We start from the raw sequence: 71,252 nt of genomic DNA, 5'->3' as shown, positions 1-71,252 counted from the left end.
CACACCCACCCTTCCCAAACTCCTTTGTTTTTAAGGGCTGCTTCCCAAGGAACTCTCTGAATAAGTCTCCTAATCAGGCCAAAGTCTGCCCTCCAGAAGTCCAATGTAAGAGTCTTATAGATGTTCCTCCTGATTTCACAAATATTGGGAACTCTATAATTTCATGCTCACTATGCCCCAAGCGGCCTCCAACCACCACATCTCCCCCCAGCCCATCTCTAATCCCAAACAACAGGTCCAGCATAGTCCCTCCCCTGCTGGGCTCACTCACCAGCTGTGACAAAAAGTTGTCCTCCACACACTCTAAAAACTTGGAGGCTGCTGCTGAATTTTACTTCTCCAGAGGCTTGTTCAGCCTTCAGCTCTTCAGTTCAGGAATTCAGTGCCCCAGAGCTCATTAACATTCAGCACACCTTAACAAGCTGAGCCTCTGGGAATAATCTGATTTACATTTCCAAATCTTTCATGGTTAATGGGACAGATTTCAGAACTGCATTCAAAGTGAATATATTATATTTACAAAGACAGTGAGGCAATATTTTTTGGTCCTGTTTAGGTTTTCCTGTTAATTCATTGATATGTGCAATCTCCAATTGATCCTGAATCCAAGTACCTCCTCATGCATTTGGAATAGATATGAAAATCAAGACCCTTTATGTCTGACAATCAATCAGACTGTGTCCCTACCCCCATCCCACCATTTCCCCCATCCAAGCCCTGGCACTCAGAGCAGCCTTGTGCAAATCTGAGCTCCCTCCAGCCCAGGCTGCACCTGCAGGTTTCAGCTCCTTGGCTCCAGTTCCCCCCTGCTTTCCTTGGAGAAGGAGCTGCCAGAGACCAGAGGGATGTTCATTTATTGTCAGCCAGCAAAGCCAAGGGGAGGCACAGCTCTGTAAAATGCAAAAGTCATTCATTTCCCTGGCTGTGCCCTGCCCCTGATCCCCACAGCCTGTCCTGTTTCCTTCATCCCTGCATTGCCAGGCACTTTCTGGGACAAGGGAGCTCTGCTCTGGCTATGGAGCAAGGTCCAAGTGCCACCATTGGAGTGGGAACCACAACTCATCAGGTTTGTGTCCTTGGAGGGACCAGGAACTGGTGGGACTCAGAGGCACAGAAAGTTTCTCTTCAAGGCCAGCAGACCATAGTTGAACAGGACACAATTTAATAACAATCACGCTCCTCCCTGAGCTCTGTGCAATGTCCCAGCAGTGTCTGATGAGTGCACCCTCCACAGGTGATTTCCATACTAAAATTAATTTTAGACAAACCTGGTAATAGATATAAACACAATTAAGTTCTTGTATCAGGATGCTCATCCTGGTGTGGGGGCACAACAGCTCAAACAATTCCTGATTTGCAAAGCTGCCAGTGGTGGATGGAGAAGGGAGGTCAGGCTGCTCTTGGTGTTGAGGAAATGCTGAAAGCAGCCTGACTCATTTCATCTCCTCATGCCCTGGCTGAGCTCCCCTCTTTCCCCTCCCACCCATTGGCTTTTGTCTCCCACCAGCCCCCCTGTGAAGAGCCTGGCTCTGTGTTCTCCATCCCCTCCTCGCTGGCACTGCCAGGCTGGGATGAGGAGCCCCTCAGCCTTCCCTGCTCCAGGCTGGACAAGCCCAGCTCCCTCAGCCTCTGCTCACAGCCCAAGGGCTCCAGCCCCACCTTGGAGGCCCTTCCCAGGCCCTGCTCCAGCTGCCAGACATCTTTCCTGCCCTGGGCAACCCAACCCAGGCCACAGTGACCTGGAGAATCCCCGTCCTTGATGTCCTGGTCACACAGCCCTGGCCCCTTGTCCCCTGTCAGGCTCTGGGGTGGATCCTGTGGAACATCCTTTGGTGGAGGCTGTGGCTCCAGGTGGGCCGGGGGGATCCCGGGGGACAGGGACCCTGCTGGGCATGGACAGCATTGGACTTGTTGGGAGAAACGGTGAGGGGGAGCTGGGGCAGAGTGAGCAACCCAGTGACCTGACACAGCCCTGCTGGGATGTCACACAGCCCCTCTGGGATGTCACAGCCTCCTCTGTGATGTCACAGCCCATTCTGTAATGTCACACAGCCCCTCTGGGATGTCACAGCCCATTCTCTGATGTCACACAGCCCCTCTGGGATGTCACAGATCATTCTCTGATGTCACAGAGCTGCTCTCTGATGTCACACCAGAGTCTGTGATGTCATAGTCTGCCCTGTGATGTCAGACCTCTGCCCTGTGATGTCACAGCTGGCTCTGTGATGTCACAGAGGCAGTCTATGATGCCACAGCTGCTCGATGACCTCACATGATCCACTCTGTGATGTCACAGCCCACTCTGTGACCTCATGTTACCAGATGATAAATTGTCTCCACCAGCTGAGCTGACACCTGGAGCTTGTTCTCCACAACCCCAGGCCTGTGGAGACCACACAATGCCCATTGTGTGAGAAGGGGAACTGAAGTTCAGCAGCCTCAGTGTCCTGCCAGCTCAGCCAGGCCCACAGGAACATTGGGCTCCATGAGCACCAGGGACCAGCAGAGACACCCCCAGGACAGAAGAACACATGGGTTAAGAGGAGGGGAAATATGTTAATGATTTTGGGGAAATGATTACCACATGTGTGAAAAAGAATAGAAAATCACCAAATTTGCAGATGACAGCAAGCTGGGTGTGAGTGTGGATCTGCTGGAGGGTAGGAGGGCTCTGCACAGGGCCCTGGACAGGCTGGATCCAGGGCCCAAATCCAACAAGGTGAGGTTGAACAAGTCCAGGTGCCGGGTCCTGCACTTTGGCCACAACAACCCCTGCAGCTCTACAGGCTGGGGACAGAGGGGCTGGAGAGCAGCCAGGCAGAAAGGGACCTGCAGGGACAGATGGACAGCAGGCTGGATATGAGCCAGCCGTGTGCCCAGGTGCCCAAGAAGGCCAATGGCTCCTGGCCTGCTCAGGAATGGTGTGGGCAGCAGGAGCAGGGCAGGGATTGTTCCCCTGTGCTCAGCACTGCTTGGGCAGCACCTCGAGTGCTGTTTGCAGTTCTGGGCCCCCAATTTAGGAAGGACATGGAGGGGCTGGAGCGTGTCCAGAGAAGGGCAACAAGGCTGGGGAGGGGTCTGGAACACAAGAGCTTTGAGGAGCAGCTGAGGGAGCTGGGGTTGTTTATCCTGGAGAAGAGGAGGCCCAGGGGAGACAAGGCAGTGTCAGGGCACAGGTTGGACTTGATGATCTCCATGGCCTGTTCCAGCCTTGCTGATTCTGGGATTCTCTGAAAGAACCCTTGGAGCAGCTGCAGGATGAGCCCTGGGCTCCTCTTGAGGAGCTCCAGCAGCCCAGGTCCCTCAGCTTCTCCTGGCAGCCCCAAAGCCCATCCTGTCAGTCGTGCAGAGCCTCTGCAGCTCCTCCTCACTGCCCAGAACAGGGAGCCCCAGAGGCAGACACAGCAGCCCAGATGTGCCCCCCTGGCCTGGGGTGCCTCTGGCAAGGGAGCAGCAGCAGGCACTGCAGGAGCCTGCAGACAATTCCTGCAGCACTTGTAGGATGATCCTGCTGCACAAGGGACGTTCCCATGGGGCCAAGTCAGGAACTGCAATGGGCAGTGGGGCCAGAGAGGAAAGGGCAACCAGGGATGGGCTGTTTGCAGGGGAGGGAACGGGGGTGGGCAATGGGAAGACATTTGTATCAGGAAGAGGAAAGAAAGCAAAGGTGAAGCCAAGGAAATGCTCAGGGCAGTTTGGGGGTGGCTGCCAGGCAGCCCTGGCTCTGAGCAACAGCGTCTGCAATGGCACAGGAAACTCCCAGCTGATGGGAACAAACTTTCTGGCTGAGTGCAGAGGCCAGGACAAAGCTGAGTGGTTTCCCTGGTGTCCCCCAGCCCTTGCTGGCCCCAGAGGCTGATGGCATTTGTGCTCCCTCAGGTTCATGTCCCCACAGCAACAGCATGGGGGTGCTGCCCCTGCTGTGGGCAATGCAAGCAGGGGCTGCTGAGGCAGTGCTGCCGTGTCTGTGCCTGCAAGGATGGGGCACCTGTGTGAGCTGGGGGAGAGGCCAGGGCTGCAGAGGGGGGATGTTGTTGGCAGCTGCATGAGGACGCTCTGGGACGCTGCCCTGGGCTGTGCAGCGCACTGGGCATGGATCAGCCCCTGCTCTGCTGCTCCTTCCCGTCTGCCCCAGGGCCCTTGCAGAGCCCCAGCCATGCTGTTTGCCCCCAGCCTGCCCACGGCCAGCCTGGGGCTGCTCACGGGGGTTTCTGTGCTGAGCATTGGCCTGGCCGTGTTCTTGAGAGAGCCTGGGCAAGGAGCCTGGAGCCCCCAGGGCCTGGGCTGAGGCGTCAGCGCTGCCCCAGCAGTGCCCATGGCCTGTCCCTGCTGCAGCCCCGGCACTGCCACCCCCAGGGCTGTGCCCGGCCCCGAGAGCACTCAGGCCCTGCAGCAACACCAGGGCCACCAGGGCAGCGGGGCAGGGCCATGGCAGCAGCACTGGCAACACCAAGTGCTGCTGCTGCTGCTGCTGGGCACAGCTGCTGGGCCAGCCCTGCTCTGCCCCAGCTCTGCACACAGACATTGCTGCTGCAGCTCCAGAGAAGGCAACAAAAGGGCATCTCTGCAGAAAACTCTGCTGGGAGATGCTTTAGTTCCTTTAAAGGCACCAAGAGCTCATTGACACAGTCTGTGGCCACAGGGAAGATGGAGAGAAACAAAATGAGAAACAGCACAAACAATGACATTTCTTTGTGGACAATACGAAAAAAACTAAAACAAAGACCTGCCAAACTGAAACCAACAGGAAGTATTAAAGATGACTTTTATTACAAGTGATTTGCTGAAATTGGCAAGCAGATGAATGTTCCTGAAAGCATCCAGTCATCAGTCTCCACAGTGCAGCCTTGAGCTCCTGGTTCCTCAGGCTGTAGATGAGGGGGTTCAGGGCTGGAGGCGCCACTGAGTACAGAACTGACAGGGCCAGATCCAGGGATGGGGAGGACATGGAGGGGGGCTTCAACGGAGCAAATATGCCAGTGCTGACAAACAGGGAGAGCACGGCCAGGTGAGGGAGGCAGGTGGAAAAGGCTTTGTGCTGTCCCTGCTCAGAGGGGCTCCTCAGCACAGCCCTGAAGATCTGCACATAGGAGAAAACAATGAACACAAAACAACCAAATACCAAAGAGGCACTAACTGTGATGAGTCCAACTTCCCTGAGAGTGTTGGAGTGTGAGCAGGAGAGCCTGAGGATCTGGGGCACCTCACAGAAGAACTGGCCCAGGGCATTGCCATGGCACAGGGGCAGGGAAAATGTATTGCTGTGTGCATGAGAGCATGGAGAAAGGCACTGGCCCAGGCAGCTGCTGCCATGTGGGCACAAGCTCTGCTGCCCAGGAGGGTCCCGTAGTGCAGGGGTTTGCAGATGGACACGTAGCGGTCGTAGCACATGATGGTCAGCAGTGAATACCCTGCTGTGATAAAGAACAGAAAGAAAAAGAGCTGAGCAGCACATGCTGAGTAGGAGATGGTGCTGGTGTCCCGGAGGGAATTGTGCATGGCTTTGGGGACAGTGGTGCAGATGGAGCCCAGGTCGCTGAGGGCCAGGCTGAGCAGGAAGAAGAACATGGGCGTGTGCAGGTGGTGGCCGCAGGCTACGGCGCTGATGATGAGGCCGTTGCCCAGGAGGGCAGCCAGGGAGATGCCCAGCAAGAGGCAGAAGTGCAGGAGCTGCAGCTGCCGCGTGTCTGCCAATGCCAGCAGGAGGAAGTGCCTGATGCAGCTGCTGTTGGACATTTGCTGGGGCTGGCCATGGGGACCTGTTCATGGAGAAAGGACAGTGAAGTGTTAGAGGAGATCCCTGTAACCAAAATCAAAGCCATTTCCCATACACTCTCCCCAAAACACACACAGAGACATCCTTTTGTGTTCAAGAGTTCTGGGGTTTTTCTTATAAGTTTCCTCATATCTCTTCTGGTGTTTTTGGATATCAGAAGCCCTCAGCATTTCTGCTGCACTCAGGGAGAACAGAGCAAGTTCTGTGAGGCAGAGTGATGAGTGGAGACTGAGGAGAGATGGTCTGTCATTGTGACCTGTTCAGAGTTTCTCTGGGCTTTAACCTGTCTCCGGTGGAGGGTGATCACCTTCCCATGCTTCCCCTAAAATGTCACCAGGTACTGCTGAGAGCAGATGGATCCACCCCAGCCCAGCTGCACATTTGTAGCCAAGGACTCACATTGCTCATTTCACCAATCCAGCAGCATTTTCAGTGTCAGAACACCTCTGCCTTTCCCCATCAATCTCATGACTCAGAGATGCTCTAGGACAGGTTTGCACCCTGGATTGAAGCTCCCAGCTCGGACTGAAATCTCAGGGAGACTCCCAAGTGTCCTTCTGATGGCATTGGATGAAGGGAGATGCAGCTCCTTCCCTGGCTGCACTGACAGCATTGCCCAGAGCCGGGCCCTGGGGACAGCGTCACCCTGAGCCAGCTGTGCCCCCTCCAGAGCCCCCAGGGCCGGGCAGCTGCTCCCAGCCCTGTGCTCTGCAGAGGGACCTGGGCCCGGGGCTGCAGAGCTGCCCCACGGCTCTGCTGCAGCTCTGCCTGCACAGGAGGGGCTGCACGCCTTGGAGCCCCGGCCCTGAGGGCAGAGGCTTGGCTGGGGCACAGGAGGGAGGGGGCTTGTTCAGAGGGAGGGGCTGCACTGCAGGGGATCCTGTGCACATCTCTAATCTTAGCCTGCCACAGCATTGCTGGGTTTTGTTTTCTCTCCTTCCCTGACCTTCTCTCTGTTTTCTGGAGACTTTCCTCCTGCAGGTGTTTCCCTGTGCCCGATCTCTCCACACCAGCACTCACAGACCCCAAATCTCTGTGCACTCCCTGTGCCCCTACAGCCTGTTTGCAGGGCATGGGCTGGGGGCAGGTTCTGTTTGCAGCTTGGAGAAAGGACAGCTCAGACTGAATCTCATGGGTCCAGCAAAGGTGATGCTGGTCCGGCCATGGGCAGAGGAGTGGCTGAAAGCACATTAGGGATCTCCTGTGAACCTATTGATCACTAAAAGTAACAGTTCAGGTGTCTCAGGCACTTGTCAAAATCCATAATCATCCTTTAATAGTTATCCCTCCTCCCTGCCATTCTCCAATAGTAGGAAACTGAATACAAAGTCTTGGGAAATTTCCTCATTTTTATCAAAATCCTTGTCTTGGGAATATTCTGTGACTGATCAGAACCCCTCAGTACATCAGAGCTTCATGAGCATTTCACCTCCCCTGCACCAGAAATACCCAGAGTGGTACTCCCAGAGTCTGCAGGCATTGGGATGTTGCAGCTTCAGGAGATCACTGCAGGAGCTGCAGCTGCATTGTCCTGCAGCCAGAGGTTGCTGTGCCAAGGGCTGGCAGTGATTGTGCCCCAGGCACTTCTCAGCCCCTTCCCAGCCCTGAGTGCTTGAAGCTCTCTGTGCCTCTGTGCTGTGCCCGGGCTGGCTGCAGGCAGTGCCCCAGCCCTGCTGGGCTGTGCACAGGAGCTGCTCCTGGCCAGAGCTGTCTCTCTGCAGCTCTGCTGCCCTTGCCAGGAGCTGCCTCTGGGCCAGGAGCCCGGCCCAGCTCAGCAGCACAGACACAGCACCAGGACTTGAATGAGCCCCTGGGGCTTTGTGCTGAGGCCCTGAACATCAGTCCCTGAGGGGGAGCTGAAGAAATCTCTCCAGAACTCCGAGTCAGAATCCAACTCTAAAGTTTCTTTGACTTTTAATGGGTCCCACTGAGGGACAGGACTGAGCAAGTGTCCTCAGGCCCCAGGCAGAGCAGAGAACTGGAGGCAGTGATGACAGGTGGGGACAAAGAGAAGCCAAGTCTTGGTGCCCTGGGGCACAGCAGGGTCTGTGCCACCAAGGGCTGTGAGGAGACACCTTGTCCTGAGGCCCTGGGGCCTCCTGGCACAGCCCCAGCCAGGCTGGGCACTGCCAGCCCCTTGTCCTGCCCTCAGCATCCCCCCCTAGCCCACATCCCAGTGGCCTCAAGGATCTGCTGGAAGGAGTCCCAGGGGAGCCTTGCTCAGGAATGGCCCTGGGGACTCCTGAATGCTCCCTGCAGGGACTGCAGGTTTTTCAAAGGACTTTGGGTTTTGCTTTTGCCATGGAGTGTCTGAGAGGTCTGTGCAATCATGGCCCCAATTATCTGCTTTAAGGAGTCCCTTGAGGGCTTTGTACTGACACTCAGTGGGGCTCATTAATACTTTGAGATACTCAAGATTTTTAAGGTACTTTGTGTGGAGGCTGGAGAACTGGCCAAGGAAAAGCCTGCTCTACTCCCCTGGAGGACCAAGCCCATAACCTCTGGTTAGGGAGAGCAAAAAGTTCACCCCCAAAATCCTTTGTTGCTTTATGTTGATCCCTTGCAATCCATTGGTCCTTCCCCTTTGCTCTGCCCCCGTGCCCTGATCCCATTCACTCTAGTGTTCTGTCCTGCCCTTCGAGATCCCAATATAAACCCCTGCTTTCCCTGCCTGAGTGGCTTTTTGTCCCTGGACCCTTTTGAGGATGAAGCTCAGGAAAGGTTCTCCTTGGAACCCCACACCAAGACCCCGTCTCTCCTCCTGCGTCGCCGGGATCACAGAAGAGCTGAAATCCCTCGGAATGAGCACAGACATTGCCTGGGCCCCGAGGTGTCTTCTTCAAGAAGTTTCTTCGGGAAGGTTGCAGCGCTCTGAGCACCACCTGCCACAACCTGTGGCGCCCAGCGTGCGGCCTCTGCAAAGAGATCCCTGAAGAAGTGTCTCCTGCAGCCTCCCACTGCAGGACAAAAGTCGCTGTTGGCGCAGCCGCTTTCCCCAGGAGAAGCGTTTTAGTGGGGGCTGTCCGAAGGGCGACCGGGACCCTCCGAAGACTGAAGAGGCCGAAGAGCTCCCGGAGTAGCGGAGGCCAATTGAGGGGCTGAGCACCTGCCCAGCAGATTTTCATTGACCCAATGGGCAATGGCCCAAAGAGCAACTGTAAGTTATATATATATATATATATATATATATATATATATATATATATATGTATATATGAGGGTCTTCTGTTTTTTCATTTTCCTTTTTCCTGCTGGGTGTGAGAACAAAGTCTGAGGATGGGCAACAACCTTAGTCACTCTAAGCTGAGTCCTCCTCAAAGACACATCTATTCCAAGGTTGTGGGTGCCCTTGTTGATTGGAGAATTTGTTTTTCTAAGCGAAATTGGAAAGCTTTTGTTCATTTTCTTTCCAAATACTTTGTGAATGTTACAAGGGAATCGGTTTTATTGCTTGAGTTTTGGATGTGGTTGGGATCAAGTTATTTGGTTTACAAATGGAGGGCAATTTTAAAGTGGGGAAGTTTTATCCTCTTTTCCATTTATCCTTATTTTCATTCTATTTATGATTCAGTTAAACAATCGGGGGAAAATTCAGGTAAAGTTTTTGGTCCCCAGTTCAAAACCACTTCCCCTTCTTCCTGTCCCCATGTACCCAAAACCCTTCCTCACCTGAGGGGCAATGGGCTGGCAGTGGTTGTCACTTGGCCCAGGGTTGCTATCGATCCCCTGACGCCTCCCGATCCCCTCTCTCCCTTTGCCTGGACAGCAAAGCGTCTGCTGCCCTGGACCTTCCCCTCATCCTCCCTCCTGTGCCCCTTTACCCACTTCCCCCTCCTGCTGATTCCCCACAAAACAGTGCCAGCAACGTATCCAGCCCCACCATTTTGTTGCCTCCATTTCCAAGTTTTCCTGCCCTTACACTCCAAAGTGGCCACCTCCCCACCTCTCCTCCTCCCTTTTCTGTGCCCTCCATTGCTCTCATCTCCCCCCTTCCCCCCATGTTGATGGGTGTACCCACACCAGGACCCCCCATTGGTCAGGAATCCCCTGCCCATCGTGGACCCCATTGCAGTTGTGTATAAACAGGGGAGAAGGACGACATCACCCAGCTCCTGGGACCTCATCCCCTGCAGGGACACCTCCTCAGCAGAATGTCCCCAGGTTGTCCAGAGCCGTGCCCCTGCCCCAGGTGGGGATGGCGAGCTGGCGGGTGCCCTGCTGCTGCACAGACCTGCAGGGACAGCCCCTGCCAGTGCCCATCACCAGCGGAGCACACTGCCCCTGGAGCAGGCAGATTGGAGCTGGGAGACATCCTGCCCCGTTTGGGATTTCAGGAGGCAGCACCCACTCGGGGTCACAGGCCCATGGACATCAACACTGGTGAAGGAAAGATCTAATGTTAAAAACATCACCCAGGCAATGCTCTTTTGACAAGTTCTGCCCTGAGTTTTCCTTAAGAAGGTCTGAAACGTTCAATGTCACCAGCAAAAGCTCCTGCAATGGCTGCTGGCCAGCAGAGCAGGGCTGTCAGCTGTGAAACAAGTGCTGCCACAAGCAGCAGCTCCCCCAGGGCAGCAAATCAAGAGCTGGGAAGGAGCTGATCTGAAGGCCAAACGTCCTTAGCTCCTTCTGAAAGAGCAGGAACAGTTCCTCATTCCAGTGAGGTGGAATGCTGGGCACCACAGCTCCAGGTGAGGACTGGACACAAGTTTGCTCCCACTGAGTGCTGTGATGGGTTCTGCAGGAGCTCTGGGCTCCTGTGCTTGCCAGGCACAATGAGCAGAGAAGGAGCCAAGTGCACTGATGTGGGAAATGGGTTTGTAGAAAGTTTTCAGGGCCTAATAAAAGGCCCACACAGTATGAATCTGTTTATAAACCTTGAGACAAGAAATGCTAACTTAAAAATGCCATGGACTAGGACAGATATTGTTGAGAGAGGAAAGGAGCTGGAAGAAAGTTTCAAAAGATGGCCTTGCAAATAAGACTTTGGAAAAATAGAGCTATGAAAGATGCATTGTAGAGGGACCCACAAGGGGTAGTTTGAAATAATTGGCTTTAAGGCATCTACAACATGGCATGGCAAAAGACTGATAGACCAAGAAACACTTATAATGTATTGTAATCAGGAAATAGTCAGCTTCTGATTGAATTATAACATCTGTATTGTCTCACCCTTCTCATGAGACTGAAAATGGAATACAAGTTTTTAAAACACCTCTCAGTGTCCCCATCTCTAGGTCAAGAAAAGAGTATTATCCAACACACTGACACACCTTTGCCTCGAGCACAACCCAGCCTGGACCAAACACACTGAAAGGTTTCCCCTTTGGGCCATGACTCGAAACATCAGGTCTGCTGTTTGACAACTCAGGTTGGTTTGGTGTCAAGGAGTTTCCCTCAGAAATACATGACCTCTTCTTACCTATGGAATTGTGATTGAAGACACCTGTGAGCCAGATCTGTGGGAGATTGCAAAGGAGCAAAGTTTTGGCATTTGGGCACACTTCTCTTGGTTTCTTTGCTCAGGCCTTTGGTGAGCCCAGAACACACCTAGGTAGAAAACCTTTGACTAGACAGGATCTTTTGGATCCATTGTCCCCCAAACAGGTCAACAGGTGACCCTGTTGTAATGCCAAGTAACAAAGAGCAGCACAAATGACACAAAGAAAACACGGCCAAAGAGGAAGAGGAGAGGCCCAATGAGGAAAGGATGTGGTGAGACACTGGCACATTGAGTGAGCTGCACTCCCATAATCTCTAGGCTAGCAGGTCCTGGTCTCACATTCTCCTTTTGGTTTATTTAAATTTTATTTATTTATTTATTTACTTTTTTTTCATCATCAAAAGAAAATATATACAATTAAAAATATGTCATCAAATTTTAAAGACAGAATCAAAACACATTAATTCAAAACTACATCTAAAGATCAGAACATATGTACAGCTTTAACTACGAAGCCTAAGGCATCAATCCTGTTCTTCAAACACTCTTCATACAGGTGGCAGCTTCTTCCTGAGCTTGGAGGAAAGAGAGCTCTTCTGGATGGGAGGCGAGGACTTTGTGGGTGAGGGAACATCGGAAGTGTCCCGAGAAAACTTCTCGGTAAGACTGTAACCAGCCAGATCTGCAAAATGGAGACACAAAGTTTAACAGAGGCCACCATGCAAACCTAAAGCAGCTGAAGCTCCATATTTCATGGGACACATTTCCTGCAAACTTCTAAACAGCTGCACAGGGAAGCATGCTCCTGCTGGCAGACACTTGAGGCAGGCCAGGGCAAAACCCTGAGCCACTTGCCCAGAGCTAGCACAGGCACAGCCTGGCCTCTGGGCTGCCCTGGGACAGCAGGGAGCCCAGAGCCCTGTGCTCTCCAGGAATGGCTCAGCTGCACATGCACCCTCCTGCTCCTCTGCCTGCCCCACAGCTCAGCAGCCCTGCAGCTCCAGGGGCACTGGCAGCAGCACAGCTCCTTGCAGGGGCACATGCAGAGCACAGCTGTTCCCTGGCAATGTGCACAGCCTCTCTGCGCTGCCACAAGACCCTTCCTCCCAACAGAGACTGGCCCAGCTCCCCCCTCACCTCTGTGTGAGGCTGAGCCATGTTCCCTTCACCTTGTCCTCCATCTGGAGCTGCTCCAGGCCCCCCATGCCATGACCAGGAAGGGCAATGGAGAGAGCAGGGGCAGATGCAAACCCTTCCTTTGGAATTTGTCATTTTTGGCACAGCTAAAAAGGCAAATCCAGAGGTGTCCAACTCAGCGCTTCCTCAGCTTTCTGGAGAACATCTCGCCCTCACCAGCCCAGCATTTTGGAGAGGTTTTCCCGCACGTGTGCAGGCTTGCTGGCAGCACATTTCTTCAGCTGGGTGCCCATCACCTTGTAGAGGGCAGAGGCGAGCTTGGTGGCCACGGTGCGGACATTGGCGCTCCGCACGGGCAGCGCCTTGTTCTCCAGGAAGGACCAGAGCACGGGCAGGGCGTCGTGCTGGACGACTGCAGGGCTCCTGGCATGGACCCACTGCACAAGCACTGCCGGGACAGAGACACAGCTCCTTAGCCACAACCTCAATGCAAACAAGCATCTACCTCTGCTTTTGCTTCTGGAAAGCCTCTCTGGCCAAGGTCAGCAAAACAGCACACAGAGCCCCTTGATCCAGAAACGGGCAAAGCAGCTGATCATCCTGGAAACAGAACCACCAACCCCTCAGGACTAATTGCTCCAACCAGAGCCTTGTCCCTTGTGGCAGACTTTGCACCTTTACTAAATCATTTCACAATCTCTTTCTGCATGAACAATGAATGAAATGTCCAACTGCCTTTTATTTCCATTAAGAACTTTTCTAACCCCACCCTGAAGATTTGGAACTGCACCACAGAGAGGAAATGGAGAGATTTCTAATAAAAGGGATGATTCCATTTTTGTACCTTTGATGCCAAGTGCCAAATGCCTAATCTGGCTCTTCCCTTGGCTCAGTGGCACACAGCAAAGGGCAGGATTAGAACACACCTCAAAACTCCAGCCCACCAGAGATGGCTGCTGCCTGACAGCTGGATGAGAAACATCAGGGACCAGCTGGTGTCTTTGGCTGAATGCTTTTGGGGCTTCCTACAAAGAGCTGTTTCAAACCTCAGGGTGTCTTAGAGAATTACCCAGACCCCATTGCCGTGGCATTTGGGCATCTCCACATTTTAATGCCACTTCCCCTCCCAATGTTAATGGCATTTTTTCTTATAATGTCCACTGGAATAGGGGCATAGAGAAAGAAAAATGCTACACAGGGGACTGAAATGTAACCAAAATACGAGTGTTTTCTCATATTGTCTCTGAAATCTCTCTGCCCATTTTCTGAACTGAACTGTATCAAACACAGACAAAAAGTTACTACCAACAGGCTTCTTCCATGGCAGATTTGGCTGAGAGATCAAAACCTGAAATGCTCTGGAGACCATTCTTATTTTCTGATCAGACAAAATGTTATCTAGCAGCCATTTAATATTCTGTGGTGGAAGAGACTTCATTTTCTCGATGCTGTTAACGCACCAGCAGTCATCAACATTGAAAGAGCTCCTGCAAGTACCCAAAACCAATTCTGCTAAGCAGGAAAGGGTTATGGTACCCATTTTAAAATGGGAATTCATTTGAGTTTAAATGCAATTAAAGACATTGGTGACTACTGAACATGAGGAACAGCTGTCTGTTCCTACTAAATCTCAGAGAGAACATCTGCTCTTTCTAAAGTACTCCTAATTTATGGTTAATTCCTTTATTTGAAAAAGAGATCAAAAGAACTGCTAAACTAAATTCGCTATTGCTGGAGATCTACTTTATTCAAATCTCTTTAAAGGGCCTTTGACATTCTCAATTGCTGAACATGCCCTTTTGAGATTCCTAATGAAGACACAAAGTGTATTAAACCTTGCATTCAAAGATGCTGGCATCATTAGCAGTGGATTTAGCCCCAGGTAAAGCAAGGCTATCAATCGTCTTCTCTTCTATATATTGAGATTATCCTTTTTCCATTCCTTGGCTATTGCTGACATAGCAAACTCCTCTGAGGAATCAATGATCAGCTGCATTTGTAGCATTTTGGACAGTGCTGGCACAGGCAGACACTGTTTGCACACCCTGAAAGGCCCAGTCCAAGGCCACTTGGACAGCACAGGCAGGGAGCCTCAGCCCTCTGCTTCTGTCCCTGTGCCCCAGAGGCTGCCTTGCACTAAACCCGTGCCTCTGATGCCTCTGTTGAGTTTTGACCTAAGCTGTGACCCCCAGGCTCTGCACGGTTCAGCCTCAAAACTTTCCAAGAGAAAAACAAGAATTCCGTGAGGACAAAACAAACTGATGCCCTGAAAGAGCATTTGCCACCATTTCCCCTCAAAGATCACAGATGCCCCTGAGCTTCCCAGAGAGGAGCCAGCTGGGGTATTTGTAGCCCCTCCCTTTGCTGGAGGTGGTTCTGAGATGCCCCAGTGAGAGCTCAGCCCCGAGGCCGAGCGCTGCCCCCATCTCAGATGCTGCCCAGCTCTGCAGCAGCCAGGGCAAACCTGCCAAATCCACCTGCCTGGGCTATTGGGCAGCAGGGACAAGCTCAGCACCTCCTGATGTGGAGGAGCTGCTCTGCTGTCTGTTCACAGGCATTCCCTGTCAATACTCCCTGGGCAGAGCTCTTGCCTTAGAAGGGGAGGCCATACCTGTGATACGCTCGGTGACATCCAGCAGAGCTTGGCCACTCAGGTGATTCCATTGGTAGCTGAACTCTTTCAGCAGTGACACTTGATCTACAAGGGAAACACATGGTTCTGCTCACTTTTCTCAGGTCATAGGAGAAAGGACAGTGGGGAGGCAAAGGGCAGGGCCAACCCATTTTATAAAATCAAGTACATTTCTGTGGATTTTTGAATCCTTTTCTTCATTCCTTCCAGCCTCCTTGGCAGGGTTTTAAATTCCAAAAGAAAAGCTCTCCTTTCACATTTGTAAATGCAAACTTGTCTGCTGTAGCAGGAGCTGTGTTAAAACATTTCACATCAGGGACCTCAAGAGTTCAGTCACATGGAAGCAGTGAAAAGGTTTTGCATCCCAGAGCAAAAAGGAAGAAGCCCATACTTGGGTCACAGAAAGGCACTGAGTCAGGCAGTTCCTGAGTTCACAGAGCAACTGAGGAGGAGAAAGTGGAAACTCCCCTTGAAGACCTGCCTCTTCAACACTCCTTTTTCCAGGCATATTTCCCCAGTGCAGCATTCTCAGAGCTGACATAAATCTGTGTGGCAGAGGAATGTAGAACAGCCCTTGCCTATGTAGTTAATTGCTGTGGCCATCTTGCCCCATGCAAAACAACATGTGGAACAAGGCATCATTGACATCTGGGTTTATACCTGTTTTTTCTAAAGAAATGAACTTGGTGAATCATCAGTTCCCCTTTGAAAATAGAAGACAAAGAAGAAAAGTGGAAAATAGGCAGCTGATGCCTCTAATGTAGAGCCTTGCAGGTGGCTGCTCTGCAGAAGCTCTGATGGGTCAGTGTCCCTTCATGCCAACAGCAAAGCTGTTCATTTGGGAAGTCAGAAAGGGCCCAAGCAAACTCCAAACCCCCTTTGCCTCTGAGCTGCAGCAAAGCTGTAGCCCAGGACTTGCTCTTCAGACAAGCAGCACAGAGCCAAGGGCTCCTGGGACTGTTGGGAAATGCTGATCACATTCCAGCCTGTTGGGGATGGTGCATAAGGACTGCAGCTGCACAGCTTCTGGTGGGTGTCAGCTGCAGTGTTCCACAGACAAGAGCAGCTGTCAAGGCACTCTGCGCTCTCTTGTGCAGGAGAGACAGAGACAAAGTTGAGGAGAGTCCCTGCCAGGGCTCAGCCTTACCCAAATGAGCAATGGATTCTTCCAGAGCTTTCACAGCTGCCCCACGAACCCTGGCATCCTTTGAATTCAGGTTCTTTGTTATTCCTTCCACCAAACCAATGATCACCGGGTTCAGGGCATCTTTCAGGGCTCCTGTGATTTCAGCCAGCACGTCCAGCGCCCTCTGCTTCACTTTCTTGTGGCTGTCAGATATTCTCAGGACAAAATAATCAAAAATCTGTGAAGAGAACAAGCAACGTGAAAGCTGGATTCAAATGTCCTTGTTTGAAGAGTGGCTGTAGCAGTCAGCAATGTCAAAGATGAAAGTGATCCTTTCTCTCAGGCCAGCACTCGCTTGCACAATTGCACTGTTTTCCTGTGGGCCACTCACTGGAATGGTGGCCCAACCTCATACTGGTTGAAAGATTTTCTTCTGTTTTTAGGAGGTTTGGCTGGGGACACAATAGTTCCTATGGCATTTCTCTCCATCTCTAAATCATTAAATAAATTCCATTGATTAATGCTAAAGAGTACCTTTGCTTTGAATGGAAGCAGATGTTTACAATGCCCGGTTTTCTATACAGTTGCCTCAAGTACTGAGGGCAGTTATGATTTTGCCAAAACTATGGCTGGAGGAGATCTGTGTTTTCTTTTGTTTGTCTCAGAGCCTGTGTCTGGAGAAGAGCAGGGCTCTGATCAACTCTTCCAGCATCCAGACCATTTCTCTAAGTAACAGGTGGACTTCTGAAATGTCATGTGCTGTACAGCTCTCATTAGAGCAGGCTCAGTCCCTTGACAGCCTCATTGTCAGGCAGCTTTTCCTGGAAAAAGGGAAAAAGCAGCTGCTGGGAGGAGAAGGCAGAGATGAGTCCTTCGCTGTTTTCCTCCTTTTCCAAAGAGTAAAAAAGACCTCCAAGAAGGGTGAGCACTGTCTTTACCAAGAGGAATAGGAACAAGGATGAAAATGAGTAGCCAGAGCTGTGCCTGTGTAAGACAAGATGGAGTTTACAGAAGTATTCTTTAAAAAACAACAACTGGGTTTAAATCAACCAAGCCTGATACTTCTCTTCCCTATGCAAACCCATTTTTGGTCTAGAGAACAATTGCCTTGCTTTCAGGGGCTGGATTCCCTTCACCCAACTGGGAGTAGGAGAAAGCAGCAGTTACACCAGCAGAAAATTCTGCCATCATCTGATGAACAGCATCAATAGGCACCTGCCAGACAAATACAGCTGGACTGAAATAACTTGTCCTGAAGCCTGGACCTGAATTACATTTGTCTGGGTAAGAGGGACCAGCATGTCCCAAACAGCCAGGACAGAGTGCCAAGACACACTGAATCAACTTTGCTGCTACAGGCTTAGGAAAGGAGCTAAAGGAAAGGAGCAGTGAAGATACCCTACATACTTGGACAATGTTAGTGGAGATGAGCTGGGGGTTTGTTCTGCACAGGTCTTGGAGGAGTTCCACTCCTTCCATCCTTGTCTGAAACCCCTTGGCTTCCAGGAGATGGTAAAGCTTCTGGAGCAGCTCCGTTTCTTCCACAGCTGGAGGTGACGTGACCTGGGCTTTTGCACGGTGTAGGAGGTGGCCATCAGAGAGAGATTTCACCCTGGAAAATAAAACCAAATGAGGACCTGGTGGTGATCATTATCATAGCATGGCATCCCTGTCGAGGAAATAATTAGCATTGCCTCCATGATTCCAGAAGGCTGAGGCTGATCAATCACTTCATTATACTGTACTATACTGTACTGTACTATACTGTACTATACTATACTATACTATACTATACTATACTATACTATACTATACTGAAACTCATTGCCCTTACAGACAGTCTGATACAGACAGACCAGATTAGTCAATTGAATCCAATTGACTAATTAAGTGGCCAATTAAGAAATTACCCTTTGGTAAACAAATCTCCATAACACATTCCACATGTTCACAACAAGAGGTACAGCAAGTGCAGATAAGAATTGTTTCTCATTCTTTTCTCTGATCTTCTCACAGCCTTCCCCAGGACAATGCCTGGGAAAGTTGTGCCTGCTGCTCTCTGTGGAGAGAGCTGCAGCCACAGACAATACCTTCAGTTAATTGTGAGCAAAACATCTTGAGCAGCTTTCCCAATTATGTGATTTCAAGCTGGAAAACCATGAGGCTCTGAAGAACAATGTGGAGACCTCATGACAATCATTATGGCAGACAATCTGCAGACATTCTCAGCACTGCTCACTCAGGAAAATCAAGGATGAGATGCATCTGATCTATCTTCAGATGGCTGCCAGGGCACACAGGTCACATTGCTTTGTGGAGAAAGAGAGACACTACTTCCAGGTTTAAATGCCTCCTCATATGGGACGTGTGTGTCTTACAATAAGGAAACTCATCACTCTGGAGAAGTGTCTCTACAACCAGGCATGACAATCTGGAAAAGTAGCTCAGATGCATCTGAACAGATAAACAGGGCCATATTTGAAGGATTCAGAAAATCAGTAAGAGAGATAAAAACAGAAGCCTGACATGCCAGAACTACACTCACATTTCATTTGCTTCCCTAGAGACTAGATGCACAGCTTAACTTGTTCCCACTGGGAACAATTCTCCTGATCAACCTGTCTCTTCCACGAGCACAGGAAGATGCTAGCTGTGCTACTGAGGCATGTGGCCACTTTCCTGCCTCTGCTGAGCAGGACAGAGCTAAATAAATCCCCTCTGTTATCAGAGGAGAACAGGTACAAGTAGCTCTGCCAGTGGCATGAAGAGACAGCAAGGAGCAAATTCCTGTCTTAAATGTTGATTGCAGCACAGGGGAAAATAAACCAAACATGCTGTCCATCAAGCAAGTTACATGAAGGACAGGAATATCAAGACAAAAAGTCCACATTCAGACACCTGTTGACTGAATTTGCTCAGAAATTGCCTTGCTCCTTACTACTCAAACTTGGTACTGTTTGAGGGGAAGAAAACCATGATTCAGCCAGGCCAAACCCCATGGATGAGAACTGCATCTTTGTGGAATGGCATCTTGCATCCAGACTGAGATTTCTCATCAAAACACCCATCTGAAAAAGACTCCACTCAGATGGAAAAAAAGCCCTGGTTGAATTTACTTGTCCCAAGTCAGGCAGCAGAAACTTGGCCCTCTCCCAGCCTCCACAACACTGCCCTTGCCACTGCACTGCATCGTCTGAGCTGCAACCAATGGGTGTCTTTTCGTCTCTCCATTTTTGTGGAAACCCCTCCAGAGAAGTTGTGTTCAGCACAATGCAGAAGTCAACATTTTTTATCCTAGAGCATTTGTAGGGAAAGGAAACAATCTGTGGCACTGGTCATGTCTTCCAGGAAGATTTTCCTGAGGAAGAGACATGTAAAGCTTGTCATGTGCTTTGTCTCATCTGACAAAAGTGCTCAGTACCGTTTGCTAGAAGACAAAAGTCCCAATTATGGTGGTATTTTTTGGTATGGTTAGGAATTGGGGAAGGGTCTTCTTCCTTCTCAACTCCATGCTGCAGTGCCTTTGGGATGTGGCCTGCTGGCCGTTGTTTGTGCAGCCCTGGTATTTCTACATGAGGCAGAAAGTGCAATTGCATTTCCAGCCAAAAGCCCATGAGGAGTGGGGCAGCCGGAGCTGTGCCAGACACAGGCCAGCAGCTGTGCCGCGAGAGGGTTTTGGTTCCTGCCCGGTGCAGCTGGTGCATCTCTTCCGTGCTTGCCTCCCCTTCCCAGGTGCCCGGGGATAGCAGGTGCAGGGTTCTGCAAGGGCTATGGAACAGGGTGGGGATGTCTGCTGGCAACAGAGTGCAGCGGAGAGCAAACAGCCCAGGATGTTCCTGGAGTGTGTGACAGAGAACTTCTGACACAGCTGGTGACTGAGCCAGTGAGGGAAGGCACTGCTGGACCTGCTGTTTGTGAAGAGAGAAGGGCTGGTGGGTGACAGGAGGGTTGGAGGCGGCCTTGGGCTCAGTGCTCACAAAATGCTTGTGTTTGATTCCCAGAGAAGGAAGGAGAGACGTTGGGGAAGTGTTTACCTGCAACAAATTGTGAATTTGTTAAGCTTTAACAGGCGGTGCTGAGTCATACCTTCCCTCACACCAGTGGTTAATGTGTGCAAGTGGATATCTTAGCCTTGAGAATAAAGACAGTGGGCCTACTGAGGAGGTAGCTGCAATGCATTCAAGGAGAAGAAGGCTCTTAACCATGGAAGGAGAATTTGAGGAATGGGATGTTCACCACATGACCAGCAGAGACCCTCAAGAGACCCCTACTCTAAATGTCAGTAATTTTGGGGAAGTGATTTAAACATGTCAAATACTTTGTGAGAATGTTTAGCCTGTGAGTTTGAGCAAAGTAATGAATAAAAGTAATGAAAGGAATGTCTTAGTTCCATGGATACACACACGTGGGTGTGCATGTTTCAGGGAAGTGATTCCCCACGCACCCAGCACTGAAATAAAGTAATGCCTCTTTTCTCACACTGAGCTGGCAGTGTGGATCGGGCCCTGCTCGGTAACTTTCATTTTGGTCATTTCTATTGAAGCATAAAGAATGGTTGAAATGAGATCTTTTCCAGCTGTTTCCATCTTGTTTACCTTTTGGGGGACCAAGGTTCTGTGCTGCAGGTGAGCTGGGTGTGTGCAGAGCAGTGCAGCCCCAGAAACCCCTTGGTTTGCCCAAAGGTTGCCATGCCTTGCTCCCAGGTGTGCCCAGCTCTGGCAGGAGAAGGAGCCCGCAGCGCAGTGGGCACCGTGCCCTGCCCAGCCAGGGCTCTCTGGCACAGAGCAGCAGCAGCGCCAGCGCCGTTCAGCTGCTCCTGCCTTGGCTTCCCTGGGACACAGGAGCCTCTGGAAATCAGCACCGCCAGCCGCGTTCCCAGCTTGGAGCAGCTGCTGCTGGCGGGCAGATGCTGCCAGTTCCACTGCTGCCAAAGGGGAAGAAAGGCAGAGCAGGGGAAGAGATGTACATACACAGCAGCCCTGGGAACATCCAATAAACATGCAGATATATGGGGTGATTGGTTAGGAATTACTTCAGCTGCTATGCCAATAGTGCTTTCTCTCCTGGTTCTGTACAATGCTTTGGGCCATTTTCTTGGTCTGGTTTCCTTTGCTTGGGTCCCATCTGAATGCTCACTTGGGGTACAGGCTGTAGGTGCTTGGGGCACTCTTGGAGTTCCTCTTGGATCCCTTGAACAACAGGGTTTGGCCCATGGGGGGAGTTTGTGCTGCTTTGTGTCAGAGGAGAACTTCCGAGGCCATTTTGTGTTTGCTGTAGGGGAGGTTGGTTACTGCTTTGCATAAATTCACAGACTAACATGCTTTGTGATGCTTTGCTTTGTCATACTTTGCTTTGTGATATCAGGGCATGGTTGCCACATCGTCGTGGTGACATCAGAAGGTTGCCTTGTTGCACGGAAGGCCTCAGTGCCAGAGCAGCCCTAGGGCTTGCTGAGATCAGGAGCATCCTCCTGATTGTGGCCTTTGTCAGTGTGTAGCTGCACACTGACAGGAGTCTTGGCTTTTGTAGTGTTGGGGTAAACTTGAACAACAGTGCTACAATGATTGAGCAACTCGCTGCTGCAGTTTGCACCATGTATGGCACTGTTTATTCCGCCTATTTCATGACTAGCCTGGCAAGTAAGTAGAGGTTTCAACTCTATTTAGGTTAGGGTGTAAGCTAACCTGGCTTTTGCATGTCTTCCTGCTCTTTCTTAGTGACTGGGTTGATTTTGAAAGAGAAAGAGCATTAGGATGCCAGTGGTTTGGTAAAGCTCCTGTCAGGGCGTTCAGCTAAAAAGGGGGTGCCTGTAGCCACAGGGGCAGCATTTGCAAGGGAACCTGCAGGGCTTCCGTTCCCTCCACGGGAGAGTCTGTGGCAGCAGAGTCTGTCATTTCCTCAGTTTGCTGGATCAAGCAGGACAACTTCCAAAATGCAGACTGGGAGGCCTTCTCAGAAGGCCTTCTAAAGACTTTGTAGTTCTCCCCAGAACTGAGAGAAAGCTTCTTTTATTCTAAATTTTGTAATGAAAGGATTTGACTGTCTATTTTGACCCTTGACTGAGTGCTAAAATAGTGATTCCCTTTGCAGTGAAGTGCAAACTCTAAAGCCATGAGTGTCTGCTCCTGAGCCCTGGAGCTGCTGCTGTGCTGTTTCACAGTAGAACTGCCACAGCTCAGGGGGATTTTGGGGAAGCTTTTCTGGGTGACTGTTTTCAGCAACTTAATGGGAATTAGTGCATGCAACTTCTGTTTTTTAAAAAAGTACCTGAAAGACAAGAGAACAAGAGCTGCTTTATCTGTTGAACAGAACAGAAGCATGGAGTGTTGAAGAACAATTTGCATTTCCTTGATCACGTTTGTATTCATTTACTGGCTAAACAGGCCAAAGTGTAGGCACAACCAAGATTATTGTCCTGATCTCTTGCTGGCTGTGTGAAAGAAGTATGTCACGTGGAGGGATGTTGATAAAGAAAAATACTCTCTGTTTGGGTTGACTTCTTCTCTTCTGTGGGATTCAGCAGCCCAGGCAGTTTTCTCACAGCCCTTGTTCATTTTCCCTTGCCCACTCCAGATCACATGATCCGTGTATTCAGAGGTGCTGATCCTGAGGTGAGTGAGAAAGGAACATTTCATGTTCCTGGTGCTTAAGAATTGTAGAGCAAGCTGTGAGCTTGACCTGTGGCCGCAGAGTGTAGAGGGCCAGCTGGGTAGGCTGAAAGAAAATCCATTTCCATGTCTGCAGCAGCAATAACAAAGGCATCACTGGCTTTTTCCTGATTTTCCATTTCAGAACTTTCAAGGAATGAAAAGCTCATTTTGCAGAGAGAATGTTGCTTCTTGATAGTAGCCAGGGCATAATGTCTAATTCAGAACTATTAGCAATTCTGTTGAATTAGCCCATTTAAATTCAGTCGCAGTGACTTAGAATCCCATTGTTCTCAAAGTTTCTGATTTGTCCTTAGTACAGCTGGTTGTAGAAATAGAGCTGAATAGAATAAAGTGCTGAATAGAAATAAGGTTATAAATTATAGGTAACTTTCTGTCCCTCACACTGCTGTTTGTCCACAGATCACAGAACCAACAGCAGTCTCTCCTCTGGCTCCCTCTGCTCATGGAGAGGAGGCCAAAGAGGAGGCAAATGAGGTGGATGAGCGCCAGCCTCCAGCTGTGGTCACACCACAGCCTGACCATTCTGAGCCAGTAAGTGCCAGTTGTGTGTGCTGCTGTCTTTGGTGCAAGGCAGAGCTGCAAGTTTCTGACCAGCCGGCACTTGCTGTTGCTGGCTGAGGATGCTGAGTGCTGGAGTCCTGCCAGGACCTGGTGATTGCCCCCAGCCTCTGACAGCTGGACAATGGGCTTTGATCTGTCATGCTTAGGCAGCAGCTTCCTGGCATTTGGACAGGGGCCAGCCTGGAGCATGAATGCTCCCTGATCCCAGAGCAGGGAGCATGTCAAAGACACTGTGCTCAGCCTTGTCAGATACACAGGGGACACTGTGGCGTGGAGGGACCTGTCCCCCTGCATGGACTGGCCAAATAGCTGCAGGCACAAAAAAATGCTGATCTGACCACACAAGCTCTTTGTGGTGCTTTGTCCCCACAAACTTCTTGGGTGTGCTTACTTGGGACTATTTCAGAGACACGCTGGGGATGTAGAGCTGCTGCTTGAAGTCAGGGATTTTGGTGCCTTTGTTGTCAGGTTGCTCTTCTGCCTCTTCAGGCAGAGCAGCCAGTAGCAGAGCAGATAGGTGCTCTGAGTCTGCCTGTTTCTTGGTCTTTGATAAGCTGCAAGGAGATGACTGTGTTGTCCACGAAGCTGGGGGGGGCATTCTTGTCTAGTGTGGCAAAAGAAACAAAGTGAGTAGTTCTGAACCCTTCTTCTGAGGCAAAACCCAGACGCTGCATGTGGCTGTTGATACCTTCTATTGTGTAGTTTGCTTTGAAAACTGCATTGGAGCCTAGAGTGGGAGCAAAGCTGCAAGTCCTTGACTGCTGTCTTGTAATGCTAAATCCAGGATGTACACCTTGCAATGATGCCTGCTGTATCTGAAGTGAAATGGGCACCTTTGTGGCTGGGGAGCTGCGTGGGCCAAAAGGACGCAGGGCTGGCGGCCTTGAGCCGCTGAAGATGAGGCAGCGTGTGGCCAGGGGGCCAAGAAGGGCCAGGGCACGGTGGCCGTGTCAGCAGCAGGGGGGCAGCAGGAGCAGGGCAGCGAGCGTGGCCTGTGCTGGGCAGTGCTGCGGCCACCGCTGCAGTGCTGGGTGCAGCTGTGGGCCCTGGGAAGCAGAAAGTCCTTGAGGGGCTGCAGCGCGTGCACAGAAGGACAGGGGAGCTGGGCAAGGGGGTGCAGCACAAGGCCAGCGAGGAGGTGCTGAGGGAGCTTTAGCCTGGACAATGGGGGCTCATGAGGGACCTTCAGGCAGACTTCCATAGATCCCTGCCTTAGATCCATAGATCCAATGCTCAGCACAAGGGCTGTTTCCCTGCCAAACATCCCTTCACTGCATCCAAGTGCTTTAGACACTGGAGTAGGTAACACTTTCATATTTTGTTTGTTTATTTGTTTGTTTGTTTGCTAGAAGGAGAAGCCTTGTGTAATTTCTCCTTCTCCAGGGAGCAAGGGAGCTTTTTCTCAATCTTTCCTGCCCTTTTCCAGCACTGGTGGAAACACATCACTTTCAGGTTAATGGCTCCCGTGTCTTTTGGCAGCCCAGGGAATCAGTGTGTGTTGTATTTGGGAATTGAGCAGGAAATCAATGCCCTTGCATTCCAGCTGGTGCTCAGAGATTAGAGGAGCTGGGAGGGGCTGGGCTGCATTTCTGATTCCAGCCACTTTAGCACCATCAGTGTGCTCGAGTCCAAGAGAAGAACTTGCCCGAGCACAGATGCACAAAGAGTGCAGTTCCCAGTGCAACGCTCTGGGTCTGATTGCATTCCATAAGGACCCACACGCTCCAGATTCCCCAAGAGTGTGGGTTACTGAAGCAACAGGAGAGCAAGTTCAGGATGGCTGCAGATCGGGGCACTGCTACCGAGTGTTGATGTGTGTAGCGACAGAAAGGACAGTATTGATTCAGGGTGACCCCCAGGTGGTGAATAATGTGCTTTGACTCTGTGATTTAGAAGGTTAAACAAATGCTTTCTTAAGCTACATTATATCACACTAGTACTATATTAAAACTATACTAAAGAGATACTATACTAAAAAGCTACTAAAGAAAAACTTGTGACTGTCTCCAGACAGTCATGACACAGCTTTTATCTAATTGGCTAATCAAGCTAAACAACTATCACTAAAATCCAATTAACAAATCACTTTCAGTAAACAATCACTAGAACACATTCTACATGTACTAAACAACAAGAACAGCAAGTAGAGATAATAATTGTTTTCTCTTCTTCTCTAAGTTTCTCACTACCTCCCCTTAAAAAAAACCTAGGAGAGAGAATTATATCTCTCTGTGTTCAAAGAATGTAAATACCACAGTACAGTAAAGAGAGATTATAAAAGTGAGATCTGTCTGTCTATCTATCTATTTGAATCTTCCTGGCTCTGCTCCAAAGCAGTGGAAGATGCAAAGCTCACCTAAAGGCATCCCTTCAGGAGAGGAGTAGAGACAAGTTCCATTGACTGATCCTGAGCAGGCAGAGATGTTTCCCCCTCCAGAGATGGTTGTTTTTTCCCCTCATGTTTTCTACTCCAGCCTTTTCTGACCTGAAGCCTTCTTTTTATCCTTTAAATTTTTGCATGTCCTAAGGGAGTGGAACTATCCCATGCTGTAGCTGGGGTTTGTTCACTTTGCCCATACATGCATTACATGACACATGGTTTCCTTTGCTGGCATCCCCAGGGTTGTGTAAGTGCATTTGTTAATAGGGCCTTATGAGAAACTGTTACTGCTGGTCAGAATTCTCAGTTGACAAAAGAGGGAGAAGAAACACCTTGGTCCTCCTCCATATACTGAGATGGCCATAGAGGTTCTCTGACTTCCATCAGAGATCTTTGCATGCATCCTTATCTCCTGAATGACCCCATTTTCTAACAAGAGTGTAGATGTCAGGAAGGAGGAATGCTGGTGCAGGCCTGAAGGGAATGTGAACTCCAGAAGTGTCTCTCACAAGGAGTGAGCTCACCCAGGAAGCCACCTGCAGGGCCAGGATGGAGCTGTGGGACAGGGCGGGGTGTCAGTCACCACTGAAAGACAAAGAGGACATGGCAGAAGCAGAGGGAGGCCTTCACCAGACCCTTGAGAAATGCCACACCTTCCCTGTCAGCTGCCTGAGAGGCTGTTGGAGCTTCAGCCCCAGATGGCCCCTGATTGTAGGGCCAGGGTCACTTTGGAATCTGTGCCTCCCCACGGGCAGAGAAGGACCCAGCAGAGCAGCAGCACAGTGCTTTGGGAGCGTGTGAGCCCAGCAGTCTTTGAGTCTTGGCCCACAAAGGTCGTACGGGAAGGTGAAACCCATCTTGTCTTGCTTTCTGTGCAGGTGCTTCTAGAGAAAGAGCAGGAGCAGACTGCCTTATCTGAGATGCCATGCCAGATTCAGGGAGAGCTGTTCCCTGCCCGAGAGCAGGAAGAGCAGCTCAGGCAGCAGGTGGAAGAGCCACAGGAGAATGGCCAGGTAAGCCTGACTGGCCAGGGGACAGAGGGAAGGGCAGGAAGAGGGGCATAAACCAGAGCTCCTGGGACTGAGGAGGCCAGGAAGTCCCACAGGCACTGAAAGGACAGAGCCTTGGAATCTGCAGAGACCAGCACCGGGACAGGATGGTTACAGTGGAAGCAGAGCTGGGGAGGGAAGCAGAAAGAAGGGGCTGAATAAATGTGATTTTGAGGCTAAAAGAGGGAAAAGCTGATCTTGATGGCAGCTCTCAGTCACTTGCTCTGCTTTTGTGTGTACAGAACATCAAGGCAGAGCCACAAGCAGAGCTGCCTGAAGCTCAGAGTGACATCATGGCAGCAAAGAGGAGGAATGAAGACATCCAAGAGGAGAAGAATCTCCCTATGCAGAGGGGCAATCAACAAAAACAGGTGAATGAAGGAATGGCAGCCACTCCATTCATGAAAGAGAGTCCTTTCCGTTGTTGTTTACAGAAAATTGATGAACAGGTGCAGGCACAGCTGCAGGAAACTGAGGCTAGGATCAAGGCAAGGAAGAAGAGGCTAGACGAAAAAATTAAAATCACCAAAGAGAAAATTAATCGCCTCCTTCAGGAACAAAAGGCTCTAGAAAAGCAAGTGAGTGAAACAGCAATAGCCACTGCAGTCACCCAAGGGGTGGTTTCTGCCCTCCTTGCCTTTCCAGTGCAGAGCAGCAGGGGGTGGGTGATGCCTCTGAGGCCATCCTGATGAGGCCTCTGTCAGAGCTGCTCTGAAGGGCACTTCCTGGTCTGCTGAATCTCAGCTGATGCTCTAGACAGTGGCATTACTCCCTTGGCCATTTAGCCAGCACTCATCCGAATGAACTCCTGCTGGCTTCTTCCAGGTGACCTTGTTTCTTGAGGTGTTTTTGCAGGTGAACATGGTCACTCGCATAGATCTGGAATACGAGCTACAAGCTGTCTGTATCCCTTGTGAATCTGCTCCTGTCCTTTTCTTTACTTTCTTCCCAGTCAATGACTCCTGGCTGACGGGGACAAGCTGTAGTCTCTGACTGCTTTGTTCTGTTTGACTTGAGGTGGAAGTGTTGCCATCCTACCTGGCAGCCTGCAGAGAGTTCCAGCAAATGATGGGCAACCAAGAGCCCCGAGGCTGGCATGAGGCCCAGGAACTGAACCCTCCAGAGATGCTGCAGGATGAGCACCTCCCGAGGAAGGTGCAGAAAAAGAGAATTTCATGGCAGGAGGTAGAACATTAGAATGAGGAGCTGCAAATGTATCTGCAGACCTAGGAGGGGGAAAGGAGTCTTTGGGAGGAAGTGGAGCAGTCGTTGCTGCAGTCATCCTTTAGAACAAGAAACTGGCTATGACCTCGAGTAAAACCAGCCTTTGGTTTTGACCATTTGGTTTCACAAGTGGACATCCAAAGCAATCCAGTTGAAGAGCTCTGCATGTGGCTGACAGCAGCTTCCTAAGGGCCTGCATTTCAAATGGCAATCTCTCTTGCATTTCAGGGCAATATCTGCCACACCTTCCTGACATAAACTCATTTCTTGTCTCAGATCTACACCGACTCTGACACTGAACCTGCTGCAGAAGCAGCAGTGCTGTCCCAAGGAGCCTTTGCTCTCCAGCTGAAGAAGTGGGGCCTGAGCACTTGGTTCACCTCCCGTGCTGACCCAGCTGCTGCTCAGCAACAGGAGATGGCGGGTGACTCCCTGGAGCAACTGAGTACGTCTGGTATCTTTCTTATCTGAGGGACAGTGTATTGTGTGCACGTGTCAGCATAGCTGTGCCAAAGGGTTCTCCTCGGTTTAGTGTCACAGAAGTGCTGGCGTTGCTCCGAGGCAGCAAGAGAGAGCTCTGGGTGTTCCTGCTGCCTCTGAGGGCAGCTTAGACTGGCTGGAGTTTGCCTGGGCTTCCCTCTCTGCCAAAGGCAGAAGCAGGGATTGTTCCTGGATCAGCAGAAGGCTGTGACTGCTTGAGTCCTAGCCACTGGCAGAAGCTCTGCTGAGATCAGTCTCTAGGAGAACACATCAAGCCCTTTGTGATTCTGCAGCACAACCTAATGAATCTGCTTCTTGCCCTTAACAGCTGCCAGTGCTGTGCTCTCAGAGAAGATCTGGTAGGGTTGAGAAGAGAGCCCAGTGGATTCTGTGTCTACCATCACCTGTTGGGACAAAAAGGGCACTGATCTGCATCTCGGTGTGGCTGATCTCAAAGCCCATCGTGTTGTGTCCTGAATGGGGGCAACAGCTTGTACAGGGCTCAGGCTCCCTCTGGCTTCTTCCAGTCAGTGCCTGTCAGTGCTCATGCTTGGGCTTTGCCAGCCTTGTTGTGGTCGCTGCCCTGCCCCTGAGGGCTGGTGGGAGTGCAGAGGCTGGAGCCTTCCTTAGCTGGGAGGGTCCCGCTGCTGCCCGGCTGCTGCAGCGCGGAGCTGCCTGAGGCAGCAGCCCCTTCTCTGGGCCGGCTGCTGCGTCGCACGGCCCGGACTCACAAGAGGGTCAGCATCTCCTCTGGGCAGCTCTCTGTGTCACAGGGCGCCTGAGGAGCACTGCTGTCCTCTGTGCCCATGCCCGCCGTGCCGAGTTGGGAGGATGGGGACGTGTGCGGTGCCGAGAGGGCGAGTGCAATGGGAGCGACTGATCCGCGCTGTCGGGGTGGAGAGAAGCGGCGTGGTTCTTCACGCGGGGCACGGGCAAGGGCGTCTTTGAGCTCAGCCTGCTCATAAAGGGTGAGGGTCCTGATGCTGAAAGCCCCGTCGGGATTGCTTCTAGCATGAGCTGCTCTGGTTTACAAACGCAGAGGCGTTCTTCTGGCAAACTGCTGCAAGCTGGAAAAGATGGGAACACTTGGCAATAATTCCTCCTGTTCTGAACTTGACATCTGTTCAGAGGAATTGATTCTAGATGTCCAGGTGCATTTAATCTTAGCAAGTAGGAAACCTTTTCTAAATCTCACAGTGTTTATTCCCAAGAAAACAAAGGCACTGTTAGTTCCAGCTCTCCTTAATGTTTCTAGATGACAAACTTACTTGCCTTGGTAGGTGTTCTCTTCTGGTCTATGAATGTATCTCCCTGTGCTTCCCTGTGTGTCTGCTGTCAAGAGGTCTCTCACTTCAAAGGATGCTAGAAATCAGTCTCTGTGCCAGCCACTTGTGCTGTGGACCTGCTGTTCTTTTCTTGTTGTTCCAGTTCCTGTTCCTGTTGTTCTTAGCCAGCTGTCCACAAAGGGAGGGCTCAGAGCCCCAGACAGTGGGGCTGCCTTTTGTATCTCCTAGAAGCTGGGATCTCTGCTTTAAAGTGAACATCTTGCATTTTGTTTCCCTCAGGGAGAATGGCGAAGATGGAAAATCCTATTATAAAATACATTGAACTGGAAAATATTGGCAGTGGGTGAGTCCAAGCAATGCTAATTTTACCAAACTATGCATCAGGTGTTTTGCTGGTGGAATAGGTATCAAGTGTGAAGTCAGACAAGCTGCAAATGTGTTCAGGCACTGGGCTTAGATTGTCAGTGCTGATCAGAATTTCTAAGTGTGCTCAGAAGGCATTGTCAAAGACATCTCCATGCTTCCAGTGTCCTGCAGGTCTTAGGCATTTACAGCACAGATCTCCTGCGTGGGCTGGCTTTCACTGCAAGATCTAAATGGCTTCTCCTTTCTCTGCTTCTCTTTTGTTTCTAGGACTTTTGGAGATGTTTGTAAAGCACTCGACACTGCCACAGGAGGAGAGGTAACTGTCAACAGCACCTGCAGATTCTGCTGCACTCGAGGGCTTTCCCCTCTGGTGTGAGCTGTGGCTGGAGCTTTGGGCAGAGCTGTGCTGAAAAGGCACAAGAAGCACAGACTGGTGCCAGCCCGCAAAATGCATTTGGGACTTTGTCCTCCTCAGCTGCCGGAAGGAAGGCACGGAGGGCAGCGGTTCCTTTCAGAGAAGGACGCGCTCACTCGCTCTCCATTGCTGAAACAAAGGTGGTGCCTTCGAGCACCTCACTGCTCTTTGGGGCTACAGCTTCAGAGTCCTGAATTCTCATTTCTGGCTGCCAGCAAATACATCTGAAAGTTACTGGTAGTTCCTTAGCCACCTGCTGCACTTGGGAACTGCACACAGGGAGAGATCTGCAAGGCGTCCCTGAAAGCCCTAAGCCCTGCCCATAGCCCAAGATGTATCCACAGAGTTTTAAGGCATGGATTGCTTCTTCTGAGTCGCAAACAAAGCAGCAGAGAGTGTGGTCAGAACTTTGTGGGTGATAACTGAGACACTGCTGTTACCAAGTGGTCAAGGCAAAATGTCAGAGGCCCCACGTGTCCTGTAACTGGCTCCCAAGGGAGCAGAGAAATGGGCTGTTGGAACGTCAGTTCCTAATTACTGCAGTGCCTAATCACAAGGCAGTTTGGCACAGCTCAGCTGTGTCATTGCAAAATCACTCGCTCCATGTGCCTTGTGGTCTTGTGCCACCAACCTCTCAAGTTACTGATTTTCAATGTCATTTTAGGTGGCCATAAAGAAAATACATCTTCAAGGACTGAGGAAGAAGGAACTAAAAGTCAATGAACTCATGGTCATGAAGGTGAATAGGAATCCCAACCTGGTCAATTGTTTAGACAGGTGAGTTGTGCTTTTGTCCCATGAATGTTTGTTCACATATTGCAAACATGCAAGGTAAAATCCCACTTTGGTCACTGGCAGAAAATAGAGCTGTAATTATTGGCTAATTATTATTGCTCTTTTCATCTCCAGTGGATGGGAAGAGATTGCATTTTGTCTGCATGAGTCTTCGCTGGCACATGGTATTTGAAAATTGTTCAAAAGCCCGGATGAGTCGTGTCTTACTAAATCAATGATCTCTATATTCACAGCCACCACTTTGTTTTGGAGCTTGATTTTTTTCAAGTGTCTTCTTACGTCCAGGTAAACTAACAAGGATTTCCCTTGGATTGTTGCCACTGTTTTCCATTGCTATGCATGCCAGGAAGACTAGGTGCTTTTTTCCAGAAACACCATACGTGACAGGTTTTTTATCTGGGCTGTTACTAAACTGCACATTTTGCTTGCTGCCCATCTAAGACATCTCCTTTTTCACAGCTGTGCCTTTCTCCTTGAGACTGCACAGATGGCAAACAATGCACAGCCAAGAGGGAATGTCTATTCCTTTATTTTGTCTTTGTCTCAAAGGGACCTGAAAAGAAGAATCAACCCGTCTTTTCCACACAGCAACCTAGCCATGTACATTCATCTCCACACCCTTGTTTCCTTCTTTCAGCTACCTTGTGGGTGAGGAACTCTGGCTGGTTATGGAGTACATGGATGGAGGCACTCTGAGCAATGTCATCAGCAAGACCTACCTGTCTGAAGATGAGATGGCAGCCATCAGTCGGGAGGTCAGCAATCCCATCCGTGTTTCCAAGGGCTTGGGCAGGATTGTCTGGGAAACAGGGGCTCAGAGCTGGAGTGATTTCCTGTGCCAAGCTTTGTTTCTGTGTTGCTGCTATTCTATGGGCAAGTAAAAGCATCTCAAGTGAAAGGCCTGCCAGTGCCCCTGCACTCCCTGTACTCAGTGCCAGTACTCTTATCTCCTGCTGTTGTATTCTCGCTCTGTCTCTTGTATTTGTATTTGCTGTTCTCCACCCTGCCTCTCTAAATGTTTGCCTGGAGTCTGTCTTCACTGCATTCCTTGCCTGTAAAAGCAAAGGTGCTGGTGGCAGGATTTGAAATGATCAGCAAAGAAAAAAGACTCATTTCTCACAGTCCTCAGCTGAAAAGGATAGTAGTGCAGCCAAAATGCTCTTTGCTTCCGGAAAGTGACTGGTGGGATACTTCCAAGCCTGTGCTGAGGCCAGCAAGAAAATCTTTGTCATGCAGCCTCCCACCCAAAAGTGATCCGCTTCACACCAGAGGGAGGGACTTTTCCTTTCAAAACCCCTCCTTTGTCCTCTGCATGGAAAAAGCACATCCACTGCAGCAGGAGTCATCCTGGCTGGTTTGCAGGGCACAGCCTACAACAGCAGGTGCTGTTGCTCTTTCAAAAGCTGATGTGCCTTTCCTTAGAAAGGTCCTGCTCTGCAAGTGTTGGAGCAGCAAGCTCTTCCTCTCAGTGGCCATTACTGTTCTGCCATTACTCCCCATTCCCCTGGAGAGGGAATCTTTTAGATTCTTTGTTTCCTTTCTTGTGTGATGAAATCACATCACTCATTTTTGCCCTCCTGTTTCCGTTTTCTCGCTCAGTGCCTGCAAGGACTGCATTTTCTGCACTCAAACCGCGTCATCCACCAAGATGTGAAGAGCTGCAACATCCTTCTCAAAACCGACGGCTCTGTCAAGCTGGGTCAGTATATTCTTGGTCAGGTGCAGCGTTCCAGGGATGTGGGTGTGGGGCTGCTTGGAGTGACTGCCAGCTCCCCAGAAATGGTGCTGGTGGCAGTGCAGGGACCCCTGCTGCGAGCTGAAGGCACAGTTGCAACGTGCACAGAGGTATAAGGAACCACAAGCAGTCAAGAGTGGCGTTGCTCTGTGTGTGTCCCTTCCAGACAGAGGGAGCTACAATCTAAAGCTTCAGGGGCATAAAGTCCACTGCTGTGAGCAGCCTTAAGAAACCTGGGTTTTTTTGGAAGTGGCCAATTCCATACTCCCTTGGCTAAAGCCCCAAGGAAATCAAGCGTGCACAGTTCTCCAGGAGATTCAACAGCACATTCTTAGCCTGAGAGTGGGGAATTCTTTTGCTTGGTTTCCTAATTGGAGCTGGCTTTCATGGTTTGTTGTTTTCTCCACAGCTGACTTTGGCCTCTTTGCTCAGCTCACCCCTGAGCAGGGCAGACGGAGCTGCGTGGCCGGCACTCCTGGGTGGCTGGCGCCTGAAATGGTGACAGGTCAACCATATGGCCCCAAAGTGGACATATGGTCTTTGGGAATCGTGGGCATCGAAATGGTGGAACGAGAAGTTCCTCACTGGAATGCAACTCCTGTCTTGGTAAGGTGCAAATACTCACTGATCCCACTGTCTTTCTCACCTGTCCCATGTTCTGTGTGCCATTGGACAAAATCCCATTGCCATCTGCTGGCACCACTTCCACCAAGGTCTCCTTCTAAAAATGCCCCTGCAACACATCAGCATCTGCTGTAGCTTTGGTTGTATCAGAAAGGGAAGTGGCAGTTCAGAAACCTAACCAGTTCAGAAACCTGCCATTTTGGCCTCCAGCCATGCCTGACATTTCTCACTTGTTTTTTGAACAATGTTGGAACTCTGTTTCTGAAGGACAAGAATTTTTCAGTGGAGAGGGTAGACATGTGATAAATATCCTGAGAAATGGAGGTTAGACCTTCCCAGTTTCAATTTTATAGAAAACATAAGAAAACAAGGAAAAAGAAAAGTAAACAAAAAAGAAAAAGAGAAAAAACCTACTACCAAAGCAATGCCCAAGCAGTTCTGCTTGCTTTCTCATTTTTTAAACACAGCTCTTCTCTTCCATTCTCTAGCATCTTTTCCAAATGCTGTGGGTCTTCGAAACTTTCAGGCTTTCAAGTCATCTGTACATGGTTCAGTCATGTGTGTGGGTGGCCTGGATAAGTTTAGGATGTGTTTTTCTCCGACTGCAGTTAGAATTGTTTGCCAAACCCTTGGCTGTTTCTTGGTACTTTAACAAGTTGATGAGCTTGCAGGCAGGTGCCTGGGCTGGGATCCAACGTGGGCAGTTGACACCGGTGCTGTGTTTCTTTACCACAGGAGCAGGGCCATCCCTGGCCTGCACAGTTCTAATGACAGGGAGGACTCCAGCTCCCCACCATGGCCAGTGGCTGAGCTCAGCTGAGAGTCAGGATAAAACCCTCTTTGTCACCTCTGGTGATGTGGGAAAAGGAAAGAAAGCCGCATAAATTATTTGTACACAAGGGGAGTGCATTGCCATTTCCAGCTTTGAAATTCTCCTTTGGGTTAAAGAGGATAATAGCAAAGTCTCTTTGGTCACCATCTATTTCAGTGCCACAAGCACAGAGTTATCGTTACAGTGGTGGGCATTTTTATGGAGACTCCAAGGCCTCTTGCCATTCATATTTTTGTCTATTTGAGATGGATTCTGCAAGTTGAGGTTTGAATAGCTCCAAGTTGGTGTCCTATGTTTCTAAATACCATCTTGCAAAAGCAGAATGAGCTCTGTCCCTCTGACTTGTCAGCATGTTAGAGCTTGGTTCCACACGAACCACACTGGATAACGATCAGCCAATGTCTTGCCAATCTACACTGTAATTCCTTGGCCTGAGGAGTATCAGAAAGACCTGCTGAGCTCCATGGACACTGTCAGCTGCATGGAAGTGAGCATCCTTGGCCTTGCTGAAGAAACTGGAGCTCAGCTTAGGTTAGATGCTCTTGAGCAGGAGAAAGGCTGGAATCGTCAGGTGTTTCCAGAGGCCGGCGTGCCCAGAGGGACTGAGCTCTGGGGAGCAGCTGGATGTTTCTGCACATCATGGAAAGGGATTGCCAGACAGCTCAAGCCTCACCACAGGCAAACACTCCCCAGCTCTTCTCAGGCAACATTTGCTTTGGGTTTCAAGTTGTTCCCACTTGTCTGTCTGTGAAGATGCCCCTAAAACCACAAGGCAAGCCTCTCAGAACTGGTGTTACATTTCCAGAAATGAAGAAAAGAAGCCCAAACACAAGAAAGTTGCTAAGGCCTGGTTTTTAGAGAGGAACTTACCCCACTGTGCAGTTTCTTCTCACTGGGAAACATGCTTCAAACTGGGGCATGAGGGTGTAAAGGCCACAGAGTCTCTTCTGCTTCTTGTGCAGTGCTGCTGAAACACTCAGTGATCGTGTTTCTCTCCTAGCCCAAGCCACATTCTGCACGTCACCAAGCCAGAGCCTGGTGATGTGGAGAGCCTGCCAAAACCTCCCATTTGTTTCCTGGCACTTTCTGGGATGGGCCTACCATTAATGCATTGACTTGAGTAGCCAAATGAGTAGAGGGTGACCGTAGGGATGGAACCTCTCCTTCTGATTTGACCATGAAAAGTTTTTCTTTTCCATGTAAGGAAAGCAGAAATTTTCAGGCTGCTGAGAGACAGAGCTGCAGGTGGCTCCTGTGTGTCCAAGGAGGCGTCTTCATCCCAGTACATTTGTGCATGCATCTTAATGTGTCTGTGTTGAAGATGAGATTCCAAATGTTTGTTTCCTTACCTGAGGAACACCTGGTGGATTTCCTTTCTTTCCTTCCAATTCCCATTGTTTTCAAGAACAAAGCAAAAAGCTTGATTAGTTTTGTTTTATGGCAGCTGCTCTTAAGGGACCAAGAAGCACTGCAGAGATACTTTTCCATGTACTAATCCTTGGATATAGTAGAGTTAGTATAGCAAAGTCCTTCTTCCAAAAAGCCTCTCAAGCTGGTATGAATCTTCAGGGAAGGAAATGTGCTTGTGGTGATGTAGTTCCCACTAACTAGGTCAGTCAATGAAATCAGCTGCCAAGGCAAGATCTGTGGGATGTTGGAAAAGCTGTGGCTGCATCGGAGTTTGGGTTTTTGGTTGGTAAAGGAAAGTCATCTCTGGGTCTCTGCCAGGGCAGAAACTGCCACTGCAGAGTGGAGCTTAATCAATGGGACCCAGGAGAGCAGTTACAGATAGGAAAGAAGCAGGTGTAGCCTGGTGTCTCCTTTTTCCCCAGCCTCAACTCCTGATAGCCACAGGAGGAAGACAAAAGCTGCAGCAGCCCAACCTATTCTCATCTTGCCTGCGTGACTTCCTGAGCTGCTGCCTGCAGAGAGACGAGGCGCGGCGCTGGTCTGCCAAGGAGCTCCTGCAGGTAAAATGTGAAGGGGCTGCAGGTGAAACAGGGTCTGAGGGATGGGCTCCTCCTCCACTCAAGTCCAAGGCATCAGATGAGCCCCCTTCCTCCTCACCTCCACTCTTGGTGCTCTTCAAATGAAAACAGTGAGGAATCCTAGACTGGGCTGGGCTGGCAGGGCCCTGTAAAGGTCCTGTGGTGCAAGTGTCCTGCAATGAGCAGGGACATCTTTAAAGAGATCAGGTTGCTCAGAGCCCTTTGCCACCGGAGCTGGAATGGTTGCAGGGATGGGGCACCTACAAGCTCTTGGGGCAAGCTGTGCCAGGGTGGCACCATGCTCCGAGTAAACAAGTTCTTCCTTAGACCTACTCTGATTAGATGCCCTTTGTGTTTAAAAATATTTGTCCATATCCTATTGTAACCGACCCTGTTAAAGATGTCCCCCACTTTCTTCAAAGCTACTCTGAAGTCTTGGAAAGTGGCAATAAAGTCTCCCTGGGGCCTATTCTTCACAAAACTGAGTAACTCCACCTCTTCTCCGCATTTCCTGAGCAGAGAGGTGCTCTGTCCTCTGACTGTTTCTGTTGCCCTCTTTTCTAATTTGGTGGAGTGTTCAGTTTTATCCAATGGCAAAAGAATTGAAGCAGAGCAATGCAGGGTACAGAGACATGAAATGGTGGTGGAGGAACCCAAGGAAGCCAGTCCCAGCTGAGCAGTCAGAGATTTGGCTGTGGCAGGAGGGGCTGTGGGGGCTCACTGTGAGCCTCTGAGGGGCCCTGGTTTGTGCCCCCCAGCCCACCCTTGGAGGTTTCTGGCACGCAAACAGGGACAGCTGGGAGGGACTTGTCCCAGCCCCATCTGCTGCCTGGCACGCTCAAGCAGACGGGAACTGCGCCAGGGTTACTGCCAGGTTGTGTGGCAGAGAGGGAACTGCAGGACCCAGTGCCACTGGGCTGGCCCTGCTGGGAAGGAAGGTGCCATCCAGCACACGAGGGGCAGGGCATGGAAAGACAGACATTGCTTTCTGTCCCTGTGGGAATTAGCACAGTGCCTGTCTTTCAAAGACAGGGACCTATGTGAGTCATTGGAGTTTCCTGAAAGGAAGATAACCCAGGGACAGAAAGCACCATTTCTAGAGCACTGGCAGGGCAAAGATCCCAACAAGATAAAGAAACCTGAATAAATGGATGAGTGGGATTCTGGGCCAGGTTTGCCTGTGATGGCAGGGTCCTGCACATGACTGCTGGGTAGCAGATGGTGCCATTGCTCCTCTTTCTGGGTCTTTTTAGGACCCAGAGCAATCCCGATTGAGCCTGTGAAGCACTGAGCTTGGAAAGTAATGGTTCACTCTTCACTGTTCTTTGTCTTTTTGTTGTTTGTTTTTTGTTTGTTTGTTTGTTTGTTTTAATTTGTTTGTTTTATTTTTTTTTGTTTTTGTATTTGTTTTTGGGTTTTGGGGTTTTTTTGTGAACAGCATCCATTTGTAACATCAGCTGAGGCTGCATCCACCCTGAGACCACTCATCATCTCAATGAAGAGGAGGATGGAGAAGCAAACAGTGCTATAATCATATCAGGACCATTTTCTCCATAGCCATCTTAGAGTAGGATTTAGAGTAGGACTGTAGAGTAGGATTTAGAATAGGAGTATGTGGAGAAAAGACAAAAGACTGCACAATTCAATGTGAATCAAGGACAAGCCATTTATTGTGCTTCTAAACATAGTTTATAATTAGTTCCTATCCTATAGGTTTCTATAGACATGCATTGTTTGGTTGGTTGCTGCACTTTGTCCAGCATCTCTTGACTGGTAGCTCTATTTTGTCCTGAGGCAAGCACTCATCTTTTCCTTAATCTAATTGGTAGATGCTGTAAGGGTCATTTTATTTGGGTTGCTACCCCTTTGTCTGTCAGCAACTCTTCTGCTTCACCTTTTTATCCACAAAGTTGAATGCAGCTTTATTAAAAACCTGACCTAGTTCTAGAAGGTTAGTTAGTTTAGTTAGCTCCAGAGGTTAGGCTGGTTCATTTAGTGCCTGTCCATTTTTCTGCAAATACCACCCTACAGGATTATAGAGTAGGATTGTAAAGAAATAAAGTTTCTGAAACTTTACCTCATCTGGAAGAATCCTTTCTTTCTCACCCTGTGAACAAGTGAGCATTTCCTTCTGAGTTGTCAGCTGTCTATCAAAAGGTGCAAATGGCTTCTTTGATGTTGTGAAAAGTACATATTACAGGATAGGCTCTTCACAGATATTAAAATGAACATATATATATATATATAAATTAATATACTATATGTGTTATGTTATCTTAGTCAGTAGTACTGTATTTTTTTCAGTAGTGTGGTATGTTGCGGTGTGATGTCATGGTTTGCCTCCGATACCCCAGGTTCCTCCCTGATAATTCCCTGCCAGGTGTGTCAATCATCCCTCCTTTCCACACCCTGACCCCTGCTGAGTGCTGTCTGTCAATCCTGGCATTCCAGAAGGGCGGCGAGTGATTGGCAGAATTCAAAAGATGCCCTCCCCTCCTGGAAGGACATTGGGCCATCCAGGTGTCCTCTGTCCCTTGAGACTTCCCCGCCCCGTACCTGGCTGGTGGTCCCCCGTGTTCCTTCCCTCGCCCTCTCCCCCGGCTAAAAGGGCGAGCAAACCATGCGGTTGGGAGTTCTCCTGGAGCCGTTGATGGATTCAGAGGCCTGTGGGCCAGGAATAAAGCTCTGGATCGAAACCCTCCATCAGAAGCAACTCCTTTCCTTCACCTCGCCTTAAAGCTTCTCCACCAAAGGTAAACCTGAACTCCTGCATGCCTGGACTTGCCTCCAAGCGCCCAGCTGCAGCATCCAGCCAGCCAAAAGTGTCTCTGGGGTAAAATTCCACAGTTGCTGCTATTTGGTCAAGCAGCAAAGGCCAGACAAGCTCATGTACGTCCCGTCCGGCTATATTCACAGAATCACAGAATTTCTAGGTTGGAAGAGACCTTCAAGATCATCGAGTCCAACCCATGTTCTAACACCTCAACTAGATCATGGCACCAAGTCCACATCCAGTCTTTTTTTAAACACATCGAGGGATGGTGACTCCACCACCTCCCTCTGTGGATGATTCCAGTATTTGATCACTCTTTCTGTGAAAAACTTCCTCCTTAATTCTAGCCTGTATCTCCCTTGGTGCAGCTTGAGACTGTGTCCTCTTGTTCTGTCTGTTGTTGCCCGGAGAAAGAGACCGACCCCCAGCTCACCACAGTCACCCTTCAGGACGCTGAAGAGAGCGATAAGGTCACCTCTGAGTCTCCTTTTCTCCAGGCTGAACAACCCCAGCTCCCTCAGTCGTTCTTCATATGGCTTGTGTTCCAAGCCCCTCAGCAGCCTCGTTGCTCTTCTTTGGACACGCTCAAGCATCTCAACGTCCCTCCTAAACTGAGGGGCCCAGAACTGGACGCAATACTCAAGGTGTGGCCTCACCAGTGCCGAGTACAGGGGAAGAATGACCTCCCTGCTCCTGCTGGCCACACTATTCCTGATACTAGCCAGGATGCCATTGGCCTTCTTGGCCACCAGGGCACACTGCTGGCTCATGTTCAGCCGACTGTCAACCAGCACGCCCAGGTCCCTTTCCTCCTGAGCACTGTCCAGCCACACCATCCCCAGCCTATAACGTTGCAGGGGGTTATTGTGGCCAAAGTGCAGGACTCGGACTTTTTGAACTTCATCCCATTGGATTCTGCCCATCCATCCAACCATTCCAAGTCCCTCTGCAAAGCCCTCTGTCCCTCTAACAGATCGACACATGCTCCCAGCTTAGTGTCATCTGCAAATTTGCTAATGAAAGACTCTAAGCCCTCATCCATGTCATCAATAAAAATATTAAACAGAACTGGCCCCAGCACAGAGCCCTGAGGGACACCACTGGTGACTGGCCGCCAGCTGGATGCAGCACCATTCACCACCACTCTCTGGGCCCGGCCATCCAGCCAGTTCCTAACCCAGCAAAGAGTGCTCCTGTCCAAGCCACGGGCTGCCAGCTTGTCTAGGAGTATGCTGTGGGAGACAGTGCCAAAGCCTTGCTGAAATCCAAATAAACAACATCTACTGCCTTCCCTGCATCCACTAGGCGGGTTACCTGGTCATAAAAGGTGACCAGGTTGGTCAAACATCACCTACCCCTCCTAAAGCCATGCTGACTGGGTCTGATACCCTGGCCATGCTGTAAATTCTGTGTGATGGCACTTAATATAAACTGTTCCATTATCTTGCCAGGTACTGAGGTCAGGCTGACTGGCCTATAATTACCAGGATCCTCCTTTGCACCCTTGTTGTGAATGGGTGTCACATTGGGCAGCTTCCAGTCATCCGGAACCTCACCAGTGAGCCAGGACTGTTGGTAAATGATGGAGACTGGCTTGGCAAGCTCATTTGCCAACTCTCTCATTACCCTGGGCTGGATCCCGTCTGGTCCCATAGATTTATGAACATCCAAGCATTTCAGTGGTTCTTTGACTGCCTCTTCTTGGATAATGGGGGGACCATTCTGCTCCCTGACACCATCAACCATTCCAGGCGGGCCGGTGTCTTGAGGGCAAGTCATCTTCCCACTAAAAACTGAGGCAAAGTAGGCATTAAGCACTTCTGCCTTCTCCTCATCTGCAGATGCTAAGTTCCCTCCCTTGTCCAATAAAGAACAAAGGCTGGTCTTACCCTTCCTTCTAGCATTAAGGTATTTGTAAAAACAGTTTTTATTATCCTTTACAGAAGTTGCCATTCTAAGTTCAAAATGAGCTTTGGCCTCCCTATTTTTTTTTCTGCATGCTCCAGCAGCCTTCTTGAATACTTCCTTAGAGACCTGATCCTCCTTCCAATGCTGATACATCCTCTTTTTATTCCTAAGTACCTCCAAATAAAAAAATATTGGTAATTATTTCAGTGGTAAATATAGTTTTAGGTTATAACATTATGTAAAATAGAAGCTATGCGATGTAAGATACTTTTTTAACTAGCTCAAGAAAGGGATGGGATAATCAAGAAATTCTTTGCCCAGAGATAACAGCAACAGGACACCTAAAGCCCCAAGAGAAGAATTTTTGCGTCCTTATTGGAAAAGACCAACTTTCTTCCACCTCCTTCGCGACTTTGAGGAGCCAACTGGATTAAGGGGGAGAACTTGACAATAACCAGAGAACACCCTTTGTTTGAAAAGAATTTATGCATCATGGATGAGATATATGAATATGCAACAGGCTATTGCTTTTAAGAGCTAATCCTTTGTTAGCCTGCGTGCTTTCGGGGCATAATTGCCCAGGAGGCACCAGGACTGTCTGTATGTCTTTGTTTTTATTGTCCTTTACTGTTCTAACTCTGATTGTCTGAATTCTTATTACTCTAACTTTTATTACTATCTTAAAAACCATTTAATTGCTATTAAACTTTTAAAATTTTAAAACAAGTGATTGGTGTTTTTTGCAGTGTGCTTTGAAAGTTGGGAAGACTCTTCATTCATCATCTCCAGAGCACACTGCCCTTGGCCAGCACACTGGCCCGTTTTGGTTCATGTGTGACCCTTCTAGTTGAGGCAGAAAGGACAATGGCATTTGAAGACAAAACCAAAGGAAGAATGAGGCAGCCCAAACATCTTGTGCAGATGCAGGCCTTCAGCTGTGACTGGAGAGCATTGGGGTTCCTGCCACTTGGATTTGTATCCCTAGGTGCAATGTCTTTGGCGGGAGGAGAGCCTTGCTCAAGTGAGAAAGCAGAAAGATCAGAGAGGGTGCTCGGGAAGGTCTCCTGTGGTGCGGAGCTGTCAGCGCCTGTGAGGTGAGAGCGGGCCCGGCCTTGCCCGGGGTGGAGCCCCAGCAGAGCCCCGGCAGAGGCCGGAGCAGCCTGAGCCCCGGCAGAGGCCGGCTGGAAGGAGGCCCTTGGAGCTGCAAGAGGCAGCAGCCGGGCCCTGGGTGCCTGTTCCTGGGAGCGGGCGAATCCTCCGCTCTCAGAGCCCAGGTGGCAGCTGGCTGCTCCCGAGGGGAAGCGCAGCCGTGCTGGGCACAGCCCAGCCTGGAGGCATTGGCCGTCCGGAGTGTGCCCAGGAGCAGGGAAAGGCCAAGGGCAGCCGAGGGCCGCTGGGCTGGCTGAGGATTCCTCCTCTTCTGCCGGCTGCCCTGCAACTCCTGGCAAAGGTCAGCAGTGTGTGCAGCACTCTGGGCACCGGGGCAGGGAGCCGGGCTGCTCGGCAGGCTGGAGCACAGGGCAGCCTCCTTCAGGCCCGGCACTTGTGCCAGGGGAAGCGAGGCCAGCGTGAGGCAGGGACAGCTTGGCAGGGCACATCTGCAGGAGCCAGCGCCTCACGTAGCTCTGGCAGGAAGCGCCTGCAATCCTGCAGTTCTGCACTGAGCCAGAGCAAAGGGCTGAGATGCAGAGTGTTTGGCAGAAATATTCAGGCCCCCCAGGCCAGCCTGCTTTGTGCTCTCTGGTGCACAGCAAGCGCTGTGCAATGCAGCTCTGAGCTGCTGGGAGAGAGGCAGTCAGGGATGTGCCTGAGGTGAGTCAAGGGGTTAGCTGAAAATGTAATTAGGGTAATTGAAAAGTGCAGATGAGTCAAGGGGCCAGCTGGAAATAGAATTGGGATAGTAGAAAATTGCATATTTTAGTTAAGATTTTAAAATGAGGTAAGAAGCTAAGTTAGTAATACAGCTAGCAGAAATCACGCACCTTAGTTAAAGAGTACCAAATATATTAGGAACATAAAGCTAGGAGTGACAGGGATAGAGGAAGCAATTGTGAAGGAGCAGAGACCATAGAAATACCTTGCCTTGAGAATAATTGAACAGTTAGGAGAGGCTTGGACCATGACCAGCAGGTCAAAAGGTCTTGCCAACTGGCCATGGGAGAAGAGTTCACCATGAGGAAGACAGCTTTCTTCCTCCCATACAACCACTCCCTCATTTCAAAATCCCACCAACCCAGTTAAGGGAGTACAATTGCACAGCTGAAATAGATATTCAGCTGATAAAAATACAAAGCAGGCGGGTAATAATTATGTATTATGGGTCCTTCGAAACCTAATGTAAAACCTTTTCTGTAGAAATAGCGAGCAGGAGTCTGCAACTCCTTGCACGTGTCTTTGGAAACATGTTCACATGTATCCAGCACTGCAATAAATACCCTTCTTTTCTACTATAATTAGTCTAAGAGTCATCTGTCCGTGCTTCAAGGGTTATGCTGGAGTAGTGAACTGATTTGGAAGGGAGCAGAAGAATTTCAGCAGGCATCTTTTGGAAGAGATGGAAGGCTCTTGTGACTGAAGGGAAAGCTATTTGGAATGGAGTAATAAACCCAAAGTCCATACAATTGTATCTTTGTGTCTGAATTTAAATCAGAATTATTAGAGATAGCTTCATGCAATTTGTCTAAAAATTTATCAAAGTCTTCATTCTTCTTTGGTGAATTTGTGTAAAAGACATGGTGTGTAACTTATCTGGAAGTGCAAGGATAGCATTATATGTTAGTTGTTGGCTCATCTGCAAGACTTGATCAATGCTCCTAGCCTGGGCAGTCCAGTAGCCCAGGGCCCCTTGGCCAAGTAACTGCTGTGCTGTTAAACCATACAGAGGATCACCCTGCACTCTAGGTGCTTCCTGAGCACACTTTTCCTCCCAGCTTTTAGGACACATCACCTGCTGATGGGGTGGCATTATAAGTCTTATTAGGGTATGCACATCAGCTGGAATTAATGTGTTAGATGTAAAAATATACTGCAGAAGTGACTGTGCAAGTTGGGATTTTCAACCAAATTGTGAAATTGCAACTCTCAACTTTTCTAAAATCTTCCAAGTGGAAGGTTCTCAAACTCTACCTGCAGCATTAGTTACTACAGGAAAAGCCTCTCCATCATTTGAGAGAAAAGTCCCTTCTACAATAGTTTCTGGAATTACTTTTTTCTACCTTAGTTTCTGAGCTGCTTCTATTTCAGGGTCACATTCCAACTCTAATTCCACATTCTTTACAGCGTGAGATGCAGGATTTTGTTTAACCGGCTCGAATGCTGGCTCAGAGACAGAACAGAGGAGTTTTTGCAAGACAATGGCCATATTCAGCCGATGCACAATCCAGCCTGCTTGTAATAATGGACAATGGACACGTTCACAAAGAATGAATTATGGACATACTCAGAAATGGGGTTGGTATATCCTTGAAAAAGATAAAGAAGAAGAGTCATCAGGACTCAGCAAGTTTGTCAGCAAGCTTGGGAAAGTGAGCCATGGGTGGGCCAGACAACCAAAGCAAGACGCGTGAAAAATTAGATGATCCAATCAGCATTCTGTTTTAGACGTGTGAACAGCTAGGATAAACCAATCATGTATTAGCTAGAGACACGTGGACAGTAGAGATTTATTATAAAAAGTCTTTTTAGGAATAATAACTTTAGCTTCACTGGATCATATTGGTTATGTTGTGATGTCCGTGAACCTCTGCACCATGCACTTAAGGGTGTGATGGTGTTCCCCAGGAAATGTACACATTTGGGGAGGTGCCCTTGGAAGAGAGGGGCTTGATTCCCAAGGAAAGTGCTTCCCCAGGAGCCCCCAGTGAGATCGGTGCAAGTGTCTCCATTTGACTCCCTGTGTCTCCTTCAGTCCTTGGGGCCCCTTGCACTTTGCAGAGGGGCATGCAAAGGGAGAAGGCTGTGAAGAAATACGAATTATGTTCTCTTGATGCAGAGTGTGATTTTATACCCTCTCTCCTATGGTGCAGATGCTCTTCATTTCTACTGTGTTGATTATTCTTATCAATACATATTTTAACTTGCTCTGGCATTCTTCCCATAGAAAAGCTTTCCTTGGGTATTTGATTTATGTCTGCAAATGTTGATACATAACTTCAGGTATCTGAATTTAGCCCATTTCTCCTCTCACTTTCATTTCAGAAAATGTCAGAATTACAGATGTACACACTAAAGCATCCAAGATTTCTGTGCAACAGAAAGATGAGTAAACAGTAGTACAGCCCAATCTACATTACCTTGAGCAGTTACAAAAGCCAGTAGGTATTTAGAAAAGTGTGCCTTCTTTCAGCAATATTACAAATAGATTGTTATATACAAATTATAATATTATAATCTTGGCTCTACACAAATATTAAAATGGATTCTATATGTGTGATGTTAAAGTTGTGATCTTTATAACTTTGTTATAAAGATATAGTTTTTATTTCTGTTGTTAATTAAGCTTAGAGAGCTCCCAAGGCCTTGAACATACTTGAGACTGATTTTGCAATAAACTATCTTTTAAAACTCTGTTTGGAAAGCAGAAGGTAGGAACAGCAGTCATCTGTTGTGTTTGACTTTATTGTTATTTGAGATTGTAGTAAATCCTGAGCACGAGCTGGGATGCAGATTGTAATTGCTCATCTTTCCAAAGATAGATATGGATACTATTAAACTGTGCCTTGTTTATTGTTCCTAACTGACTAATTTACTGCAGTAGTTTTATAGTGCTTTTTTATTGTTGTAATGTCTAAATGTAGTGGGAGAATATATATTTGACTTGGGGGAGTTTGGCTTTTGTTTTTCGAATAATAAAACCACTCTCTTCAGCCAGGTGAAGAAGAAATCTTCTGTCCTTGTACACAGCTATGGGTTTGTTTACACAGCTTCTCCTTCCCTTCTCTGCCTAAGCTTTCTCACCTGCAGTTTTCAGTAGAAAAGCAACAAACCTTTGAAAGGCTAAACCTCAACATAACTGTGACCCTCAATCAATACTTCCTTCTTCCAATTTCTTAAGATCTCTTTGTCCTGGGCACTCAGTATGGCCTTTTTCCTCAAAGTTCTTTAGCTATCTTGAATGCTTACAGCGTAACAGGTAATCCCTGATCTATTTTCAACTCTCTGCTCAGATGCAGACTGCTGGAAGGGAGGTAGGACTGGTACTGGAGACCTGGCAGCTTGTCCAGGAAGCAAAATTTTTGAAAGAATGGTAAAGTGGAGAAGCATGCAAGTCCGGGTGGTGAACTCATAGATGCAAGTACTTGCAGTTTCCTGTCAGGATTTTACAGTTCAAGGGTATGGTCTCTTCTTATTTCTGTCCCTTAATGCTCAATCCTTGCCACACTTCTTCAACTTCTTTTGCATTGTCATCTTCCGTGTTTTCTTCCTCTCTTCTTCTTTCTGTGACTTTCTGTGCAGGATGGGTAACCTGTCATACACTGTCAGCTTGCTCAGTGACCGAGCAGTGAGTGATATGATGGTGTGGAAATTGGAGGTGCACAGTAGGCAAACGTGTCGTGCTTCTGTGTGCCCTCTGCAGGCAAACCTGCTTCCCAAACCATCAGTCAGACTTGGAAAAAAGGCTTGTCACCACCACTTTGTTGTGGTTTGTGCATTGATGAAGAAACACTTCCATCTCAACCTGCTTAAGCCACTGCAGAGCAGGAATTGTTGCTTTGGGAGCAGATGTGCTGGCAGGGTCCTTACAGCTCCACAACATGTGCCTCTTCTGGAACAGATTTCTGCATCTTGGTGCAATAAAATCTATGCTTTAAATTGCACCAGGGCAAGTCATGCACTCATGTAGATGTGTTTTCAGACATAGATATTTATATATATGCCTAGTGAATGGCCTCCTGGGGAGCAGGGACAAATGAGGAAGGGGGCTGATAGAACATGCTTCTGCTTCAAGAAAAACCCCTGTCTTCCCTTTCCAGAGAAGGATATAAACTTTTTCTTGATTGGCCTAAAGGGGATAAACAAGCCCCTCCATGTCCTGATCTTTTACTAGTCTCAAATTATTTAGAAAAGTCGTAATTTTTTTTTTTTTTTTGGTGGGGGGTTGGTGGTGTTCGGGTCTGCACTTGAGACCTGTTCTCCCAGCAGCCAGGGACCTACAGCTGCTGTGGGTGGGGCAGGTGCTCAGGTAATTACCAACAGGTGCTTGGTAATTGCTAACAGCAGTTGAGGTGAGAAGTTGGCTTGTGCCTGGCTGAGGGCTTGAGGACTGTGGGGAGAGAAGGGATAGGGAGTGGAGTGGAAAATATTAGTTACACAAGCAAATCTGAGGTGTAGGTGGCATTTAACTGGATTAGGTACTGCATTTCATGGACTTGATCACAATTTATGAAGAACTGAACATTGAACTATGAGATAGGACTATTTAGTTGCTATTCTAAATGCTGCATGTACTAATATGTAATGTAGTTTCTTTGTATTTTGCTCAGAAGCTGTCTCAAAAACATTAAAGTCCAAATAAAGTCTTCATAAACACAAGTTAATAGCTTACTTGTTGTTAAAAATAGAAGCTGAAAGGGCCAATGGCTCTTGCATTCAGTAATTCACACATTTTAAAAGAAGTGGCTCTCTCCTGTTCCTGCGGCTAGCTTGTCTCTTCAGGCTAGGAACCATTTCTGGGAGCATTTCCTTGCTGCTCCTATGTCTCTATCCCCTTGGAATCTGATGCTAATACTATATTTTTCTAAAATTAGAAAATTTGAAATTTCTGTAGGCCCTTTAATTTTGTAATTTGCACCTGTCACTTGAGGGGAAAAAAAGTCTGATAAGGTTTTTTTCTTGTAGGCCTCTCAAATTGCAGCCCATTGCATTTAGCTGCAAAATTCTTAGTTATGCTAACAGGATGCCTGAAATGGACACTGGTAGAGAGTAAAAGAAATTGCCTGGTACAGATGCTATCAACTATTTTTAGTTTCTTGACAGTCCAGTATTTCCCTTACCCAAGGACTGTTCATATTTCTTTCTCTTTTTCTTGCAGCTCTCAGTTCTGTGATGACCGAGAAACAAAAATACAAAGTAAGGGTATCCAGAGTAGATGGACTTTATGAGAATTAGGGGGCAATTTGACCATACACTGATCTGTATGATTGCCTTCTTCTGTGAAAGATTGTAGTGGTGTCGTAATATATGTGGGGAAATAATTCATGCTCTAAAAGCATGTATTTCATCAAGATTGTGAAATCCAAACAAGTCTCTTACCACAAGCAGCCTGAGAGGCAGACGTCTATTCTGATTCCGAAATTCCTGAAGGCAGCAGGAGAACAATCAGCACTTAGCTTATGAATAGAGCACCCAGCACAATGATCACCATTATCCCAGTCATGGGAAGACACCTCAGAGTGATCATTGCCCTGTTGATAACATCGATCAAGATGGCCAAAGTCGCCAGAAAGGTCCATGTGAATACCCGACTTCCCTGATCCATCAGCGCTGGCTATCAACAAGGAAATGGCGATGGTCCAGCTCTGCACAGGGAAAGAACCAACTATGAATATGCAGAGTTACAAAAGAAACTGGGACTCCTTCGCCTCGGGCATAATAAACTGTACAAAGCATCCCTGCAAGAAGTGGCTCTCATGAGCAATGAACGGGCAGGGTCCGATGCAATAGAGGTGGGATCCAGGTTCACCCAGCGCCCACCCCGGGCTCGACGCTGTCTCTTTGGCTGTGGTGGTTTTGAGGATCGTATTTTGGTCGCAGAAAAAGATAAATAAATCTTTTCTCATTTTTGATAATTTGGATTTTGATTGATCATTTAATAGAGTGTGATTGCAATCATTTCTGCTGGTCAGTATTTTTAGTGTTAACACAGCTACCCAGGGAGCCAGACAGGTTTTATGACTCCCTTTGGAACTGAAAGAAAAAGAGAAGAAAATGTGTCTGTGGTATTTTCCTACAGCAGTTCCACATGCTATTGGTGGCATGTAACAACTGGATTTCACCCCTAGTAACTACTTGTGGTGCAGTCTTAAGCGTGCTAGTTGTGAGAGCTGCTTCTGTAGAAAGGTGATTTCTACTACTGCTGTGTTAATTCTTCCTATAAAATTTAAACAACCCAACAATTTCCTAGTTGCTTCTAGTAGTTTACACAAGTGCTTGTATTTGTACCCCTGTTCTTGGATCTTTTAATTCTGCACTCAAGATACCCAAAAGGTACCAGAGCTGTATGTACCCAAGCAAGGGTGTGTTTGGATGGTGGTCTGGGACAGAGAGTATTCTCCTCTGGAGTTAAAGCTGGCAAGTTTCAGCTTTTTATTGGCAGGCATTTTTAACTGAAAAAATACCAGCTTAGAGTTTTGAAATCCCCATAGTAGATAATGTAAACATAGAGCATAATTTACAAGCTCACTTTGGGAACTGGTTGCAATTAAGTGTTGTCTCCTGAGGTGTCTCAAGTTGCGGGTGTCTTAAAGAAGAAGAGAAATAGGAATTTACGAGACAGGAAAGAGAACTCCAGAACTTTTCACTCCACCAGGTCCTGTACTGAAGTGGCTGTTGTGAACAATGCAGCCAGGACCATGGAACCGAGCAGTCTGAAGAAACTGCTGTACAGCAGCAGCTTAACTTCAATGTGCTTGAGCCAGTGCTGCTGGCAGCATTATCTCTGCATCCTGGGACATTTCCCGGTTCCTGTGCCTTGGCACTGCTTCCACATGGGCTGGGGATGGAGTTTGGGTCCATGAACTGGCTGGTGGTGAGAAACAGGTTCATTTTTGTCAGATGAGGTGATGGTGTGCACGTCTCCCTGGCTTAGTGCCCTTTGTGAGCTTCTTACTTCAGCCAGAATCTGTGGAGTGTTTAAAGCTTGCTGCTTTTTTGGGGGGGGCGGGTTTTTTTGGGTACTATTAAGAGAAATGAGTTGTTGATGTCCCTGAAATGTTCCATTTTCATCCTTATGCAAGAAAGTGAGGAATAGACTCTTTTCATCCCTTGGGTAATTATTTGCTTTATTATTGCACTGAAGTGAGATAGGATTAATGTAGGTTACAGGTAGTAACGGAATATGAAATAAGACAACAAAAAGCACAAGAGCAAAAGATAAAAATAGTCTCAGGAATTAACCTAGTACTTTGAGAATCTATGAATTTTCAAAATGCTTGCAATGATGCCTAAATCTATTTTTCCTTTCAGATAAAGAATGTGTTTTCAAGTATTTTGCATACAGGATTCACCGGGGATGTACAAACTTGAAGAATTTCAAGTGTGCAGCTTCAGGAATGAAGTAATAAACTTTTGACTCAGGTTCTCAACCTGAATAAACTGTTGAGTACCCCACAGTAATTGCAAGTTATATATTCATATATATATATATATATAATTGCAAGCTAATAACAGTGCAATAAAACCACAATTGCCCTTTTCCCCCCTTAGCATTTTCTCCCTGGCCCTGTAACATTTTTTTTGTGCCTTGTTCCTTAGTTTGCTTTCCAAACCATTCCATATCCTCAGCAGACCTTGAGAACAATCTCATGAGTAGATCTGGAAAATCAGTTTTGAATATAGGAAATTAAATGAGGAATCACACTTCATAAGCTTGGGCTTCTGGATTGAAAACTTCAGATAATTCAAGTAGACATTGCTGAATGCTCATCCTGGTCTGGCAGGCTCCAGTCTCTGAAAGGTGGGCAACTGAAACCTCTGTGTTTGCACAGAAAGGCAAGTTATGGGATAGCTAGTGAGAGGAATAGTGCATTTGTCTTTACAGACAAGCTGTGGGTCTGCTGGGAGATAAAACTAACAATGGGAAGGGTTCCACTGATTGGTGAATGGAAAAAGAGATTTGCTTTTACAAATAAACTTTAGGTTTGCTGATAAATGAAACTGGACATTGAAAGATGAAAGAAACAATGGGGAAGAAAAACCCCTCCATTCCATAAGAATTAAAAATGAAAAGGGAGGGTTATACATCAGAGGGAAATCTTTGGTATCAGGAATATTGGGGAGTCTGTCCCTCTCAAGTACCTCAGCCAGTGGGGAAAGAGAGAAGGGAAATGGGGCCGGGAAATTGGGATAAAAAGGAGGCTGTGTCCTCCAAAAATTTGAGAGATCCCAGGGGAATGCCCCATGGCCTCTCCCTTTATTCAAATAAAGTAAAAGGACTCCTCTGTCTCCTTTTTGGACATAAACCTCTGGTGTTTGTGGATTAATTTTCCTAACATGCTGCTGCAGATTTTGGAGACAATTGTGCATAAGAACGGGCACAGGACCAGACTTGGGGCTGGCATCTCTGCATTTCCAGGATGGCCCATGGACAGGGTGAGGTGGTACCCGTGCACTCTGCATCAAGCTGTGATTCTATGGAGACTTCAGCAAGAGAGGGTTTTTTCAGGCTGATTAAACCTTCATCCTTGCTATGCTTGCTGTGACATTTGCATCTCTCTTTTGTAAAACTTCAGAAATCTTAATCATCTTTGGCCCTGTGAAATGTTACAAACATCAGCAAAAGTCATCATAGTTTCCATGCAAAAATACATACATTTTGACATTTGGAAACTGGAAGGAACTAATTTCTATTGCTGATGATACACAAAGAGGGCAGGTTGGTGCCTTGGGGCCTATGTCTGCTACTGTTGACTGGAAAATACCTTTTGAAGTGGCACCCTATGGCCCTGGATGGCCAGAACGGAGGTCCAGGAGGCGAGACAGGTGTTTACTACTGAGTCTTTGACCTTTTAAGCCAAATAAAAGTTATAAATTCTTAGGCCTATGTATTTATAAAACAGAAGTATAAAGAAGAGATGTTGTAGTGTGCGCGTGTGTGTGACACCTTGAACATACCACATTATACTAACAGACTCTCCAAACATCCATTCTTTTTTATGACCATTATCCATTAGGAAATGCCATGTAAAACTTATTTCTTTGTTGAGAAGTACCTCACCTACTGACAACAATTAGAATTGCTTACAGGGCCTCAGCTGCAAATGCAAAACATTCAAAACTCAAACTAATTGGTTACATTAGAAAACACACTTTGCTTTTCTCCAGAGGTTGATTGTGAGCAATTTTGTGAGCTATTCATGAAAATACTCTGGGGCTGTTTGCATCAAACACTGGGATCTTGTTAGCAGTGAAAGAGGGAAAGTGCACCATGTGTGGCAAAGTAATTCCCTCACAAAATATGTGCTTGGAGGCTACTTGGGTCAAAAGAATTTCTTTTTAATTCCATGGGCAGAAGAACTGCCCATCATCTGCTTTTTCAGAAAAAGAGGGTTGAGTCTTTGGGCCCTTTCAGAGCCTTGAATGACTGAAGCTGAAGGGATTTCCCCCAAAAAGCAAGGAGTGTTTTGAGGAGCGGGGCCGCACCTGCCTGCAGAACTGACCATGGGCCAAGGGAAGGTGCTGCTGCCCAGAGCCAGCCCGAGGGGTCCCTGAGGATTTGTCACATCCTCTGCCTCCCCTGGCAGTGCTGCCACAGAGCCCAGCAGGAGGGATCCCAGGGATTTGTCAGCACGGGGAGGCAGAGCGTGAGCTCCTACTGATATTTCCATCCAGGGCTGGCACTTTCAGGCCAGCAGTGACAAATTCTGCAGCTCTGGCTGCACAGTTGCTGTTGGCACTGCTGTGGCAGCCTCTGCCACCAAGCAAGAGCATCTGCAGGGGCAGGATGGTGCAGAGATGCCTCTCAGAGAACGGAGAGAACACCTTCAAACAGCATCTGGCAGAGTTAATGAAGGGCTGGTCAATCCCTCTGAAGGGGACGGGTCATAAAAACCTCTCTCTGTGAAAAGAAGAGACAATAGGAGTGAAGAGGGAATGAGAAAGGGGAAGGGAAAGGTCAAAAAAGAGGAAAAGGAAAGAGAAAGGGAGAGAGGGAGAGGATAGAGGCCTTGGAAATTCTGATTTGATCTAAAGGACATTTTCTGACAACACAGATGTTTGCTACAATAAATAGTGCTTTCCCACAGGCTTTGGCTTTCTAGCTCTTGATATTAACTGAGCCCAGTGAGTTTTAAAAGAGAGAGGAAAAGAATTAGTCAAAAGTTTTCCTTCAAGACCAAATATCTGCCAGAGACTGAATGCTATGGTTAATGGCTTTTGAACATTGACAGGAATGATCAAAGCATTAAAGTAATTAAACAGGGCTCTCAGTATCCAGCACAAGTTGTACTGGTGAGGAGATTAAACAGAGATTCTCATTGCCCTGTGTGTTTTATACTCTTGAAAACAGAGGCTTAGTAACAGTATTTCATGCACACACAATAACATAAAGAATGACAGCTCATGCCTTTTTGTCCTGGTAAATATTTGCTGCAGCAGCCACCTTTCTTCCAAGTCATGATGTGTTCAATGCCATTTTTCCCTGTTTTCTGTTGAAAACTGTTTCATATCAAAAAAGGATTAGTCCCATATGTAGTCTTTTCTTCTTGTCAAGGAACAAGCTGAAATCTCCAGGCAAATATAAAAGGCTACAAGATTTTAGAAGTATCTAAATTACAGTGTTAATGAACCTGACTTGAATTCAGTTTTGACTTCTGAAGAATTAAAAATCCAAATGGGAATGACACAGCCTCACCTTTCCTTAGTGATATGTGAAAGGCCAGAACAAGAAGAGGGAATCTGGTGCCTGCTGAAATCAGCCTGTCCTGAGAAATTATTGTTGTTATTGAAAGAACAGTTTAAATTACAGGAGGGTCTCTTGCCTTGCTGAGCCCTCAGCCCTCTGTGATACACCTCACCTCAATGCAGACTTAGGTGGTTTGGGGTTTTCTTTTTCTTTCTCCAAAACACCAAGAGATCAAAATTCTTGGTAAAAACAGGACTTCTACTTTCAGTCAAAGCCAAAGAGAAGCTCTGCAGGGCTTCTTCCTAGATACAGATAAAATACTCTGGTGATCTTATCACACCCTGTTTCTCAAACTTTTGGCACCAGCTTCTACTCTGGAACACCATGACTTCCTTGTAATCTGAAAGAGGGAACAAATCAAACCTCAACAGCTGGTCCTACCTTGAAAACCAGTGTTCCTCCCACCAGAAACTTCCTTTCCTGTTGTGACAGATGAGTAATGTGATGATTGACTCTCACAATTAATAGACAAATATCATGTATATAACTTAAGGAAAGTTTTATAGATTTATAGTTATGCTGCACCCCATGCCCTGGTTATCAAGGGAAAACTGGGGTTGGGACATCTGGGAGGGCTGGCTTGTCACTATGGCGACACCTGAGCCCCAATCAGAATTTGAGGAAGAGATCTCCACCACTGGACAGCGAAGAAGGGGTTGATGGACAGAACTTTGGGAGGGCTTAAAGGGTTCAAAAGGGAAAGCCTCCAGCGCGAGGGGGCTGAGCACATGGCGAGGAAAATCTTTTGCTGCTGGTGCTGTAACCTTTTTTCTTTATTCAGTCTTCTGTTGTATTTTTGATAAGGTTTAATAAACCTTCCTAAACTATGAAAAGTGAGTAGCTATTTCTCACACTGTGGTCTGCAACCCTCACTCTTTACTACAATAAAATGCTTCTTTTTATTAGGTTTACATCAGTTCCATACGCTTTTATGAGCTTTTATGCCTTTTTATCGATATATGTTTAAGACCACTATCTGCTTATTGCAACATTCCAGGAATCCCTTTTGACTCTTCTCTCCATATTCCTGCAGAAGGTCAGGTCACTGTGGGTTTTCCACCAATAAAAATCCAGGTTGTTCAGATCCTAGGTGTGACGGGCAGGCACAATTTCCCTGCTGACACAGGGACTGAAGACAAACCCCTCTGTTGTCACTGAAAACAAAAGAAAGGAGGAAGTTTCTGCCCATTGCAAAGTCCCCGTTTGCCCTGAAGGACTCTGCCTCTTCTTTCTCAGCAGCAGCTCAGCAGCCGGACGCCAAGAAGGACAAGAGAGGGAGGGGTGGTTGATTTGTGTGACAATTTAACAGCACTTGCACACAAGAGCTGAGTCTGTCAATAACATCTCTGCAGAGGCAAGTCCTTGCTGAGGATGCAGAGCTGTGTCACTTGTGTTTAGGTTGCATCGAGTTAATGGCACGGTGGCTTTTCATGCTGCAGGTGTGGCCCCTGTGACAGCAGCCTGTTCATCCTTCAGGGGGTTTGCACCCACAGGGACAGTGCTGCTCCTGCCAGCACACCCCAGTTTGTCCTCATGCCAAAAAGCCCAGGCAGAACTTACTTCTTAAAGGAACGTTTTCCTTTTGCTCTCAAACCAAAGATTTTGCTGTAATGGTATAATAGGAACAAATCTTTTCCCCTGTTGTCTCTTGGGACAGGAGGAAAATCCTATCACATCCAGATAGCAAGGCACTGAAATTCTCTGCTGGAACAGTGAAGTCCTGCCACTCTAAATCAGTGTGGTGCCTGAAGGGTTTTGTAGCAGGTTTGCACCTAAGTTGATGCTCAAGAAGTTTATGAGGTCCAACATAGACCTAAGGTTTGCACAGCAGAGTTTAGGCTGACAGCTAAGGGAGCATAAATTAAATGGTCTTTCCAAGCCAGAAGGCTGATGAGAATTGTTGGTATTTGTGCTCTCCTTCCTCGTTTAAAGGATAGCAACATATTTGATGAGATTTTGGCATTGCAGCTAAAGATCATGGCCAGATGAAGTCACCTAAGTGGGTGTTGTGCATTTCTAATTGTGGAGGTCAATAATCAGTGTAACTGCTTCTGGTAATCTGGCTCCAGTCTCGCACAGAGCATTGCTGGTTGGTCACTCTTACCTCCACAGCCCAGCAGAGATCCTGTTTTGGATGGCTCTCACTGCTCCCAAGGCCCCAGGGACCAGCCACTGCCTCTCCTCCTTCTGCTTTCCCTTCCAGGATCAGAGATTTCCTGCTGCTTCCTCCACGTCTGAGACAACTGGAGGAGATGAGGGGCTGAGGATGTGGCTTCTGACAGAGAGTTGATAACGCTCAGCTGAGTATTTTATTCTCCTGCCACTAAGCTGTCAGGCTGCTGCTGGAATTCCTCCTGCTTGGAAAGGGCTGGTGTGAGCAGCAGGAATTGTTGCTGGCTGGAACTTTTCCAAGAGCTGGACAAAAGAAGCATTTTGTGGAAGGCCACCAGCTGCCCTTGGTCAGCAGCACAAGGTGTGAGGTGCCCTTTGAAGGCCGTCCCTGCACAAGGACAGCCTGGCCTTCTCCAGTGCCCAGAGCACCTGCCAGGCTTTTGGGCTGGCCTCGTCCCTCACCCTGGAGAAGCAGGTTGCTGTTGGAACTCTCCTATCCACAGTTTCTGGCTGGATTGCTGTGTCTTACCACAGACAGCCCTGGAGACACCAGTACAGACTCCATCTGCAATAAAAGGGGACTTTGTTCCAGCTTTTCCCTTGGCCCAGCATGCAGCAAGCCCACCTGGGCCTCATTCAGCTCTGTGTGGGCTGGTAGTCAGCTTCTGCTGGGAATTTAAAGCTTTTACCCTACTTTCCACAGCAAATAGTGGAGCAAACCCAGCCGCACCAATCCCCAAATTTCACTCTAAAAACCACAATTTTCATTTTCCTCTATTCAAGCCTTGAAGAAAACAAACTTCACTTGAGTAAGCTGGAGGCACAGTGTCCTCCAGGATCATTCTTGAGTAGGACAATATTGCAGGGGAAGACTGGCAAACCCAGAGGTTACTGGTGCTTAGGAAGCTTTGCAAAACCTTCCCACGTGCGGTGCTCTTGCAGCCTCCTGAGCTCCTGGAGCCCTCACTCAGCTCAGGCACAGTTGGGACAGGAGGGGATGGTTCCGTCTGTCAGATGTGGGGACAGGAGGAGGGAAGACTTTGCAAACGCTGCCACGAGGGCAGGGCTGTTTTCATTGATGGTGCCAAGTGGTAGTACACCATCTTTGATTAAATGTGAGGTGCTGAAGGGCAAAAATTCTCAGTGCTAAGGAGAGAGTGTCTCCACTCACACAGCAAGGTAAGTGAAGGGGAAAGTGCAATCTGTATTTCATGGGAGGTGTTCAGTTTTTAACAAAACATTTTTGCAGAAGACGTGCCCAGGCAGGGGTGGTACAGAGCATTTTATCAGCCTCACAGAGTATCCCCACATCTGCTTGGCCACATTTTCTCTCTTTTTTCATTGTGAATGATTTCTCCTGCCAGGGTTGCTCCTGCTTGGAGTTCTGCTCTCAGTGGAGCCCCGGAATTTTCTCAGCAGGCCTCTGCAGCGAGTTCTGAGCCAAGGTGGGGCTCTGCTGCCAGCCCAAATCTGCGCTTCCCCTGCCCAGCCTGAGTGCAGGTGGGGCATGTGCTGGGCATGGCCGGAGACTTGCATGGCCAAAATCCTCCAGCATTTCCATCTGCTCATGGCTTTGGGTAGCACAAATCACACAACACCCATCGCAGCTGACAAATGGCATTTCTTGCAGATTGCTACAGCCGCACTGCTGATCCACAAATACACGAGAATCAATTTCAGCTGAAAAATGTCATTTATTACAAAGTGCTACACCCACGCCAACAATACAGAACTATACAAATCTCAATTTAGGTTAAAAACGGGAATTTATTCTATTATTACAACCTTTCTATGTAATAATATACAAATACCAACTTCAGTTAATTGCCAACCTCCACAACAACGCACTATACACTAAGATCAATTAGGTGTTTAACAACTTAATTTATTACATATTACTACAAGGATTAAGCCCATCTAGGAATACAAAAAAATCTCCATAGATATGTAAATAGAATTACATCCAGAAAAAGATACATATGCATATTAAAATAGACTTATATACCTATACAAATACCAATATTCCTATTTTAAAAGCCATATAACAAAAATTGTATCAAAAGAGATACCTACACAACTTTACCCAAAGGAAATAGAAATTAACACAGATATAACAATATCCATGTCTACATAGATAAATTTATACACATATATGTAATTTCAAATATATATATATATACACATAGCATACATTCATAACAAAATAAATATACATAAATATAAGAATATACACATGGAAATAAACACATACAATTAGCAGCCCACATATGGAAATATACATATAATAAACCATGGCTACGTTCGAGTCAGTGTATCTTTAAACAGCACTCGAAGCAGAGGGACCCCAGCTGCCCCATCTTCAAAGCCTCTCGCTCGGTCTCCTCCTCCCGTGCAGAGCAGCTCTCCTGGACAGCGACAGCAGATGGAACACCTGGCAAGCAAAGGGAACACTGAGTGAGTATGGGGACGTTTCCCTTGGCAGCAGCTGCACTTCCATCAGGGAAGAGGAAATGTCAGAGCCTCCCAGGGGGGTCAGAAAGAGAAAGCAGCCGAGCGGGCCAGGCTGTGGTGAGCGCAGCCGCGGCGGGACTGTCCCGCAGCCCCGGCAGCCCGGCAGAGCCGGCACAGCTCCCGGCCCTGCCGGCACAGCTGCCTTGCCCAAGGACAGCCCCTGTGCCGGCCGGGGCAGCTGCGCTGAGCAGCCCCAGCACGGGCAGGGCCCGCTCCTGCCCCGCCGGGCAGTGCCCACGGCCACAGCCCACGGCACCCTCAGCCCCACCTGCCTCCCCGGGCCTGTGGCCTCACCCGGGCTCTCTCCAGGCTGGCAGCAGCAGGTCCCCGTTCACTGCTCTTGCTGCTGGCCTTCAGCTCCTCCCTGCTGGCTCCCGTCAGTCTCTGGCTGTCCTCAAGGTCTTCATGGCAGCTGTGGCAAAAGTGGAGGCTCTGGAATTGCTTCCAAGGCCTGGCAGAGCTGCAGTCCCGGAGCCCTCTGTGCTCCCTGCTGGCCCCCTCCATCCCCTCAGCCCCGCCATGCTCTCGGTGAAGCCCCAGCCCCCTTCAGTTTCTTCAGCCCCTCCCAGTCCTCTCACCCCCCTCAGTCCCTTCGGACCCATCCCGTCCCCTGAGACCCACCACCCTGCCAGCCTGTGCCACTTGCCTGTCACCTCAGTGCCACCATGGCCCTCGGCTGCCCCACAGCCCTCAGCCCCAGCAGCAGCTCAGGGTCACCGTCCCTTCAGCGCCCCCTGAGCCCCCTCTGTCTCACCGTCCTTCAGCAGCTCCTCAGGGGACAGTGCCTGGGGCCAGCGGCAGCTCCCACCGCTCCAGGGACAGCCGGGGCTGGAAGTGCTGCTCCGCCCGGCCCGGCCGCCAGCTCGGACCCAGCACAGGGACAGGGGACACAGGGGGCACCGGGGCAAAAGCAAGAGGTGAAAAAGGCAGCCGAGGGGGCAAAGAGCTAAAAATGCAGCCTAGGCCTACACAAACAGCAATCTATCCATCCATCTCTCCATCTAAACATTCCTATTCCTCTTACTAGATAACTATACACATTCATAAATGTAACTTCATACATATGTGTATATATAAATATTTTACTCTGCACATATAAAAATCTAACTCTGAAAATCTATAAATGTAAATATATAATAAAATATAATTATATCACATCTGTAACTATATACATATCCACATTTAACTATACAGATCTATCAATATATGTTCATATAAATAGAACACTATCATCTATAAATGGAACTATACCCACTTATAAATAGAACTACAGAAATCTATAAACATATCTACAAACAGAGGAGTTCTACCTGCCCGATGGTCACAGGCTCTCCCCTGTCTCTTCCTGCCATGCAGGGCAGCCCTCCTGGAGATGTTGGTCAGATGCCATCTGGGAAGCAAAGGCAACGCTCAGTCAATATTGGCCCTTCTGCCCCTTTCCCTTGGGCAGCAATTGTCCTTCGACCAGGGGCTGTCCAAGATGGCCTGAAAGGCAGACTCTCACTTGGCAATTTGAAGCAATCTGCCCTTAAAAGAACAGGGACCATTCCAAGTGTTCAAAAGTGTGTTTCAAAACACTGAAGTATCTTGATAAAGTCTCAGCCCCCGCAGTGCAAAGGACACCCAGGAGAGCTTGAAACACAGACAGTCCCAGCTGCCACAAGGAAGCCCAGCCTTGTTCTTTCTCTGTGCTGACAGAGAGACCTCAGCCCTCACTGAAATGGCTGAAGCTGAAGGTGCTGGGAGCTGAGTCATGAACCAGCTCCATTACCTGGCATCTACAAACTGCCCTCTGCAGTCAGCAGCAGCTGCTCCAACTCGACCATCAGCTCTGGCAGGAAGGGCTGGGAGGGACAGAGCTCCCTACGAGGCCTGCAGGCTGCACCAGCTTGGCTAAGGAATGGATCCACAGTGCTCCCTCTCTCCTCTTAGGCCTCCCTAATCAGGGGGCATTCAAGCTTTTCCTTCTGATACTGGAGTTACTGTGATTTTTCTATTGGTTGGCCTCTGATGTTGTGCTCCTTGTTTTTCTTGTGGGTCAGGCCCAATACCAGCAGACTGGTATTATATTTAGTCAGTGATTTGGACTTCTACCCTGACTTTTTGCTCTTTTTTTCCCCTGTTCCTTCAAGAGTCGCTCAGCCTGGCCTGCCCTGGCACCCTGCAGCAAATTTATCCACCCACTTCAGCACAAAACTGGGACACCCGGCTTGGTGACACAACTCCCACAAGGTCGGGTTTATTCCCTGCTCTCTTGCCACAGCAGAGGACTCCGTGTCAGAGCCTCTGGAGAAGCGTGGAGGGCAGGGCTCAGGGAGGTTGTGCCAGTGCAGGATTTGAACTCAAGGCACCAGGAAGCACCAACCCTGCTCAGAGCAGCCATCTCACAGCTCTCTAAATCAGTGTGGGCTCTGTCCTTACCAGGCTCCTGGGGCTCCTGGGAACTGTTCCTGCAGCTCTCGGTGCCAGATGAAGCTTCCTCTGCTGCAGCTCTGTTCACAGGCTCCCCTCCTGAAGAATCAGGGCCAGCACCAACATTGTCCTGAGCAGAAAAACAGAAAGAAAGGAACCCAAAGATCACTCGCTATTTTGCTGGAATCATATCAGGGATACAGTAACTCTCCTTCTCCACTCCCAAAGGACATGGAGCACAGAGGAGGGAACACTGCCCCCACGGTTCACATGACAAGCCTTTTAAACTCAGGATTCAGGGGGCCAAGGTGAAACTGAAGCTCTTCCAAAATGACCTTTGAGACAAAACATGAACACAGCAAACCAGAAGACACCAAGTGAGGGGACGTGCCCCCACGCTCTGAGCCTGCCTTATCCCAGAGCTGTGAGAAATCAGCCAGCACAAAGCCAGGGGCTCTCCTTGCTGCCAGCACGGCTGCCAGCAAGGGCAGAGCTCGCTCCCAGCCCTGCCCAGGGCTGTGTGCTGCAAACCCACAGGCAAAGCACACATTTCTGCCTGGGAGTCTCAGCACCCCCAGCCAACCGCTCACACAACCCATCACAAGGTGCTGCTTCTCGGAGCCCTCTGCTGCTGCCCCACGGGTGTCATCCAGGCAAACATTTATGCACCCTGGGTATTGCCAGGATCACATTTGGGATCAGTGGCAAAAATCTGTACATCGTTAGGGTAGGGAAAAAAAACAACCCAAAAGACAGGAAAAGCCAGACAACCAAGTAGTGTTTCTATTCCACTGAGGAAGTAAATGTCCACAATGAAGCAAATTACCTTTGGACACAAAGATATTCTCACTATGACCAGTTTCAGAATATTCATCTCTTCTGCCATAGCTCATCCATCAGAACCCTAAAGATTCTAAAGATGGTTCAGAGCCTGCAATGTTTCCTTTTCTTATGGAATAAAATGCTTCTCTAAACTGCTATGTGTGACTTTACAGAAGACAAAAGTCATGCCGCTTGAGAATAAGGTACTGGTAAATCCAGAAAATCCCACTCTCCCCCTTGAGTCATAATCACAAATGTACTGCAGGCAATGGGTCAGCACATCAAAAGAAAGAGAGACATTCTTTGGCCAACACGTGTCATAATCTGCAAAAGGACAGAGAGCTGCAGCTGCAGCCCAGCCCCAGCCACGGCTCTGGGAGCGCCTACACGCACGGCAGGGCTCACACAGTGATAGTGGAGCCCTGGAAAATGTTAAAGATAGACTTTGAAAATGTTGGGCTTTTTGTTTTCTCAGATCACTGCACCTGCATAAGCAGTATGATAAATGATATAATTGTTAGATGTGATGATTGTTTAGTAACTAAATATAATTATTGTATAATCATAAGAAGAATCATGAGAAACTATGTTAGAAATTTAAGGGGGAACCATGAGAAGCTATGTTTAGCTGAAATCTGTGCCTACAATAGAACAATATAAGTTTAATAATTAACATGAAAGTTATATAACGATAGAGTATAAAACACGTTCACTCGAATGTATGGTCGGAATCAGATTTGGGTGGAAACTACCCCGATTCCCAGAGCTCTTAAATAAAAAGCACTGCATATAATCGCTTATGTGATTGTGTGTTTTTGAACGCTAACAACAGCAGCAGCAGCTGCAGCCCAGCCCTTGCTTTGCCTTGGCCTTCCCACCCAAAAGAGGCACAGCCCACATCTGCTGCAGCTGGGACAGAGGCACCTCTGGCATGCCCCTCCCTGCACGGGACACTTGGCCTTCAGTGCCAATTCCCCAAACACTCTTCTCCTCTTTCCCAGCAAGTAAAACCTCTTCTTCGTTTCTTCTTCATCCCCTCTTTTAGAAATCTTTCTTAACCAAGAATAATTCAATAACTAAATAATAATGAAATAAGTTCAATTAAAGAAGCCTTTGCTTCTCAACCGTGTCACAAGGTTCAAAAGCTCTCAGTCCAGCCCCTTTGATCCCCATCCAATGGAATTACCCGAGCAGAGGGAGATCTTTCAGACAGGGACCTCCTGATCTCCCGAATCATTTTCTCTACGGCAAGGCCTAGATCTGCTGGTGGCCATTCCTCCTCCCCAGGCGCGTTCTGTGCTGAGCTGGAGGCCGTCCATGCTGCACAAGCTGCACTGCCAGCGGGAGCGCTGGGCCCTGAAGTGCCCGGGCTGGCTGCAAGAATCCAAACACATTGGTCAGGCTCCACAACGTGGCTGTGGGACACAGAGCTCTAGTGCTGCTGTGGATCAAACATCACGGGAAGCACACAGGCAAAGCAGAGAATCTTTCGGCCTCCTGGTTGCCCCTTGCTAGTAGGCTTGACAACTTCTGGCCGAGAATGACAGAGCCTTGTGGAAAACGACTTGAAACGGTCACTTTTCACGACCTTTCGGAAAAACAAGGCTACAGCTCTTTTCCTACCTCGTGCGTCGTAGGCTGGGGGCTGCTGCTCCCTGTGGAGCTGCTGGAAGCTGCAGGGCTGGAGCCCGAGCACCTCCCGCTCGGCCGGAGGCAGCTGCTCCCCGTAGAGCTCCTGCGAGCGGCTGCGGGGCCCCTCCCGCCCGAGCGGCAGCGGCCGCTCCCCGTGGAGCCCGAGGAAGTGGCAGGGCGGGATGCCGAGCACCTCCCGCTCGGCGGGCGGCGGCCGCTCCCCGTAGAGCTCCTGGAAGCGGCTCGGCCCCTCCCGCCGGGCCGGCAGCGGCCGCTCCCTGTGCAGCAGGTGGAAGCCGCAGGGCGGGCGCCGGGCGAGCAGCGGCCGCTCGCCGGGGGGCTGCTGGAGGCGGCCGGGCCGGGGGCTGCGCAGCTCCCGCCCGTCCGGCAGCGTCCGCTCCCTGTGCAGCAGGAGGAAGCCGCTGGGCGGGCGCCCGGCCGGCAGCGGCGGCCGCTCCCTGGGCAGCGGCTGGAAGCGACCGCGCCCGCGCCGCCCGGCCGGCAGCGGCCGCGGCCCGGGGAGCTGCCGGGAGCCGCAGGGCGGGCGCCTGCGGCCCTCCCGGCCCGCCGCCGGCCGCTGCCTGTTGGCCGCGCTGCGGCGCTTGATGCGGAGCAGGAGGTCGGGGCGGTCGCGGCGAAAGCAGGGGTTGCAGTAATGGAGCCAGGCCCCGGCATCGCCCGGCGCAGCCGAGCCCACCCAGCCCGGCACCTTGCGGAAGCCGTAGCGGTAGAGCTGCCGCACGAAGCTACGGAACTGCGTGGCCCTGAAGGTGTGCGGCACCGGGGCCGGCCCATGGCCACGGCCCCTGTGGGCGTGGCCCGAGCTGAGCAGCTCTCGCTCCAAGAGGCAGCGGTCGATGAGCAGCCCCTGGGCGCGGCTGTCCCAGCGCACGGAGCGGACGCGGGGGCTGTTCACCAGGCGCCAGAGCTTGGCGGGGAAGGGGCCGGCGCTGAGCCCGGCGGGCAGCGGCAGCTCCGCCATGGCGTCCATCGCCGACTGTGGCCACAACGCCCGCAGCGCAACGGCCGCGGCTGCGCCGGCGGCGCGCGGCCTGAGGGGGGCGCTGCGCTGGGGCCCGCGCGCGCCCAGCGCGGCCCCGGCACGGGCCGGACTTGGCGGGGACGAGCGCGGCAGAGCCGGGGCTGCGGGCACAGCGCGGGCGGGGCGGCTCCGGGGCTGGCCGCGCTCGGCTCGGCAGGGCCAGCTGCCAACCCCCTCTTTCTCTGCCTGCAGGCATCCTTCTGCCTTGGCCTTGCGCTACAACCCCCAACCAGCAAGACAAGGAAGAGAAAACAGCCGCTTCTCTCGCAGTCAGCCTCCTGCAGCTCTTGATGCCTGCGCTTATTCCTGCCCAGGTCCCAGACTTCTCATTTCCCATCCTTGAACTCCATCAGATTCCCCTCAGGCCAGTTCTTTAGCCTGCCGAGGTCCCTCTGAATGGCGCAATCATTTGGGCTCTCAGCTGCTCCTGCCAGCTTTGTTTTGTCTGCAGACTTGCTGAGGGTGTGAGATGCAAAGCTGTGTTTGGTGTCAGGTACAAACAAGCGAAGTGTGTACTTGCGAATGCGAAATGTGTGGACATCGACAATGGGATAGTTGTGAATTCTAATAATAACTGAGGAAAATAAAGCATGGAAAAAGGCCTTTGACCATATCTTTTGTTTGAAATTAACCCTGGTTGATTTAGGAGCATTGGAATTAAGGTGTTAATGATGTTGCTTCTTGCTTGCATTTAATCCATAAAAAAAAAGCTCTGCAATAATAACCTTTTGAAGTATAATTTTAGAATATTACTTGTATCCTTGAAACTATAGCTTTGGAACATATATAGGAAATATGCTTATCTCACGCCTTATTGAAGCAGAGAAAAACAGTTTGAGAAAGGAAGATGAACATCAGCTCAAGGACTTATGATTTCAACCAAAGGGAAGCTGGACATCACTGTTATGAGATTTATAGTCTCTGCAATTAAAAGGTGGACACATCTGGGGAGCTGGACTCCACCAGATGGGATTCATCTTTCTTCTTTCGGAAACTGGACCAGCACCATCTGGGGATACTCCTTTGAAAATACATCCTGAGAAATTCAAATCACAATAGTGTATAGAATTGTGATGTAATGATTTGGAATAAAAATTGCTGATGAGTAAAAATTGGAAATAGAAACTGTTAAAAAAAAAAAAACGGATGAGTACCCCTATAAATACCTGTAACCATCAATTATTGGTGTGCAGTTGGAGGGAAAACTTCCCCCACTGTACCCAGCGCTGTATTGCTCATATTTTACCATATTAAATAATAAATTGATTGCTGCTTGAATATTGGCCCAGTCAAGCTTCTCATTCATAACAAGCCCAAGGCCTGGAAAAGCAGATTCAAACACCCACCCAGAAAGTGCCCCAGGATGCCAAGGTCAATCTTTTCTCTACAGCACGGGTTTGATATCAGCGTCTGCATGGGTTTATAAAATGACCAAGATATAAGACCGTGAACAAGTTCTGCTTTGGCAGTACCTCAAGGCTTTGAGGGAGTTGGTTTATGGTGCTTACTCGCTCACAGGGACATACAGAAAATGTTGAAATGGTAAAAATAGTCCAAACCCCTTAGAACTTGGAAGGAAAACCTGAGGCACTGGCAGCTAGCACCTCAGAAACACCTGGCTTTTGCTGCTCTCTTGCACCTGAGAGCTTCCTGGGCAGGGGCAATTCTTCCAATTGCATCAGCGTGGCCATGGCTAGAAAGGGCAGCGAGCAGATGGATTTAGCTTCTCCTGCCAGCCCTGAAATGCCAGTTGTCATTTGTGTGCCCTGAGGATTCCGTTTCAGACTCTGAACTGGCGCAGCTGCTCCTTGGGCGCTGCTCGCACGCAGGCGCAGCGGTGCTGCAGCAGCTGTCCCGCACACAGGGAGGGCTCTGGAGCCTCCCCGGGGCCGCCAAGGAGCGCAGGAGGGAACGTGCCCGGGATCTGGTGCAGCACCGTGGGGTTGGGGGATCCTTCGGTCTCTTGGATGGGGGAGGGAGCGGGGCAGATGGAATCAAGATGAGACAGGGATCAGACAGCCCCACACCAGGCAGCGTTTTCTCCTCTGACAGCTCCTCTGAGCTGAGCGAGCTGGTGAAGCCTGTGGAGCAAATGAGACCCAGGAGTGAGGGAAAGGCTGGCTGGGAAGGAGTCAGATAAAGCCTGTGTGGGCATTTCTCTTTCCAAGGGGCTCCTGGGGAGACAAAGGAGACAAGGAGGATGTCCCATCCCACGACACTTCCTGGGATATGCTTTGGTGGTGGCCTTGGCAGTGTTAGTGGTCTCAGGTTTTGGGAGGACTCTATGATCTTGATGGTCTTTTCCAATGGAAACAGTTCTGCAATTCTAAACCTCCATTCCTGCTTTTGAAGGATGCAGTACCAAATAGACCCACATTTGTGTTTTTAAGAAATTTAGCATCTACCTTTCCTTGAAAGTAATAGGAATCAGGCTTTAAATGCTCTCGAAAAACTTGAATTCCTTGATCTTAAGCTGTGTGTTTGAATTGAGGTGCTTTTGTACAGAAAGGTTTGACCATGGGATTGATGCAGTCAATTCAGCCACAATGGCACTTGTTTCATCTGCTTTTCTTTCTTCCTTTCCCCATGGGTGGCCGATTTGGGGGTATTTGTCCTGTCCTTTGAGTTCTGGCTCAGAATTGCTCGTGCATGTGCTGTAAAATCTTATCTACCCCTTTCTACTGAAAATGCCTGCAGACTGGTGGGAATTGCTAGAGACAAGGCTTACAAACCAGTCCCCAGTAGGATTAGCCCAGTGTCCCTGCTTAAATCCAGGTATGCTTGTATTAAAAATGAGCAAACTATTCTAACTCACTTGCCCCCTTCCCCATCCCCCCCTCCCCCACTTTTTTTTTTGTAGCTTTTGGGGCAGTCCTGTGTGCCATTCCAGCTCCTTGTTATAAAGTGTGTGAAGGCATGGTGCTGCTGTAGCAGCAGCCTGAGTTCAGTGGGAACATGTCCAAAGCACTGGGTCCCACAGCAGTGGGCACGGTGAGAGACTTGCCTCTGCCGCCATGGCCATCCAGCCTGGGGAGAGCAGCTGCTGGGGCTTCCCCCATTCTGCCAACAGCAGTCTGCCTCCAGCACGTGGCCTGTATGGCCATGATTTTGCCAGAATGTGGAAAATGCATTGTTTGAATGTATTTTGATGGTGCCTGACATCACCTGACTGGAGCAGTTTGGTGGGCAGGATGCCCTGTGGGCAGGGCCATGGCAGGGATGGGTGGCTGGCACTGGCACTGGCACTGGCACTGGCAGTGTTATTTTCCCAGGCAGGCTCCTGGTACAGCTTTGGGGGAGGGCACCAGCAGCTGTATCAGCCCAGCGAGCAGCAGCACATGGAGGAGACCCTCATCTGCAAAGAGCCCCTCACCCCCTTTGCTCCCCCATGGCAGCGCAAGATGATTCCGCCGCAGGGGAAGGGCTGCTGCAGGCTGGAGACTCCTGCAGCCAGGCCTTGTTGCAATCTCCTTGCTGCAGCTGTGCCTGGAGGATGCTGGCCTGCAGCAGCACTGCTGATGCCCGGGAATGCTGCTGGGCTCAGAGAGGCAGAGTGTGTACAAAAGCTGCATTCAAAGCGCTGATGGCGAGAGCCCGGAGCCGCTGGCAAGGGCAGCAGCTCTTCTTCATTCCGTGCAGGTGAGAGCCCAGCCTTGGAGCCTGTCCCTGGGGACAGGGAAACGCTCTGAGGGTAGGTTTGAATTTTCAGGGACAGTCCAAATGAGAATTGCTTTGAGGCATGTTGTAATGTTGGGTTTGGGTGTGTCTGCAGGAAAGAAAATGGGAATAAACCCCTTGAACAACAAAGGAGAACTCTGCATGGCCAATTTACACCCTGCAGATAGACTGATCATATCAGCCCACTGAATACTGGGGGCATCTAATGCAGAGTGCAAAGCTTCTTTGAATAGACAGGAGAGATGAGACTTGAAGATGAGAAAAAGGGATCAGCCCCAGGGGTCCCATAGATTTGGCTTAGTTCTGCCAAATCAAGCATGATTCGTTTTATCTTTTCTGTTGGAGTGTATTTCAGAATGACTGCCCCTTGCCATTTCCATTAAGAAAATTTGGAATTGTCAGGAAGTGCCAGGATCAGAAATGTTTTGAGGTAGATCATGTTTATGTTTGGTTTGGGTGTCTGTGCAATAAAGAAAGCAGGAAATAAACCCCTGGAACAATGAAGTAGAGCAAAAGTGGAATGTTTGGATGGTCAGTTTGCTCCCTACACCTCTCAGCCAACTGAATTCTGGGGTCATCTACAGGGGAGTGCAAAGCTGCTTTTACTTTCACCGCCCGGTGTCAGAACCCAGGAAATTCCTCTGGCTGCCCTGGAGGACTTGAGCCCCTGCCCAGGGGGCTCAGAGACCCTGGCCCAGAGCCCAAGACCCCAGTGCCTTTGATTTAGCCCTTGGAGAAAACAATTACCAACCTTATATGAAGAATTACAAGCCACGCAAGTTTAAGTGTTACGATAGTGAATTTATCACTGAGTGAAAAATAGATTTTTGAGGTTTTTAGAATGGGGGCTCAGGGTCCCAAGATGGAGGAATTTGGGTGTGCCTTGTCCTTTTTCCTTCTTCTTCCTAGCCTCCATCTTCAGCTGTGATGTTGGCACTTTTAGATTGGTTTAGAGTAGAAGCTCACTGTCTAACATAGGTGATAGGTATTGGAAAGTAATTGTAAATATTGTACACGTAGTTTTTAGTAAAAAAGGTAACACCACCCCGGAGGCAGGCAGAATGCCTCTGACATTCTTGCTGAGTGGATCTCGGCAGGCAGGAGAAAGAAGTTTATAGATAAGAGCCAAGAAACAACCTTGAGACCAAGAAATGAAAGTTCTGACTCCTTCTTCGACCGCCTGGCTGGGAAAAGAGACTTTCTAACGTATCTCAGGGTCACTCTGACCAGCTAGAGTCCTGAGAGCCCGGGGCCATTGTTTGTGTCCCAGCACTTGGTTTGATGTGAAGAGAAATAAACAAAATCCCCCACCAACAAGCTGCAACCCAGAACCCAGTGGGAATTACAGAAATAAAGGCCTTGAAAAGTAGCTTTGGAAAGGGTCTCCTTCCTAGACAGTGAGAAACGCTCAGGCCTGGCCTGGCTGGGCTAAGGGCTGGCTGCCCTTGGGAGGGGAATGGAAGGGGATGGAGTTGGGCTGGGGTTTTGCAGCCATGGAAACGAGAGAACCATGGTGAGCATGTCACAAAGGGGCAGCCCCACGCTGGGGTGGTGCAGGTTGTGCTTGGCACGGCCCCAGTGGCAGCAGACGCGTCTGGCTCTGCCTCTCTGTGCCGAGCGCTGGCGATTGGAGTCACCCGGCCTTGTTCAAAGGCTGGCACCGAGCTCCCGGCGCTGACTGCTCTGAGAGCGTTCCCAAATTCCAACCCCGCCACTTCTGCCAGGCAGAAGCACGGGCTCAAACATGGATTTTACTGGGAAAGGAAAGACCCCTGAAGGAAAAGGTGAGGATAGGAAGGAGCTGAAAGGCCGGAGCCAAATGGAAAAATAATCCCCCCAGATTTCAGGGAAAACTGCTCCATGGTGGTCAGTGCTGGCTCTGTGTCAGAGTAGGTGGCTGACAGCTACAGATGATCTTGCAAGGTCACCCATGGCATCACAACATTCTGTCATTAGTTTACTCTGCATTCTCCTTTTTGACAGTAGCCAAATCACTCATACTGTCAGCCAGGACAGGGACTGTGGCCACAGCTGACCACAGATAAGACATGGGCATGAGATGCAAGTCCTGTTGCTTTCTTTGCCATCAATGTTGGGTCTCACTACAGATAAATTTCCCATTCTTCCTCTGCTTGCTGATCAGGTCAAACATTGAGGATGGTATTATGGTGCTACAGACACACCAATACGGCCTGCCTGGTGGCTGAGAGGTCTTTGTGGTTTTTAGAAATAACAGTCACAGCTAGTATGGGTTTTTCCTGTGGATTCACAGAAGGCCACCCTCAAGAAGGAATCTTTTCCCCTCTTACCATTGGAGCTTTCTATCTTTCCCTTCAGACGTGCTAACTTAATATTGTTCAGAAGAATTAAACACAAGCTAGTTCCAGGAAAAGAAAAAAACCCAAAGAAATTGTGTCAGAAATTAAAAAAAAAAAACCTTGAGTGCCACACCCAATAGATGTGTTGATGATAAAGGTGGGAGTTCCCAAAACCCACTTCCTTTCTTGTGAGCATGGCTCAGCCTCACCCAGAGGTGAGATTGGATGTGAGCTATTCTCTGTTGGGAGGAAGGGTTTTGTGGCAGCGCAGAGAGGCTGTGCACATTGCCAGGGAACAGCTGTGCCCTGCATGTGCCCTGCAAGGAGCTGTGCTGCTGCCAGTGCCCCTGGAGCTGTAGGGCTGCTGAGCTGTGGGGCAGGCAGAGGAGCAGGAGGGTGCATGTGCAGCTGAGCCATTCCTGGAGAGCACAGGGCTCTGGGCTCCCTGCTGTCCCAGGGCAGCCCAGAGGCCAGGCTGTGCCTGTGCTAGCTCTGGGCAAGTGGCTCAGGGTTTTGCCCTGGCCTGCCTCAAGTGTCTGCCAGCAGGAGCATGTTTCCCTGTGCAGCTGTTTAGACATTTCCAGGAAATGTGTCCCATGAAATACGGAGCTTCAGATGCTTTAGGTTTGCATGGTGGCCTCTGTTACATTTTGTGTCTCCACTTTGCAGGCCTGACTGGTTACCCTCTTGCCAAGAGATTTTCGCTGGCAAATCCCTCCATGCTCCTTCCCTCCAAGCCGTTGCCTCCCATCCAGAAGAGCTCTCCTTCTACCAAGCCAAGCCCAACATGCAGCAGAGAGCAGGAGAATGGGAAAAATGGCACTGGCTGGGATGAGGAGAGTAGAAAAAAACAGGAGCTGAATTCAGAGGGAAAAGGACCTAAGGTAGGGAGACCAAGCAAAGTT

The 71,252-nt window shown here is 49.1% G+C and overlaps 1 pseudogene; it reads left to right on the top strand.

Annotated features, from left to right (window-relative positions):
* The first annotated feature begins 21,431 nt into the window (after positions 1 to 21,431).
* On the top strand, positions 21,432 to 38,051 carry LOC143692795 (uncharacterized; annotated as a pseudogene).
* The last annotated feature ends 33,201 nt before the right edge of the window (positions 38,052 to 71,252 follow it).

This window comes from Agelaius phoeniceus, unplaced genomic scaffold (assembly GCF_051311805.1).
Source record: "Agelaius phoeniceus isolate bAgePho1 unplaced genomic scaffold, bAgePho1.hap1 Scaffold_105, whole genome shotgun sequence".
In the NCBI taxonomy this organism is placed as follows: domain Eukaryota; kingdom Metazoa; phylum Chordata; class Aves; order Passeriformes; family Icteridae; genus Agelaius; species Agelaius phoeniceus.
The sequence above is the reverse complement of the archived record's forward strand: the minus strand, read 5'-3'. Positions and strand labels throughout refer to the sequence as shown.